We start from the raw sequence: 72089 nt of genomic DNA on the forward strand, positions 1-72089 counted from the left end.
CAGATTCTAACATCATTACCATTATTTACATCATCATCACCATAACCGTCAAATGCTTATTGAATACCCAGGGCAAACAGAGTATTCTTAGCAATACTATTTTACCCCAAAGTCTACTACTGGGAATTTCAATTTAAAAAATTAAAAGCAACCACAAAGTCCTCAACACAATTAGGGTCAGAGAGTAGCCTGAGCAGAGAACATAGGGAGATGCTGGGAAACTTGTGTTTATATAAATGTCTAGGAAGGTCAGAAAGGAAAGACTGTCTTTATCTTCTGTAGGGTAGACGTAGCAGCTCCTGTCCTTCCCTGGCTGGACCTCTTTGTTGGGTGCCTTGGGAACCTATAGGAACAAAACATCCAAGGAAGGAGTTTCAGGGAGTTCAAAAATAAAGGGTGGGAAAATCACAGGGAAAGACGGAACAGCTTTAAGGGGGTTCCAGGTAAACTCAGCCTTCCAGGAAGATTTTTCCTCAGATGCTTCTTTTCATTTCATTTTGTTCTATTGCCTCAAGTGCTTGTCACTAGTGTAATTTCAAATGAAAAGCAAATCAAACAAACTAAAATCGAAAACATCCTCAGGAAGCAGTGGTGCAGTCTGGGGAAGTCCCGCCAGCTGGGCTTCGAGAGCCCTTATGTGAGCCTGTAAGTGGTACTTATCTCGTTGACGTCAGTGCCACCCGGGGTCTCCTCAACTCTGCAAGAACAGAAACCCAATTTTTGTGGGCATTGAAAATGGATTAGTTACCAACAGACACACATAATCCAGCTCACGTATATTTCAGCACGTTATTTCAGCAGTGCCTTAAGGGCATTATACATGGAAATCAAGCTGTCAGATAGTTAATTGGTACTTGGGAATCTGAGTAGAGAGAATTGGTTAATATCCTGTGAAGCATTTCTACCCAATTTAGTGACGGCTTCACCTGAGACACCATAATGCTCAACTCTGCATTGCCAAGACTCTCCTTTCTGGATGGTCTGTGAGTGGACATTGTCCACCCCTGGGGTTGGTTACCCTGTTGTTTGCTACATGTGATTAATTCCTTTCTGACACAAAGGCTTTTACCAACCGGGACCAAGTAATCATCTAATACTGCAAAATGTATCAGGTAAAATACAGAATGCTCAGTTAAACTTGAATTTCAGACAAGTAATATTTTTATCATAAATATGTCCCCCCAAATGAGCAGATATTCCCAATTTTTATTTACTAAATCGGGGAACCCCAAAACTTCATTCCTGAGCTTCCTTTCTTATTACTTTGATTGGAGTTTTGGGTGTTCACACATTTTCTTAACACACACATACAATTTCTTGCTTTACCCATAAAAGGCTGATAACATTCATTATGAGTGGATTTATTGATTTGACTTTTAGAATGCAACTTTGTATGATTTACAATCCATGTGTGGAATTGCTGAGGTGAAAGACTGGGTCTTATTATCACTGCCATGTACCAACAGCAGCTGTTGAGACAAATTGCATTTATTTGTTTAAAGCAACACACACCATTGGGGGAAAGGATAAAGGACTAGCATAAATGAGTTCCAGTAAGATCACTTTTACTGTATAGCTGAATAATTGTATTGAGGAAAAGGGAAACAAGAATTCTACTTTGGGAGAAGAGTGATTTTGGAAACGGGAAAACTTTGAGTGTAAGGCAGATCTGGGGAGTGGAGCATTATAGTTGGGACTAAGAGTATTATGGGTCTCAAAGGAGAACATTAGGATGTTAGAGAGAGATGCAGTACAAGAGGCAGGAAGAAGTCTAAGAAAGTTTGAATATTTCAGGTATGTGTATAAGGCTGGCCCTAGATGCCTGGGGAGCTGGAATCCTTTTCTCCTGTTGTCTTCTAGTCTGTTGGTCCTCTGGTCCAACCTGATTGGTCAGGTTGTTTTTTATTAGTACTATTCCTTATATGCATTTGGGTCAAGTAGACCCAATTTTGTGGGCTAGCTGGGAATCTCACCTTGCTATATAACATTACTTTTATGAGATGTGTACACATTTCAAACAACTGAAATAAAAATAGAATGTTGAAACACAGCTTGGTCAGGCTGGGTATGGCTTTATCCACCTGGTGGGTATTGAATTCAGCTAGAAGGACTGGTCACAGTATAATGTATTATATTCTATCACATTGAATATGCATAAAAAACAGATCTTATATATTCAATTCAGTTCAATTCAATCACATTCCATTCAACAACTATTTGTTGACAAGTCTTCTGGAAATGCAAAGATAATCTCTTCTAAAGAGAGGTGGAATGGGTCAGGTAACTAACTGTATATTTGAGTATTGTGTTAGGTGTGTTAGGTGTGGGGTCAAAGGTAAACAAGACCTTGCTCTGTCTTGAAGGTGTTTACAAATAACTACAGAACAGGACTAAGAGCTATTATAAAGAAGGGAACTAATAAATACGAGAGATAATGTATGTGAAAAGTGCTTTGCAAATGTCAGGTTCTGTGCGGGTTGTCCTAGAAAAGGCCTTTGGATTCTTGACATCTCTTTTTACCCCTAATGAGGGTTAACAGAAGTAAACTGAGTCGTTGACAGACTCAAAGATGAAGGTCATGAATTCCTGGTGGCCACATTAGCTGTGAGACCTTTGGCAACTTACACGGCCTTCAGCCTCAGCATCCTTCCCTGTTAAATGGGGGAGTATCATTATTTCTTTCAGGGTTATTGAGTAGATGAGTAGATGGAGCAGGTACTGAGTGAAGCACCTAGCTTTGTTCTTGGCAGGAGAGTAAGGGCTCAAAAAACTATACGTCTTCTTACTTGGCGCTTGTTGTTAACTCTCTGAGAAGGGAACACTTCGGGGCTACTTTACAAGAGGCTACTTACAGGCATTCCTGAGCCATACAGTTTCCATAAGGAATACACTCCAGCTTCCGACGTGCACCCTTTGCCCTCACCAAGGACCAGAGAAATTCGGGCTCTTCCAGCGAAAACGGTGCCCCGGCCGTAGGCACTAAGTGCTCCCGCAGAAGGCCAGTCTTCGAAGGGGGACAGCAGGGCGGGGGTGGGGGGTGGGGGGCGTCTCCGGCGGGGTCCCAGGAGCCGGACCCACCCGCGCGGCTCGGCTCGGGCCGCCGGAGCCGAGGCCGGGACGTGGGCGCCTAGGGGCGTGAGGCGTCGGCATAGGGTGTCGGTGCCAGCGGAGGCGGGGCGAGCACATCTCCCCGCCGCCCAATCCCCGGCGCTCGTCGCGGCCTCATGAATAGGCAACAAAGCGAAGCGTCCTCCTCCTGGCGTCCCAGACGGCCGAGGGAGCCGCCGCCGCCGCAGGGGCCGCGCCGGGGATGCCCAGCGCGGGCGCCGCCGCTCTCCTCCGCGCGCTGCTCGGCTGAAGGCGCACAGGTGAGCACGGGCCCGGCTCCTGCCGCTCGGGCGGCCGCGCCTGCGGACGGGGCTCCGCGCGGAGCCGGCGCGGGGTCGCCCGGGAGCGCTGCGGTCCTGGGAGCCGGGCAGCCCGGGGCGCGCCGGCCGTGCGCCCAGAGCCCCCACCGCAACGCCGTGCCCCGGCGCGGGGTGCGCGGGGGGCAGGTCGGGGCGCGCTGGGCGCGGCGCGCAGGCCTCGGAGGACTCGCCGCACTCCTCGCTCCAGCCCAGCCTCCCGGCTCCGCACCCGCGCGCGGGCCTTTGTGCTGGCGGGGCTTGCAGGGCTGGCCGCTTTTGTGTGGGCTTTTCTTTCTTCTCTCCGTCCCCTCCCAGCCTCTCGGCGGTGGTAGAGAAGTTCCTGAAGACTCCGATCTGCTCCTTTCAGAGCATCGATCGTTGTGTCCCCGATGCCAATCAGTGTCCAGCAGCCGAGGAGCGAATGGGGGCTGCGGTGGCCACTGGAATGTGTTCTGCTACTTTGCAGAAGACCAACAGTTGAGTATTCAGTGCAGAAATGTCACGGAGCCTCCTTGCTCAGACCCTGACCGGTCCCCCGGGACACGGCAGGGGGATGCTGCTTGGAAAGGTCGCTAAAATGGGAAGAGGGCCTGTGGGATAGACTCGGAGGAGGTCAGGCTCTGCCCGAGACTACAGAATGGCTGGGAGGTTGCCTGGAGGTGCCTAGATATCGAATGTGCCTCCCGGTCAGGGACAGAGCCCGACCTGTATAGATTCCAAACATTTAAGCCCCTGGCTGGTGAGCTGGCTGGAGGTAGCCGCGGGGAACAAAATACAGGACTCTCAAGAGTTTGGAGTTCTCAAAGATGAGACATCTTTGCCTTCCCGAGGCGAGCCCGAGGACCTGCCGGGATCGTGGCACCTCATTTCTGTGCAGAGCAGAGAGGATGCTTTAAAGTGTCCGCATTCTTTCCCTGGAAGTTTTAGTTCGAAACTTAAGGGGGAGCAGGAGTGGTTCACAGAACCATCCATAGAGTTCGGAAGGACTTCTATGGGAAGCAACATGTGTGGTCAGAATTTGCATGCCTCCCCTTCTTTTTTGTGTATTGCCCGGATCACACATGATGCTGTTGAACTCTAAGGAGTATTGTTGAAGCCATGCCTATTTAAAGTCAGTGACTGATTTCTCTGCTCACTTGCCGGCAGAAACCCTCTGTAGCATCTATTGAAAGAAACTCGAAACCGGGGTTAGAATTCACAGTAGCACAGCATTGCTACTTTTACACAGAGTAGAGATTTAAGAGTGATTTGACTTACACATATACCTAAGGTAGAGCTGTTATATTTGTCATAATAATGAACCAAGCACTTATGCAGCAGACTTGATATTGATTGTGTTTGTTCACAAAACTCCCAAGACTCACCAAGTCTAAGGTAGCTACAGCAACAGAGCCAATTAGGGAGATGTGGATTTGTCTTTGTTTTTATGAGAGGCTTCTTATCATTATATTCTGGTATTTCCTGCTAGACCTTTAATATCATAATTTGCTATTACAGAAATGGGTTCAGGCAAAGATAGAACCAAATTGGGAAGATATGCTTACCTGTTGTAGAAAATTTCTACTCTTCAACTAAAGGTGTATGTACGCTTTATTTAGCAGATGTTTGCCTGAAAAGTTGTGTATGGAATTGAATTCTTTGTTCCTTGAATTTTCTTTTCTTATGTAAGGAAGCTGGGCTTAATCTCTGGAGAATGAAAACTCATTCTGTAATTAAGATGTGTGGTCAGTCCTGTTTTTCTATATTGTGTTTACAGACGATCACAAGAAAAGTGTCTGAATCAAGTTTCAGCTTGAAATGTTAGATATTATGTTTATTCCATGAAATGCCTACCTGGGGATTACTTTCTCTTTAAATGCTAGCTAGTACTTAAAGATCTTGTCAAGCAAATGAGGTTTGTAAACCACAGAAAACAGAAATGAAATGTCAAATCCGGGTTGTGGAAGAGAACTGTATGATGGATGGAGAAGAGCTTGCTGACCGAGATGGATTAGGATAGGATTCTGCAACCATCAGGCAATTCCCAGGTCATTTTGTATACATGAAAAGCCGAAGGAGGAGGCTCCATGGAAATATCTGGGGGTGGGGGGTGGGGGGGGTGGAAGGACGTTATGGTTGCTTCAAATTGCTCACATTTCGGTAGTATGAGGGGATTATCTGTCAATATCACACCAGTCTGCCTTAAATTGAATGATACTTAAAACTTTGTCTTCAAACTGTTTTCGTGTCTGTTATCATGTTGTGTCTCGTGTCCCTTTGAAGAAAGCAGAATGAGCATCTTTACCTCCATCTTGCAACAAGGCAACTGAGTTTCAGTGATTTGTTCAAGGTAGAGCTGGAGCTTGGAGCCAGTATTTAAATCTTCAGCTTCTTTTCCCAGGGATAGGGTGATATGCTAGGGGTAGTAAGCACTGACCCCTTCATTTGTCTGCAGTGCTAAATTGCGGAGAACAAAGCTCCTGGGATCAGTGTGTACAACTTAGTGATGGTCTGCAGGGATGGTAAAGCACTTTGCTGGTAGTTGCCAGTGTAACCTTCTTGACCCCAGCTTACTCATCCTCTGCCCTGTCAGCACTGATGCCGTTTACTCCTGGGGAGGCAGGCTTTTCTTTGTGGTTACTCTGTTCTCCCTCCTTCCACTGTGGCCGAACATGCTGCTGAAGGGATCCTCTGAGAGTCCAGCTACTTAACGGATAGTGAAGGATGATGAGGTCCAGATGATCTTAAAGCCAATATATTAGGCCAATGACAATTGTCAATAGCGAGTGAGTCAGAAATGGGGGTGCTGTAATGCCATGTGCCACAGCTGGGTCAATAGGGTCGGAATCTTGATAAGCATGTCCTTAGACAAATTAAATAGCATTGGCGAATGAACCTTAAGGATTAAAAAGGTAAGACACTGACAAATTAATTATTGAGGATCAGAGAGAGTACAAAATGAAATTAAGACACAAACAAAAGAGGAAAAGAGTTTTCCTTTTCCCCTCATCAGTCAAAGAATCACTAATTGGTTTTTATTTTTATTTTTAATTTATTTTTTAGGTTTACTTATTTTGAGAGAGAGAGAGAAAGAGAGAGAGAGCACGCAAGAGCAAGTGGGGGAAGGGCAGAGGGAGAGGATCCCAAGCAGGCTCCGTGCAATGCTGTCAGCACAGGGCTGGATGCAGACTCAATCTCACTAGCCATGAGATCATGACCTTGAGCTGAAACCAAGAATCCGATGCTTAACTGACTGCACTACCCAGGCATCCCACTAACAGGTTTTTAAAAGATGAGATGATAATTGGGAAGCAGGTCAACCTGAAGCTCTGAGACTTGTCACATATAACTGCTGATCTATTTCTTTTTTCTTTTTTTTTTAATTTTTAATGTTTTATTTAATTCTGAGAGAGAGACAGTGTGAGCGGGGGAGGGGCAGAGAGAAAGGGAGATACAGAATCTGAAGCAGGCTCCAGGCTCTGAGCTAGTTGTCAGCACAGAGCCTGATGCAGGGCTCGAACCTATGAACCGTGAGAGCATGACCTGAGCCTAAGTCGGATGCTTAACTGACTGAGCCCCCAGGCGCCCCTGATCTATTTCTTTAATGCAATAAACTCTGAAAACCTAAAATATAGCGGAAATGAGAATACAGGTAATTATTACTATTATTAAAATGATACATTGAATAAAATACACAATTGATACAAATGATATAAAATACACAATTAGACATGGATAGACCATGAAATGTCATTGAAAATCTTGCAGTATAAAATGAAGACTCTGAGCATTCTTTTTCACATTCTTGAACAGTTATTTATATTTTCTTCATTACAGCAAATGTTTATCGAACACCTCCTCTCCATGCCTACTATTATTAGTAATTATACAGCAAACAAAGGAAGCTAAAACACCAGTGTTTGCATGCAAAGGACAGAATCTCATTTGAGGCGGTAAGACTTATAGATGTGATGATTTGTGCCAGAGAAGTTGGAAGAAGAATGGGAAGAGATTGGGCCAGGCATTTTCGTGACAGCAGTTAGTAAACAGGATGTGGGCTGGGGGCCAGGGTTTGGATACCTGGGTAGGGAAGGAGGGAGTGTTCAGGCTAGTGCAGTGTGGTGAGCAAAACTTAGGAACCTGGAATGAGGTGGCACGTAAGAGGGCAACGTACTCAGGTGGTGATGGTTTGTAGGGTTGTTAGTGGTGTGGGGTTGTCTTATAGATAGGGCGTTTGATGGTTGTAAGCTTGGTGACATTAAAGGATGTGTTTGGCAAAGTTGGGGGGGCAACATGAAGTCAGAATTCACAAGTTCAGAAACTGGCATGCTCACATAGGCAGGTTAATTGTCTTCTGTAAGCCTGTTGCTTTGTTAGCTAACAAAAATGGAGATAATGATAGATCCTATCTCATTAGGTTGTTGTTAGGATTAAATAAGGTAAGTTACATAAGGCACTCACAACACCTGGCACATAGCATCCTCCAAATGGTGGCCATTTTTGATTGGTTATTGTCATTTTTGTTGTTTAGAATAAACCATCTGGATTGTGTGAAATGGATTGGAGAGGAGAGAGTCTGAACAGGATCATCAGTTGAAAGGCAATTAAGATAATAACAATCCAGTGAGGTGATGACAAGGACAATTCCAAGAGACATTATGGGGAAAGGATCCACAGAAGTTGTGAAATCTAGAATACAGAGAAGAGTTCGGGATGACACCAAAGGTTAGGTGAAGAAGATGGTGCGTTTGAGGTGGCATCCAAGTATCTTCTCAGAGACAGTGAAAATCTAAGCTTTCTTCCCCAAACCCTATACCAGCTATTTATGGTATTTGTGTTTATCTCAAGAAAAGGAAAATATCAGGCAGATTGTCACCGTTTTTTGGGGGCATTCTCTATAGGCCTCCTGTGTCTTGACTACTCTTAGGGCAGAGCTCAGGATCCTTATGTGTTATACATGGAACTCCATTTCTTTTGGGAAAAAAAAAAGTAGCTTTGTCACTGATGAGAATGTTTTAACATGCTGGTTCCCTTTTGTGTCTACATTTTGCTAACACGCTAAAAAATAGCAGTATACATTTTAGTTGGAAAAAGTGTTGAACAAGTGTCTTAAAAAAATCCTGGTTATTAAATCTAACAAGATGGCTAAATCTGTATTTCCTTATGTCGCCTTTCATTTGTCTTTGTAACTTGAACGCGCCTAGACTTGACAAAGAAACAGATTCTGGGCTGGATCTATTTAAGACTGTCAAAGACAATGGTTGACAGAACAGCTTATCTGCCCACTGGTGGCAGAAATGCAGTAAATTGTTCAGCGGACCCACCAAGCCATTAGGATACCTCAATAGCAAATGATAGACAAAGTGTTAACTGATTTGCTCTGAAAGGCATGCTTTTTAAGCTATTAGAAGCCAATATCCACTATCAGCAATTTGGTTAGAGTTTATTTACCAATTAATTTGCACTGATGGATATAGTGGAAAGAACGCAGAGCTACCATGGTGTGAAAGAAAAGTTAGAGAAATATTCTTTTGTATGTTAAATGCTCTTAGATTGAGTTCATTTAAGATAATTAAGATACAAAGTATTAATTAGCAATGAAATTTGCCCACCCTCCCCTTCCCCAACAGAGTAGGCTATAGACATTCCTCTGTTCAGTCAATAGTTACTGAGCAGTTCCTCGATGTCAGGCACTTTGCCAGGGAGGGGATGAGTGTCGAGGAAAAAAAGAAAAGGCCTATATATAGCCTTCAAAATATGATCACAGATGATTATTTGGTTTTGGAAATATTGCCATTGAGCTGACAATGGTCTGCCTTTCCTTATTTATTCTCCAATGTCACGAAGCTCTCAGTGGGGGACACCAAACTCATGGGAGTGGCTCCGTGAACTTGTACTGTGCTTTGAAAGATGGAGAAAAACCTGGAACTTGAAGGTCATTTACCAATTTATCTGAGTTGTAGACATGTTCCCTGCTGTCTTTCTTATAGGCTGTCTTTTCTGCTTCTTTTAAAGTTCAGGCATCGCTTTGAATAGTGGGGAGAAGGAACATATGCCTGCAATAGAGCGACATAGAATAGGCTTGCAGTTCACCCCCATTTTTTCTGTAGTTGGATTTAGAAAGCAGGTGGCTGACACTTAATTACAGAAGGAAAGTCTTTTAGAGCAATGGCAGAATTCCCTTCACACAAAAACTCTACAGCTCAAGATCTAGCTGGAAATAAAACCTTGAAGGAAAATTCTGTTTGGGAAAGGCAATTGAGGCTATATTGAATCTTTATGGTTTGATTCCCCAAATCTGACTTGTTTATAAAATTCTCCTCTCAGTCTGCATGACTCCATAACATATAAATAAAATGTGAAACATCCATCCAGGCATCAGAGTGCCGTGCCTACCTGATGGCTCAGTTGTTGGAACCTGAAAACACTTGCATTAATTCTGTGCCCTATAGATAAAATATGAAAATGGATTCGTGGAGGTAGAAGGATTTACAAGATTAGTTTGTTTCACTCCTCATTTTGTCGAAGGAAAAACTGAGGCCGTTTGTACAATATCCCATAGTAACAAGAAAACCAAGATTCAGGAATTTTCTTTCTGATTCCAGTCCATGTCCCTCTAAATCATTCACGATGGCCTGTTTTTCTCAAGTGTTTATCCAGAAGCATGGGATCATGTAGACCAAGTTTTCAGGCCACACCCTGCATTGTCTCAGATGGTTAGTAAGATTTCACTGAATGGGAAAAACATTTGTTTAGGAAAGGGCAGCTCTCTGAATAGATCGGGGAGTTCTATAGCTTTTACGTATGTTATGTATGTTTCATAGTTCAAGTTGAACAAAGATGTAGTTACATCATCTGTGAACATTCTTGTTTTACGGCCCTTCTGCTTTTGTCTCAAGGGAGGCATATTACCAAATTTGTTACCTGGCTATGACGTGGGATTCTTTATGGGTCGTCTAGAGTATGATGATAACGAATGTCCAGAATGTTGACATGCCATGGCACATGCTCTTCCCTCTTTTTCAAATATCTTTCCCATAATCTCTCCTTTTAAAATGCCACTAGCGGGGCGCCTGGGTGGCTTAGTCGGTTAAGCGTCCGACTTTCTCTTAGGTCGTGATCTTGCGGTTTGTGGGTTTGAGCCCCGCGTCGGGCTCTGTGCTGACTGCCAGCTCAGAGCCTGAAGCCTGTTTCAGTCTGTGACTCCCTCTCTCTCTCTGACCCTCCCCTGCTCACGCTGTTTCTCTGTCTCTCTCCTAGAAATAAATAAAACACAAAAAAATAAAATAAAATGACACTAGCTACCTGTATCTAATTTAATATTTAAATAAATTGTTACAGACTCTCATCCCACATATGGGGGGAACTACCATCCCTCTCACTATCTCTGAAGCTTCTTTAGGGGGTGTGGTAACTTGTATTTCTCCTCGTCACCTCTGGCTTCAGTTTCCTTCTGTTGCTAAGTTTATGTTCCTTGATTTGTACTTTTCCTTTTCTGCACATGGCACCTCATGACATCTTCTGACGCTTATAGTCTCCCAAAGTCCCGTGGATTCAAGATTTCCATGTGACCAATTGTCCCTAACTTGGTGGCAGTAAATGCTTATAATTTCATCCCACTTCTGTGCATTAGGAATTTGGGAGTAGCTTAGCTGGCTGGTTCTGGCTCAGGGTCTCTTAAGCAGTTATGGTCAAGATGCTGCAATTGTCTGAAGGCTTGACTGGGGCTGGAAGATGACTTCAAAGGTGACACATTCATGCGGTGCTGCTGGTTTGGCAGGAAGCCTCAGCTCCAAATCTAGGGATTCCTCTTTCTTCATGTAGAAAAATTCAGCCTTCTTTTTCCTGTTCAGATGTCTAGGTCATGCTCTCAGGACTTGACCTTTTCATGGTCTCAAAAAGACCTAGAGACGAAACAGAGAAGCTTTGAGCTTCTTAAGGGGAGAAGGACCTACGAAAACTTAATTTTTATATTTTATGTGTGTACATCCTGTGCCTAGCCCAAATAGTTTAATGATTATACATGAAAGCAAGAAAAAAATCTAACTTTTATAAAAATTACGTTTTTGTTTTTGTTTTTGTTTTTTTAGGATTTTCATGCTTAGGTTTAATTTTCTAGAACATCTATAGCATCTGAAAGATTTCTAATGATGGGAAAAGAAAGAGCCCAAACAGCAAAGTAGGTTAAAAAAAAAAGAACTAAAACTCATAAATTTGGGGGGAAAATTCATAGTTTTGCTATAGTTTTAGTTTTAATGAGAGTGTGAGTAGTTTTTTAAAAAAATGCAATAAATCTTAATCAAATGATAATGTGTATTCAGTAAAGATTGCTAATTTAAAATGTTTTGTCCTCTTAAGTTTTTTTTCCCTAAAAACACGAATCTGCATTAACTCTTTTACCCTTTCTACTCCTTAATTTTAAAAAAATTTTTTAAATGTTTATTTTTGAGACACCAAGAGACAGAGTGTGAGCGGGGGAGGGGCAGAGAGACAGGGAGTTCTAAGCAGGCTCCAGGCTTTGAGCTGTCAGCACAGAACCCGAGGCCGGGCTCAAACTCACAAACTGTGAGATCATGACCTGAGCCAAAGTTGGACGCTTAACCGACTAAGCCCCCCGGGGGTCCCTCTACTCCTTAAAATTTGAAACATCAAGGGCATCAAGGGTTTGCCTATAATTCTTATAGTTGTTACAGAGAAAAATCAGTTAAGTGTTTTAAAGAGAAATTTTAATTGAAAGTCATTTATATATTTAAAAAAACCTCTTTTTCCAAGCTTATTTATTTATTTTGAGAGAAGAGAACAAGCCGGGGAGGGGCAAAGGATCTGAAGTGGGCTTAAACCCACAAACTATGGGATTATGACCTGAGATGTAGTCAGACACTTAACTGACTGAGCCACCCAGGTGTCCCTACTTAAAAAACTCTTGAATGTAACTGGTATTCAGTATTTTATGATGACGTCTTATAAGTGTTAAACCATACTTGAAAGGTTCTCTGAACGTAATATAAGTAAATGTAAGATTTGCTTTCTGTTATCTTAGACCTACTGCCATTTCGGTAGTCATTTGCGTACATGATTAACAGAGGAATTTGGGGAGAATTTTGCAAATGGGACTTCAAGGGTAATTTTTTTTCAAATAGATATTTAAGAAACAAAGAACTTAGTCCTTGAACTATATGTACCTTTTCAAGAGAGCTTCAAGTTAAATCAGCTGCAAAATTCAGCAGGGAAAAATGAACTGGGTTATTCATGTCCCAAAGGTACAAGGAAATAGAACAGCCGTCTCTTGCACACCATCTCTGAGCACCAAGTCAAGGAGATTATTTTACTTATGGTTTAACTTAAAGGGACTTATTTACAAAACACGTTTACATGACAGTTTGATGTGCTTTATTTTTCTGCAGGACTCAATTACTGGAATTGACAACTCTGCCGATTTATGTGCACATTTCTCTTCCACTATGAGCAGACCAATTGTATTGCACATTTGTCTGGCATTCTGTGGCCTTCTAATTCTCAACTTTGCCACGCAATGCGTGGCCTTCCCCACAATAGGAAGAAGGGAGATAGCACGTGGCCATGCAGAAACAGGGCAGCTGGAGAGGATGAACACAGATGACCCAGAAAATGACTCTATTACTTCAAAGTGCACTCCCCAGTTGGTGGTCTCAGAAGAGCCAATGATAGCATTAGCGGAGCCATCAGCAACGTCATTAAATAAAGTATTTCCTATTAACAAAGAAGCTCATCCAATAGGAGCTGGGCTCACGCAGCCTAATAGCCCCGGCATTTACTCTGCTACTGAGTCAGTGGTCCCTGTGGAGGAGGAAGTGTTTGGTTCCAGCCAGCCAGAGGGAGTGTCTCCTGAAAGCCCACTCTCCAAGGCCCTGCTAACCAACCCTACTGCTGCAACTGCTCCTCCGAATATGGACGAGAAGGAGGAACCGTTCAGTAGTACCATCATTCAGCCCACTGTGGAAGGGACCACAGAAGCAACGCAGGGTTTTCTGAAGCATGTGGATCATCAGTTGTTTGCAACTGAAAGTCAGGAAAGCGTTAGTCTGGGACATTTACCTTCCTCTGATGTGAATACTAAAGAAATGCTGACCACCAATTCAAGGACTGAGAAGTTTGAAGCAGACCCAGAACACACGGCAACTTTTTTTCCAGGTGCTGAGCCCACAGCAGGCATGGTGCCTGGAAGCCCCATGCCCGATAGGGAGGAGCCTTTGCAGATGACAGCTGATCATACCCAGACTACAGTCACCAAGCACTGGCTCACGACCTCTGAGGATACCCTGAGTGTTGAGCCAGAAACTGACAGGCTGCTGGGAGCCCCAGGAGTCACAGTGAGTGTCAGCACTGCCGTTCCAGCCACCTCTGTCATAAGTGATGAGTGGGATGACACTAAATTAGAGAGTGTAAGCCAGATAAATGTCCCAAGGCTTGGAGACAATATAGAGACACAAGTGGCAATGGAAACGTCTCAGACAGCCCTAGTACCAGATAATGATGCAATGGAAGGTGTGGAAGAGGGTGAACCTTTGACAGAGGTTGCAGGTGTGGCTCTGGGGCTGCCGGAAGGGGAAGCCCACATGGGGACAGCCCTGCTAATGGCACATGGGGAGGAGCGATCATCTGCCTTCACCGATCAAAGTTCCTTTACTCCTACAAGTCTGATGGAAGATATGAAAGTCTCTGTTGTAAACCTCTTCCAAGATACTGCAGACTTCATGGAGGCCACTAAGGAAAATGATGCTATGTTTTTCATAGAGACCACTGTCTCCATCTCGGAATATGAATCTGAGGCGCATCAACTATTGGGCAATACCTTGAAAGGTAAAAGAAAGAAAGAGAAAAAATAAAGTTGGTTTGATTTGGAATATTTTGATTTGATTTGATTATTTTTTAAAACTGATATAATGGATACATAGCATTGTATTAGTTTTAGATCTCATTTTATGTTTTCTATAAAATTTTCCATATTTTTATTATGCATTTCATATCTGTATTTCATATCCATAGATATAACATCTTTCACTCGCAATATTTTTTTTTCGCCAACAACTTAAAACATATTTATTTATTTATTTTTTACAAATAGTTTATTGTCAAATTAGTTTCCACATAACACTCAGTGCTCATCCCCAAAGTGCCCTCCTCCATGCCCATCCCCCCTCCCCCCACATCCATCAGTCCTCAGTTTTTGTCAGCATTCAAGAGTCTCTCATGGTTTGCCTCTCTCCCTTTCCCCCACCATTTCCCCCCTTCTTCTCCCCCTTGTTCCTCCGTCAAGTTCCTCCTAATCCTCCTATACGTGCAGACATATAATATTTGTCCATCTCTGCCTGACTTATTTCGCTCAGCGTAACACCCTCAAGGTCCATCCATGTTGCTACACATGGCCAGATTTCATTCTTTCTCATTCACTTGCAATATTTTTAATTTGTGCTCTCCTTCATTCTTTTCTCAATATGATCAGCCTAAGTATTTCTCAAGTTTGTTGCTTTTTTTTTTTTTACAAATAGTTTATTGTCAAGTTAGTTTCCACATAACACCCAGTGCTCATCCCCACAAGTGCCCTCCTCCATGCCCATCCCCTCCCCTGTTTTTTTTTTAAGTGAGACTTTAGAAGTTATTCAAGTTTTGATGGAAAGCAAAAGCAAACAAATACAAAATGTATTTTATGTAAAAATTACACTCAGATACAATCTCTGCATGGAGGTGATGGTATTCAACAGGAAGCAATTGGTCCCCACCCCTATCATTTGGCAATTTTGAAGACATTTTTGATTGTCATAAACAGATGGGTGACAGGATATCTGGTGGGTCAAACAGGCTGCTTACCATCCTACAGCATGTAGGAGAGCCCCCCAACCACAAAGTTTTTTCTGAGCCAAAGTGTCAGTAGTGCTGAGAAACTCTAAAATAGACTGACAGTTTTCAAACATGTCATTATGAGAATGCATAGCTATTCAGGAAAATGTTAAAGAATTAGCTATATGTATAAAGGTATAATAAATATATAGGATACTTATTAACATGTTGGTGTAAAAAATACTCACGTCCCTGATATTTCTTACCAAAAGCTTTCCGTAATATTGATCTTCTAGTATTAACCATCTGAGTTCTTTGATTTTGTTTTCCCAAAAAGAAATTAATCTAGAAATAAGAAAAAACCCCAATACTGCTGAATTCTCTCCTGCTGACTTGATACTGCACTACTTCCTCTTGGCCTTAATATCTGTGAATGCTATGAGCTGACGAGCCTTACATTTGTTGCTGGCAGATAATATTTTTCTTTTATTATGTGTAGTTGGTCAGATAACAGCGTGAGGAAAGATAGACTTAGTATGCTCATTCCAAATGATTTTGGAATATGTTCATCTTGTTACTTCAGCTAATTAGCCTAATGGAAATTTCAAATTAGTAATATGTTTTATAAAGTGTTGAGATTGAATTAAAATGGTAAGATTGAATTTAACATGTCCCGTTCATCTTTTAAAGACTGAAGGACTTAGTATACTGTAAGTTTTCATAGAAACTTCCAGAAAATGTTTTGTTAAGTTGATTGTTAAATTCCACTGAGAGAGTTGGGTCTCTATAACCATGAAGATATTGGATGTGACTGAATAAGAAGTTTACTTCTGGGGTGCCTGGGTGGCTCAATCGGTTGGGTGTCCGACTTGGGATCAGGGCATAATCTCACACCTTGTGAGTTCGAGCCCCACGTCAGACTCTGTGCTGACAGCTCAGAGCCTGGAGCCTGCTTTGGATTCTGTGTCTCCCTCTTTCTCTGCCCCTCACCCGCTCATGCCCTGTCTCTCTCTCTCTCTCTCTCTCTCAAAAATAAATATTTTTAAAAAATTTTTTTAAAAGTTTATTTTGATTTTCCATTACAGTTTAAGATATTCCTGGAGCATTAAGTCATATAGTTCCAGATTATTCATTGCATAATTGAATCTCTGATACTTCTGTATTAGAATTGCATAGCTTGTATTAATACAGACTAAAAAGTAAAATGAATTTGATGATTATCTTTATTATTTCGATTATTGAATATGCTCCTTACTGAGTCATAATTGTCTCACTTAACCACAGTATCTTTTAAAAAAGAAGTTTGTGTGTTTGTTTATTTATTTATTTATTTATTTATTTATTTTTAGTAATCTCTATACCCAATGTGGGGTTTGAACTCACGAACCTGGAGCATATTTCAGATTCTGTGTCTCCTTCTCTCTCTCTGCCCTTCTCCTGCTCTCTCTCAAAAATAAATAAACATTTAAAAAAAAAAAGTCCAAACTGAATGAGGACCAAGCAAAGGAACTACTTAGACTGAAAATAAAATGTACAAACATTATTTTAAAGCAAATAAATTGTTTCCAAGGAAAAGTATTTTTAAGTAGTAGGAAATGCCATCATGTCATTAATAAAAACTTTGAGAAAACGTTTTCAGCTATCCCTAGGATGTTATTTTTCATGGTATAACTTACTGGTCTTGCTAATATGCTCTGTATCTAGAATTAGTATTTTGGAAAAGAGAGACAATAGGGTCTTTTAAAAATTACATTTTAACAGTGGCTCAGTATTGGAAATTTCCAGTATTGCCCTTCCCTAAGAAGGGAGCAAATATTGACCCTCATAAATAGTCTTTTTTTTATTATTGTTTATTTTTTTTTGAGAGAAAGAGACAAACAGAGCATGAGCAGGGGAGGGGCAGAGAGAGAGGGAGACACAGAATCCAAACCAGGCTCCAGGCTCTGAGCTGTCAGCACAGAGCCCAACATGGGGCCCAAGCTCATGAGCCGTGAGATCATGACCTGAGCCAAAGTCACCGCTTAACCGACGGAGCTACCCAGGTGCCCCCACTCATAAAGAGTCTTTATAATGTGCTTGAGGGGATTATAATGTTGTAAAGAAAATGGACCTATAATGCTGAAAAGAAAATAGACCCACAGGAGGTCTTTTTCATTCTCTTTTACGACTTAAAAGAATTTTTTTTAACGTTTTATTTATTTTTGAGAGAGAGATAGAGACAGCATGAGCAGGGGAGGGTTAGAGAGAGAGGGAGACACAGAATCCGAAGACAGGCTCCAGGCTCTGAGCTAGCTGTCAGCTCAAACCCACGAACTGTGAGATCATGACCCGAGCTGAAGTAGGATGCTTAACCGACTGAGCCACCCAGGCGCCCCTCATTCTCTTTTATGACTTAAAAGCAAATGCAGATTTTCTACAGATTTGGACTTCAAGTCATTCCTTGCGCAATAGCAGGGTTTTCTTCTTGCTCAGGGCTCAAAAATACTCTGTTGTAGGGGTGTGTATGTGTGTGTGTGTGTGTGTGTGTGTGTGTGTGTGTATATCTCATATCTTTATCCTTTCATCCCTTGCCACTGACAGGGAAACTTAGCACAGCAGTTAAGAACACTAACTATGTAGCTTCTCTCAACCTAAGTAGTTTGTAAAGTGGGATAATAATAGCTGACATATCGGAATATGTGCTAAGTTTTTACATGTATTATCTAATTTAATCTTGGTAACAACTCTATGAGATAGATACTACTATTATTTCCAATTTACAGCTGAGGAAACTCAAGGCCCAGAGATGCTAAGGAATTTGTTTAAGGTCACACAGCTAGTAGAGGATGAGCCGGAGTTCAGACCCAGGCAAATTGACTCTAAAGCTTTCATTCATGGCCGCTATGATGTATGGCTTCCATGGAATGATATTAGTATCTACCACTCCTTTGTGCATTTTGGCAGATGAAATAAAATAACACTCATCATGTACTTAACAGTGCATATATGTAGCATATAATAGAAACTACATAAACATTAGTTACTGTAATTATTATTCCTTGATTCAAAATGCTAACTTCCCTTTTCCCCCATCAGAAATGCAAATGCAAAAATTAATATATATAAATGCTTCTGAGAACTTTTGAATATAACTTAGTTCTGTATAATTTGTTTCTTAACAGACTGGTTACGTTGATATTCATAAAAGGGAGCTCAGCCGTTGATCTTCCTAGTCTGTTTTGTCTTTCAGTGTATGTTTTTTATGTTAACTTATATATCTCGGTCTCAGATTGACTCATTGCTCCTGAAAGCAGCAGCACTGAAAACGTTTATTTACTGGCTTTTTTTTTTAAATATTTTTATTTATTTCTAGGAGAGAGAGAGACAGCGTGAGCAGGGGAGGGTCAGAGAGAGAGGGAGACACAGACTGAAACAGGTTCCAGGCTCTGAGCTGGCAGTCAGCACAGAGCCCGACGCGGGGCTCGAACCCACGAACCGCGAGATCATGACCTAAGCGAAAGTCGGACGCTTAACCGACTAAGCCACCCAGGCGCCCCTATTTACTGGCATTTTGTATCTGAGCGATCCATTTGCTCTCTCATACTCTGAAATAGCTATCTTCTTCTTTTTTTTCCAGTTTATTAATTATAGAGTGACTTTTTAAGGTATAGGGAATTTGTCTATTTTAAAATGTTGTTTCCCCCCTTTTAAGACATCATCACTCAAGAGATGACAACAGTGGTTCAGGAAGCAGAAGCCACCTTATCGTTAGTGACACAGGAGCAGCAGGTTTCTACCCTCGAGGTTACCAGAGAAAATGGTAAGACCGAGGAAGGAAAAGAGCCCTTCTCTGCCACATCTGGTGCTCCTGCCGTTACTCAGCTGTCGAGGAGATGGGAGCCTCTGGCCACTACGCTTTCAACCACAGCCGTGCCTCTGTCTTTTGAAGTTACTTCTGCTCTGGAAGGTCTGTAAGGGAGGGAATTGGACTCAGAATTTTGAGGGTGGGTCTTTTCTGGCTTATAAGGAATGGGATGAGGGAGGCAGATATAACCCCATCGGCCTCCACTCACCTGGAGAGTGAACAGAAAATGCAAGTGAACGCACTGTTATCTGGGGAGATGTGGCAAAGCCTGAAAGGATGAGGGGCTAGTTTCCAAAGCAAAGTCTCCTGGTGGCTCATCACTGGGGCCTGTGAAGGCGAGACTTCCTGAGAACTCCCTCCTTGTTTCTGAGAACTCCCTCCTTGTTTGACAGCTCTGGCTGCTAGGAGCCAGGGGGTGAAGTGAAAACAGTGAGGACCAGAGTTTGAATCCCAGCTTTGGCCCTCACTAGTGTTGTGGTCTCAAGCAGGTTTCTTAATGTCTCTAACCCTGGTTTGTGCATCTCTAAATAATGCCTACCTATCTTAAAATTTTTTTTTTAATTTTTTAATGTTTTATTTATTTCTAGGAGTGAGAGAGAGAGAGAGACAGCGTGAGCAGGGGAGGGTCAGAGAGAGAGGGAGTCACAGACTCTGAAACAGGCTCCAGGCTCTGAGCTGGCAGTCAGCACAGAGCCCGACGCGGGGCTCGAACCCACGAACCGCGAGATCAAGACCTAAGCGAAAGACGGACGCTAAACCGACTAAGCCACCCAGGCGCCCCTTAAAAAATTTTTTTAGTGTTTATTTATTTTTGGAAGAAAGAGAGACAGAGCATGAGCAGGTGATGGGCAGAGAAAGAGAGAGGGAGACAAAGAATTCAAAGCAGGCTCCAGGCTCTGAGCTGTCAGCACAGAGCCCGATGTGGGGCTCAAACTCATGAACTGTGAGATCATGACCTGTGCTGAAGTCGGACGCTTAACTGACTGAGCCACTCAGGTGCCCCTGCCGTCCTATCTTATATTTATTTTATTTTATTTTTAAGCTTATTTTTTATTTTGAGAGAGAGACAGTGCATGTGTGCAAGCAGGGGAGAGGCAGAGAAAGAGAGAGAGGGAGAGAGAAAAGCCCAAGCAGGCTCCATGCTTAGCAAGGAGACCATGACCTGAGCCAAAATCAAAAGTCAGTCATTCAACTGAGCCACCCAGGCGCCCCATGCCTACCCATCTTAGAGGTTATTTTAAGGATTTGAAATACTGTATACAAAGTGATTTCTATAAAGGAGACCTTCAAATGCTCTGATATCTTAAGGACAGCAAAATTTTCAAATCTTGGTGATCCTCAGAATTGCTTGGGGATTATAAAAATTATAATTATTTATGTTTGGACCTCATGTCTTTGTCTTATTATTTGTTGGTTAAGCAGATAGGCTTTATTTATTAACTGAGTTGTTTTTTTAATAATGTAATAAATATCTCCTAATCCTACCTCTCCAAAAAACCCATAGGGCCTGGCCAGTAACTTCCATGTAATCCCACCTCAGCTTTTCCCTCCTCTGACTGGTAACTCTCATCCTGAATCTTGTGTTCCTCATTTCCTTGACCTCCTTTTCATTTAGTTTAAGCAAATACATAAAATTATGCATTTAAAAATTTCACTATTTTTTAACTTTATAAAAACAGTATGGTGCTGCAGATAACCTTTTGGGGACTTGTTTTACTTAATATTCTATGGCTAAGATTCCCTTAATGCGATTCTTTGTTTTGACTGTTTATAATATTCCATTATGAAAATGGACCACAGTTTATGCATCTAATCTTTATCCAGTCTCTTCTAGCAATTTGCATTTGGGTCATTTCCAGGTTTGGCTGTTGTGAACACTGATTGCTGCCATATGCATATTCTCTTGCATATTCTCCATTGTTACATGTGCTGGAGTTTCTCTTGGTTATACACCAAAGAACTGAATTGCTGGGCTGTAGGTATGAATGTTCAACTTCAGGGGGCAATGCCTAACTCTTTTCCAAAGTCGTTGCACCAATGTATACTCCCAACAGCCATGTATGTGAGAGTCTGTGAATCCATATCCTGGAAGTTTAAAAAAAAAAAGTTGCTCTGTCTTCACTACCAAGGAGATTCAGGTTCAGTAAGTTGGGATATGTGGAAAGCATGACAATCGATTTTTAAAAAATGACCTCAGAGATCCTGATGATCTACCAGATGTGCAAAATAATACTATTCAAGGGTTTTTTTTTTATATAGGGGAAAACCTGGAGCTAAACCTTGAGCATATTCTAGACACAGATACTCTTACTCTTTGACTTGATTTTTAAAAGTAGTTCTTGGCATATATTTTAATAATTTTTAAAACATATTTCATTAATGTTTATTTACTTATTTTTGAGAGAGAGTGTGAGTGAAGAAAGGGCAGAGAGAGAAGACAGAGAATCCTAAGCAGGCTCTACGCTGTCCACACAGAGCCCCAGGGCTCGAACTCATGAACTGTGAGATCATGACCTCAGCTGAAACCAAGAGTTAGATGCTTAACCAACTGAACCACCCACAGACCCCTAATAATTTTTTGTTAAATTTCCTATCTTTGGTAGGAAATTATCTAAAATCTTGCAAAATCCGTAGTATTGTCAATAGAATAAGTGAGGTATTAAAATTTTAAAAGGAAGTTCTGATTTGAGAACTTTTTCTCAATACATTTTCCTGGACGGTAAAGCGTTTGCCTTGCATAGCTGGACTGATGCATATGGGAAGAGAGGGCTTGTCTAAGTGCCAAATTTATTGTATATAAGGTACTGGTTTCATGAATCACTTCTTGCTTCAAAAGAAAAAAAATACATGTATACATTTCCCCCTAATGATCATCTTTGGGTCAGGTCCTCTCTCTTGTGTTTGACAGATCTAATGGACACCATCACAGAGCCAAATGAGGAATTGTTCACACCACTTCTGGGCTCTCCAGTGACTCCCCCTGGAATATTGGAGGAAGCACCCAGCGTTTTCCCAGCACTTTCTGATTTCGAGGCATCCTCTGAGACAAGAACCATTGTTCCATCCAGTAGCTATGTTAATACAGCCGCCTCATTTGGCCTGGAACAGCTTGAATCTGAAGGTACCCATACTTTGAAGAGAATCTATTCTGGGCCTGATTGAGTCACTGAGCAAATGTTGTCTTGAGAAAAGGTTAAGGAGAATGTAGTCCATCTACAGTGTAGATCATGGGTCAGTCAACCACGGCCTGGCCAATTCCAACCTGCCATCTGTTTTTGTATGATCTGCATGTTAAGAATGATCTTTACATTTTTAAATGATTGAAAAAAACATTAAAAGAAGAGTAACATTTTGTGACATGTGAAAGTTAAATAAAATTCAAATTTCAGTATTCCTAAATATTGGGACCTAGCTACACTTGCTCATTTACATGTTGTCTGTGGCTACTTCTGTGCCAGGTTAGCAGGGTTGAGTAGTTGTTACAGAGACTGAATGCCCACAAAGTGTAAAACATTTGTGATATGGCCCTTTACTGAAAAAGCCTGCTAGCCCCTTGTCTAGATCAATAGTTCTTAACTGTAAATGAACATTAGGATTGCTTGGGGGAGCTTTAGGGTTTAAAAAATCCTAATGCCTGATTCCTCCCAGTGGATTCTGATTCAACTGGTATAGGATGCGATCTGTTATACACATTTTTAAAGAGTGCTTTAGATTTAAATCTTCAGGCTGGATTGAGGATACTGGTGTAAATGGAGAATTCAAGTTTCCCCACCAGATTTTCCTAGGTGGATGTTTTAATGTGGATTGTATTTTCACAGCACTGCTCTGGCTGTTAGTGCTGGATTTTTCTTCTTTATGAACATCTCTGGGATGTTCAAAGGATGTTGTACTGTTTGGTGATGGGTAGTCTCTTTACCTATTAAGACTGAGAAATTCATGCCAAATTATACTTTCCAAGACACTGGCTTTGAGTGTGAAAAGGATGCTTGGAGCACAGCTTCACATTCACAAATAAGAAGATTGGAAATACGATGAGAGGTCATTTAATTGATCAGGATTTTGGCAGGTGAACAGCTTTTAGTTGAAAGTGCAGAATATCCAGAGGTCTGTAATGCTGAGTTTCTCATCTGACAACAGGTAAGCTTTTGGGCACTAAATTATCCATGAGTTTGATGCAGTAAAGACATAGGATCTGCTATTATCTAATATTTTGTCTGCTGGATAGCAGGGAAGGTAGTTCATCCAGGTTTGCTGCCGACTCTCTCAGACTTTTTCAGGGTAATGCTCACAGTTTTCTGGCAGGGAAACATGACATTTTAGTAGCATGGAGAGCTCCATAGTAGAATGCTGGTTTAAGAAATGGATCAAAGCAAGCTCAGAGGCTGATAGCTCTTGCACTCCACATTGAGATAAAAACCGTATGACTTTGAGATTAATCTCATATTAGCTGTCTGCTCTCCTTGGCGCCATCTGGAAAAAGCAGGTTTCCCCAAATTAACCTGCGTTAGAGATGACAGCTTTACCCGGCAGGGCTCATTAAATCAGAGGAAAAAAAATATATTTGTGAGTAATCCATACTTGTGAAACTGCAATAATTTTCTAAATTTAGTAGATGATGGCAGTTGCGTTGAAATATGTGAGAATTTTCTTGACTTGCCTAAGATGTCCTGGAGTTTTAGTGCTTTTCTTCCCCACAGTTCAGTTCCAGCTTCTTTTTGAGAATGTATTTTGTCAGTTTTTGATCTAAATTACTATCCTCATCAAGGCTTAGGGAATACATTTTTAGTTTAAAAGTATTCTTTCAGCTACATTGTTGGGCTTAAGATAGGGTTTTGAATGAGCACACCTTTTCTTCTAGATCCCAGGAAGTACACAATTTATGTTTAACTAGTGTACATTAATAACATCACAATTAGTTTTATTTTGGTACTTCTACTTCTCTGGAAGCTGAAGTGACTACACCTATTTAAACAGATAAACCTACTAGATTTCTGTATGTATTGGCCTCCAGTTACAATGCATGTTTCTTCACCATGTGCTTGAGACCTTTGGGTGAAGGATTTGAATTCTATCATAGGATTATACCCAGAGGGAGATAATTTATTCTTACCTAGAGCAGTGGGTTGTGTGCTATATCAAGTTACCTATCTTTCAAGTTTTAATCTCTGTGTTGACAAATGACCTACAATTTTCCAGTTTAGAGATGTGTGTTTATTGATTATATTATTCAACTTTTTATATGTTATTAGTATCTTCTTTCCCACTAGAGGACAAAAGCATTTCTCCAGAGAGTAGAGTATTTTTCTCAGTGGGATATGGGCAAGACTTGCCGTTATTAGATACCAGACACCCAAGGAGCAAGGACCTTTGTGGAAATTTCTGGATGTTTATCCTTTAAGGGATAAGTAGTGGCTCAGACGAACCTCAGATTGTATCTACTTGGCACTCTGTCTTTGTTTCCTCCTTTACGGCTCTACAGCATAATCACTGACCGTATTAGTTTTCTAGGGCTACCATAACAAAATACCACTAACTAGATGGCTTAAAGCAACAAAAATTTATTCTCTTGTAGTTTTGGAGCCTGGAAGTCTGAAATCAAGGTGTAGGCAGGGTCATGCTCCTTCCAGTGCCTCTGGGTGGGTAATTAGTCCTTGCTTTTTCTAGTTTCTGATGAGGTGTTCCTTGGCTTATGGCAACATAATTGCAATGCCTGCCTCCATCTTCACCTGACTGTTATCCCTCAGTGTGACTCTGTGCCTGAATTTCCCTCATCTTACAAGGACACCAGCCATTGGATTAGGATTCACTCCAGTAGCTTCATCTTATGTTGATTGTATCTGCCAATACCCTCTTTCAGGTCACATTCACAAGTGTGGCAGGTTATATATATATACAGGTCACATTCACTATATATATATATACATATATGTATATGTATATGTATATGTATATGTATATATATGTACGTATATGTATATATGTATATATATAGGAATGCAGTTCAGCACATGTGAGGGGTCGGTTTCTGAGAAGTTCACCAGTAGGCTCTGAAGGCAGACATGCTCTGTCTCTGTAATACCCACTTGAGAGATGTGCTTTGGGAGAGTGGGAGAAGTTGCGATGTGTTTTACATTTCTCAGTCTCAGAAGAAACTGCCTCTATAAGTGCATACTACTTGGTGCCTATTTCAGTAGGTCTTTTACCTTGTCAGCAAAAATAGTTTAAGTTTTGAAGGGATAATGGTTTATCTGTCACCTTGCCTGACACGTTTTGCTTCCTTTTTATTATTATTATTATTATTATTATTTAGGGGATCAATGTTTTCAGGATGATAAAAAATGCATTATACTTATCTCAGGCATAACTGCACTAGAGCTGCAGTCATCATTTTTGAAATAAATGTGACAAAAGTGTTCCAATTTCTTATTCAAAATAGCATAATGGCAAGTTAGTTGCATATATATAACTACATAAATGAATTTTTGGACATGATCTCTGTAGAGTTTGACATCCTTTTGTTGTTGAATATTAATGTCTTTCTCTGCTCCAAAATGGAAAGTTAACAATTTCTGATTACTTATGAAAATTTCCTTGGAATTTTTTTAATCTTTAGAATATTTTAGAATATTTTAACCCTAATATTTTAACCCTAAGATCAAATGAACTAGGTCTTTCAATATATCTTACCTAGAGTAGTTCTGCTTTCGGTATTTTAGAAATCCAACAGAGGATATCTATTTATTCTGAATAAATCAGACTTATTTTAACCTTTCTTGTATTCCCACATAAAATGGAAATTTATCTGTGCTGTAAAATTTTAACAATAATTCTGTAGGGTGGAAGGTTATTGCTTTAACAATCCAGTATTCAGCAAAAAATCAATTGTAGGTTTATATGTACCAAGTACTAGGTTTCTAAGTACATGTAGGAGGTAAAAGTACAAAAACAAAGGTCTCTTAGATCTTGTGATTAGGTTTTGGTAATCCTTCCTCACCCTTCCCACCCCCAGACTTCTCCCTTAATGTTTGGAAGTCAGTAGTTGAGCCTTCCAGCTAGTGGTAAATGAGAAACTATTTGGTGCTCACCATGGTGCTGACCAGACAGACTTGGAACATGATGAATTAGCTTAGATTCTCCCCATGATGACTCTAGGGTAGCTTATTGCTCTTCTGCAAGAGAAGAAGAAATACCAGTGTCTCTGGGCAGGTAAAGGTGAATTTTTGATCTAACTGATCCTATTTAATGTCTTTCTATAGGCATAATAGACTGAGTGTTGGGGCTATATAATTCAGTGCCATTAAACAGTTCCCATTTCCTCATGTTTCCAAAGGCCCATTTATTATCAGCTTCATGGAACAAACTCACAGTAATTGACTTGGTGGAGAATTACCTGTTTTGTAAAACTTATAATGTATGTTATACATTTTTAATTTTTAGTAGCAACAGGAAAGTCCTATTTAACCTTTTTTTTAACATCTTGATTTTTAAAAAATAAGGCCAAATATATCATTTAACTTTAATTTTTTTCTTTTCTGAGTTTTCCCCCTTGTTTTTGGAAGACTGTTTTGGCCACCCTTATATTTAGATTTTTAAAAAACTGCATTTTTGCCATCTTTTCCCAGTCAGGCAGCACACATAGGGCAGAAAGCTTTCACTATTATGTCATTTGTTGCTTGATCTATTTTGGTGACATCCATTTTCCTGCCTTTGTGAGTGTGTGTGTGTGTATTTAATTTCATGGTTATTTTCCACACTCTTCTGAGAGCATTTCCATTATATATTTGCAGCACCTTCTAATTTCCTCTGCTGAAGAGATAGTGGTGTTATCTCTCCTTTCTTATTCAGAGTTGTCAGTTCTGTCTCTGTCCTAGGATTCTCTCTACTGATAACATAGAAATTTCAGATGCAAGTGATGTTGGAAAAGTATGCCTTCATTCAGATGAGTGAATGGTAGTTCTGGCAGTATGGAGGCTTCATAGTTGCTACTGAAGACAAGATGCTTTATTTTTTATTGGTCAGTCAGAAATGAATTGGGAAATGCGTTCTTTAAGTGGCATTATGGGAAGGTCTCAGAGCTGCTTTTCTTCACTAGCTCCATTGAGGATACTTAAAAACTCATGTAGAGAAGTGTTTGCTCTTCACTTGCACTTAATTCACAAAATCAATATTTCTGATCTTCCCAGGATGCACTCCTTTTCAGAGAGTGTTTTCCTATTATTTTCTCAATTCTCATGTAACTTTTCAACTCAGAAGGCAGCTAGAATGGATGAATGAGACAGAGTATTTAAATCTTATCTTGAGGCAATATTTATGAACCCAAGTTGATGTGATTTGCTTTTGGGTGCTGCTCAGTGGAATCTAGTAGGAAAGATCAAGCAGAGGAGTAAATTTGAACTGTTGTCTGTTACTTGTAATACTGCAGTGTGAGGTTAAGGATGATCACTCTGTGTTCAGAATGGGTACAGTTTTGACTTTTGTTCTTGGAAATGTTTTGGATTTCATTTTCATTTCGTTTTGTCATTTTCAGTAACAAAACCACTTAAATGATATGCAAATGGGGAAGATGAGGAAAAGAGTATTTGATGGAATATGCTCTTTGTTGGATTTTGATTTTTAGTGATGATTTGGTGAATTAACTGCTGGATTCTCTACCCTCCCCCCATACATATTCTGGCAAAAACAATGGGAATTTAATAAAAACCAATAGTTTTATAACTATTAACATAAGCACAGGAAACATCTAATACTATTGCCATGTATGTTGGGGAAGGATGAGCTTTTTTTTTTTTTATCTTGTTTTTATATGTGTATCATTTTCACATATATGACATGGCAGATTACAAAACACAGAATTGCTGGTGGTTTCAGTTATTGATTGCCTCTTATAGTAAGCCACTTTGTTGTCTTGTCCTTAAGTCATCATACTTTCTCTGACATTTATTATAGATATCTGTTCTTAAGTACCAGGATGTTGTTTAGGATAGTACAGTAAATTACTTGGCACTCAGCATGGTCATCCCATGTGTGCTACTACCAATGCTCACATAGCCAGTGGTATTTCAGAAATATTAAAAATTTTTTAATCTTTATTTTTGAGAGAGAGAGAGAGAGAGAGAGAGAGAGAACGGGGTGGGAGAAGGAGGGGGTAGCAGAAAGAGAGGAAGACACAGAATCTGAAGCAGGCTCCAGGCTCTGAACTGTCTACACAGAGCCTGACGTGGGGCTTGAACTAACGGACTGCAAGATCATGACCTCAGCTGAAGTCGGACACTCAACCAACTGAGCCACCCAGGCACCCCTATTTTGGAAATACTTAAAATCACTATTATGATGTATTACCACAAAGTTTGGCTTACAAGTTCTGCTGTTAAAGAAAGATAGCTGACATTCACTATGTTTTCTAGTATGCTTTCTTATCATAAGACATTCATTTATTGGTATAATCACAATTAAGCAAACATCATTCTAGAGCTGACTTTTTTCCTTTTTTTTTTTTATAGCCTTTGTTGCCCAGCATTAGAAAGCAGAAAGTGAACACTACTTAGTAAAGCTCAAGCTTAGGCACACATGAAATTTTACATCACGGCTTGGAAGATTTAGCCCTGTATTCAGAGGTTTTGTTCACTCATTTACATGCACATTTAGCAAGTATTTATTTGGTGATTCAGATAATAAAAAGAAGAAATGGGAGTAGATCTTACATAAATGTTAGCAGAAGAGTTAAGACAGATACATAAATAACAGAAATAAAAGGGTGGGAGAGTATCATACCAAAAATTACAGAAAAAAAGGACTTTGAGAATTAGGAATGAGAGCTTAGCCCCAGGTTAGAGAAATAAGGAATTGATGTTTATGCTTGTGAGTCTTGTGTGTGTATGTGCATGGAATATTTGTGTGTATAGATTTGCATATGTATATAGACATATACACACATATACATATATATATATACACACTCATTGTTCTATTGATATTTATAAAAAATAAGTGATGACAAACCCAAAAATATAGAAAACATTCTAAAGGGTGGTGACTAGATAACCACATACACCACATGAGCAATCAGGTTTATAGACATGGAATCAAGCATAGTTTTCTATAATTTAGCTTATTGGTTTGATGAATTATTTCTTTTTTAAAAAATATTTATTTATTTTATGGGGCGCCTGGGTGGCTTAGTCGGTTAAGCGTCCGACTTTCGCTTGGGTCATGATCTCGCGGTTCGTGGGTTCGAGCCCCGCGTCGGGCTCTGTGCTGACTGCCAGCTCAGAGCCTGGAGCCTATTTCAGAGCCTGTATCTCCCTCTCTCTCTGACCCCCCCCCCCCCCCCCCCCGCTCATGCTGTCTCTCTCTCTCTCTTCCCTAGAAATAAATAAAAATATTTAAAAAAAAATATTTATTTATTTTAAAGAGAGAGAGACAGAGAGCAAGCCAGGGAGGGGCAGAGAGAGAGGGATACACAGAATCTGAAGCAGGCTCCAGGCTCTGAGCTGTCAGCACAGAGCCCGACACAGGGCTCAAACCCATGGACTCTGAGATCATGACCTGAGCTTAAGTCAAACACTTAACTGCCTGAGCCACCAAGGTGCCCCTTGATGAATTATTTCTTAAGGATAGTTTTTTTTTCATCTTTTCTGGGTTTTTTCTTTTATAGTTTATTGTCAAGTTGGTTTCTATATAACACCAGTGTTCATTCCAAGTGCCCTCCTCCATGCTCATCTCCCCCCCCCTCCCCCATCAGCCCGTAGTTTGTTCTCAGCATTTAAGAGTTTCTCATGGTTTGCCTCCCTTCCTCTTCCCAACTATTTTTCCCCTTCCTCTCCCCCATGGTCCTCTGTTAAGTTTCTTCTGTTCTACTTATGAATGCAAACATATGGTATCTGTCCTTCTCTGCCTGACTTATTTCACTCAGCATTAACACCCTCAAGTTCCATCCATGTTGCTACAAATGGCCAGATTTCATTCTTTCTCATTGTCAGGTAGTATTCCATTGTATAGATAAACCACGTCTTCTTGATTCATTCATCAGTTGATGGACATTTAGGCTCTTTCCATGATTTGGCTATTGTTGAAAGTGCTGCTATAAACATTGGGGTACATGTGCTCCTATGCATCAGCATTTCTGTATCCCTTGTTCCGATCTCTAGCAGTGCTATTGCTGGGTCATAGGGGAGTTCTATTGTTAATTTTTTGAAGAACCTCCACACTGTTTTCCAGAGCAGCTGTGCCAGTTTACATTCCCACCAACAGTGTAGGAGGGTGCTTGTTTCTCCACATCCTTGGCAGGATCTATACAGTCTCCTGATTTGTTCATTTTAGCCACTCTGACTGATGTGGGGTGGTATCTCAGTGTGATTTTGATTTGTATTTCCCTAATGATAAGTGACGCTGAGCATCGTTTCATGTGTCTGTTGGCCATCAGGATGTCCTCTTTGGAGAAGTGTCTGTTCATGTCTTCTGCCCATTTCTTCACTGGATTATTTGTTTTTCGGGTGTGGAGTTTGGTGACTTCCTTATAGATTTTGGATACTAGCCGTCTTAAGGATAGTTTTTAATAACAGAAGCAACAACTGCTTTTCAATGAAGAAGAGGCAACCAGATACTCAGTCTCGGACTAATACTTGATTTATAAGAAACTGTACTGTGTCTCTCTTGAGGAGGATGTTCAGAATCCCAGGCAGAAGGATCGGTTCTGAGTGATTCATCTGGGCTCATACTCCAGAGTTGAGAATCCTTGTGAGGACTGGTCCAAACAGGGCTTTCCACATGTGGTGGTTTTGTGCAGTTCTTGAAGCAAATATGTAGCTTATAACCACATAATAGACTATGGAGATTTCAAAGGCGTTTCAGATGTTTGCAGAAAATTAAGGCATTTTTTAAAGGCATGAGTTTTCAATATGAGGCTAGACATAGCTCTCCTTTTACTGGTGTAAATAAGATAATTTTGTTGCATGAGAGTACAAGCAATCACAAACCTTAACAATGTATAAAATAATGTAAGCATATTATCAACTACACTTTATCAGGCTGTATTCACAACCATGAAGTTGTTCTGGCACCAGACTACCTCTTATCACTTAAGTGTATACATAACTCCAAAGGAACATATTAGAATAAAAATATAATGCACCAATTTGAATGGCCTTACAAGATTTTAAGAATGTTCACTTGGCAACATTGCATTTGTCTTGAAAGATTTACGTTGATTCTGTCTACATTAACCAATGCCTTTTCTTCTTCAGCCATAGTGCCTCCTTCTACATTGTTTGGTATCTCCAAACAAAATAGTGTATGGAAATTTCTTCTCTAAAAAATGTGTAAAGAATCACCAATGTTTTTTAAAATTTATTTTTAATTAAAAAAATTTTAATGTTTATTTTTGAAAGAGAGAGAGAGAAAGAATGAGAGTGGGGCAGGGGCAGAGAGAGACACATACAAACACACAGAATCTGAGGTCCAGAGCCTGGCACGGGGCTCGAGCACATGAACTGTGAGATCATGACCTGAGCCAAAGTCAGACACTTAGCCAACTGAGCCATGCAGGTGCCCCAGATCTCCTATGTTTTAATATGAGAAGGAGATTCTCCAGGTTGGCAGAGGGTCTGATTCTGCTCCCTTGATTTTCTCAAGGTATCTGCATCATGTTCTCTGAGAGGTCCTATTTCCTATTAAAACTCTAGCTCGAGGATAAATGAAAACCTCTCACTTGTTCCAATTGAAATTAGTAGAAATTTTAAAAGACTTGGCTCAAACCTAAAGAAATGCAAAGCAAATAAACCAAGAAAATAAAAGAAACACAAAGTGAATTAGGCTAATAAGGTACAAATTTCTCTCTGATCTTACCTTAGCTAATAAGCTCCCAGGACTCCCAGGCCCTGACCCATTCCACACGCTAAGAAGGTTTTTTATATTCTATACCCAAAGTATTAGAATAATTTCCAAAGCACCTTGCTTTCTGGGTACTCAGCTCTTGGCTTGTTTCCTATACAGAGGGTAGCTTCTTTTTTTTGTCTGCCCCCACACGGAAGAGCCAAGGCTGAGATGTAAATTTCCTCGAGGGCCCACCACCAAGTAGGGAATCCCCAATCCCACATCCCTATTATCTGTCTTGCTTTACAGGTTGAAGGACACACTTTCAATCCCTGGGCAAATGACAACCAGACAACTGTCATGATTGACATCAACCCACCCTCATGAGGACAGTCCATCTCTGTTAAAAGCATGGTATGATTTATGTCTAGGCAGTGCAAGACTGTTCTCACCATACAAAAAATATAGCTGTATGATAATAGGCCCACTCTACCACATTTTGTAATAAATAATAGTGCTTTGCTACTCTATAAACAGAATGCTATGAAGTTAAAGTTAATAGAGGACAGGAAGAAGAAATAGAAACAGTTCAGCTCAAGCTCATCTTCCTTTATGGGCCTCTCAGACCACTTGGCCTACATGGAAGAGCAGTATAGACCACTGGAAAATAGCTCTGGTTCTGATCTTACATGGACATACCTATGTTTAAGTCTTGGCTCCATGATGACTAAGCATTGTGATATCAACCAAATTGTTTCATTTCTTTAGACTTCAGTTTTCCTATCTGTGTATAGGAGGGCTATTGATGTTTCTATCTCTTACTGTAAGAATAAAAAGAGATCTTGCATGTAGTAAATACTTACTTGACCTGGAGTAAATGCATAATAAATATGACTGTTTTATATCATTTATCAATTAAAATTACATACCACTTATCATGCACAACTATGTATTAATTGTTACAATGAGATATTCACATCCTCTCCATGCAGCCATGGGCCAGCGGCCAGGTGGACCATGTAAGTAAGCAAAGAGGAAGGCGTTTAAGACAGCAGGGAGTATTGAGTGTGGTGTGGTAGAGAGCTCATACTCCCTCTGATCCAGACAGATCTTGTTTGTATTGTTGCCAAGAGGAGTGTGTGAGCTCAGTGATGCCAGATCTTGGATGTTTTTTAAGATAAGCTGAAAATTTGATTTTTATGTGAAATATTCTGATTTTTAAAGTGTTAGCAATCAATTCACATGTTTACCTATCCCATTTCATTTTTATTAGTATGCACACCCCACAAGAGTCTTTCTTCCTCATTGATCATCAGTTTGTGCTCTTAGAGGAGTTCTCCAGACCTCCTTAAGGGCAGGTGGACAGGGACCCATCCTTCTTCCACATTGGCCTGTAGGTACCAGGCATTAGGTAAATGATGACTGATGGAATGTATGGTCTAAGGAACATTATCTTGTTTAATTGATGTGCTTGCTACTCGACTTGTCCTGCTTGTTGTTGTTATCATTTTTTCTTTCTTTCTTTCTTTCTTTTTTTTTTTTTTGATGTTTATTTTCTTTTTTTTGAGAGACAGAGAAACAGGGCATGAGTGGGGGAGGGGCAGAGAGAGGAAGACACAGAATCCAAAGCAGGCTCCAGGCTCTGAGCTGTCATGACAGCACAGAGCCTGACATGGGGCTCAAACTCATGGACCGCCAGATCATGACCTGAGCTGAAGTCAGACACTCAAGTGACTGAGCCACCCAGGAGCCCCATGTTGTTATTATTTTAAATCCAGGGCTTATTTTGGGTCGGAAGCTGCACATTTTTTTATGTGAACAAAGTTGTATTCTGCTAGAAATTCAGTGGGAATTTGTTTAGATTTCTTGCATCCCATTGTGGGGTTGAACATTATTTCATTTCCTTTCATTGGAATGCGTACCAACATCTGCACTCAGGCAGGTAAGAGGGAATTCAATAAACTTAAATGATTCTTTAAATCTACTTTGGGAAGCCAGAGCTAGAATATTCCAGTTCTTAAGTCCTCTGGGGTTCATGTCATTAGTAAGCTTAATAATATAAATATTATATGTATATATATATATATATATATTCTATATATCCGGTATTACATGATAAAATATAAAAGCAGTTATTTGGCAGGAATATTTAAGATTTTACAAATATAATGGAATCCTATAAATTTTGAGTCATCTTAACATTGTGAGCTGCTGAATTTGATAGATATTATTTCTGAAGCTCCTGGGGTTCTTCAACCCCTTGCGATACCAGAGAGCCATCAGCTGGAGATTTGTTTCATATCCTCAAAGCAAGTTTAAGTTTTCCTTTTCTGGCTTTTAAGTCTTATACCCAACTTCATATCCCAGTTTAAAAAAAATCTGGACAATAAAAGCAGTGTCATCCAAAGTCTCTCTTCTACTGTGGAAACCATTTTGCTACCGTGGCTTTTGATTATATTTGTATAGAGATTGCCAGGAAAATACATGCCAACAAATGTTTCTTCTTTTAGAAATATCTCACTGGGATGTGTCCGAATCACTCCCTTTAAGGGGCAAGCAGGAGAAAGACTAATACGTACTCAGCATCCACCCAGCCAAGCCACCCAGTTTTTTTCCCCTGGTATTCTTTCTCTTCTTCCTGTGCTCTAATTTGTTTACCTTAGGATTAATGTTAAACCTTGTAAAGGAAAGAAAAGGTCCACTAAAAAGAGAAGTGTGACACTTAAAACAAAAGACAATGACTCAAATTGATGCTTGCTATTTCAGAGAGGCAGAAAGTGCAGGCAAGAGCCTTTTCTTCCTGTAAATCAAGGAGAGGCCGTGTAGGTTGGGTGCAAGTGTCACTGCTGGGGTTCTTCCTCCATCTACTATTGGGATGATGTGTTCTCAACCAAGGTTCCCTTTGGCTCATTAGTAACACTCTAGGGATGCTAGTTACACCTCTAGCTTCTGGAAATCAAAAAATGTCTAAACTGTGATAAAGATGGAATGAGAGACATTTGAAGACCTTGGTGAGAGCTGCCTATTAAATTAATGGTGACCAACTTTGTAGCAGAGTCAGATCACTCAGGCTGAGATCATGGGGCGACTTTTCTCCCATATGTCCTATTTGATTTTGTTGGGAGTTAACTCATGGTTCTGGTCCCGAACAAAATTAAAACTCTTGGTTGCAGTAACCTTAGGCAGAAATGTTTGCAACAAATCAAACAGGCCTGACATAGAGAGTCAAAAATTCTGGGTTTAATAAAGCCATTTGAGACTCTGCTATGATATTTAAGCATGTAAGGCAGTTTTAACACTAGCTATGTAGGCTTTAAGGAAAACAAAGCTGCTTTATCAAGCTTGCTTTCTCTTGAGCCAACAGTGTAAGCTTGGGCGATAAAGCCTGCAAAGCATTTTGAGTCCCTCGGAAGAAAAGCCCCGTGTAAGATCGAAGGATTGTTATGGGTTATAAAACAGCTGTAAAGAGATTCTGTCAAAGAGTGGCCAGACAGATGAAATTGGCTTAGAGAGGATACTGTCTAGACAGATTTTTTTTTTTCCCCTCTCTGTCACTTGCAACAGGGCATTTCTCTGTTGAAGTTGTGGACACACTACTTAATATCACTGAGCATCTCTTAGCCATGTGGCACTCACCTGACATCTCTGTTTAATGTTTTACAGCTTTCCTTTTACAGTTTCAATTCGCCTCAAGCCCAACAATGAGAAATTAACCAGGTCTGCACCCCTGTTGGATGCTGAGCTGTCTAGTATCCAAGCACCTATGTTCGTTCTTTTTGGCTGACACCTAAGTCAGTTTTTCACTGTTGTTAGGTGTCACAATTTTTGACAGTGGACATACCAGCAAGTGACTGATCTTAGTAAGAAGACTATGGAAAAATCCATTAGCTACAGGGCAAGGAACCTCAGTCAATGCCTGACGGTGCATCTTGAATTCAGTGGGAGACCCTGAGCAGATGCTGGTTCAGCGAGAGTGGAAGGGAATTTACGTAATGTGGGTCACGTGCTTGGGAGTTGGGAACTGTGAGAAGTGGTGGGAGGATTTTGTCTGTCGCTATATGTGGTTATTCAGAAGCTGTCATTACTGCCCCCTTGATTGCTGTTAGCGTCACTGCGATTGTTCGGTATTATGGAGTAATCGATGTGAAGTCAGCCTGGGATTAAGGAAGCGCCAGTTGCCAAGATGCACTTTCCGTTCTCGGGCTGAACTCAGTGAACCTTCCCTACCCGGACTGCAGTGTTTTCTCAGGGATTCTCAGGGCAAACAGAACTTTAAGTCTTTGATCACTGTTACCGGGTATCTGTTACATATGGTAAACTGAGAACAGTTGCTTCTTTTTAGAGGTTCATGTGTTTTTTTTTTTTCTGTGTCATTTTGATAGGAATAATTGTATGCATGCATTTACATGGACTCACATGCTTATTTAGGATTCAAATAAACGAAAATGAAATTTGGGGTTTAACAAAATTGCAAAATTCAGAAAACATTACCCTATAACCTTTAAATTCAACCCGATAGGGTTATTTGAATGAGTTCTTCCTTTAGATTTCCTTCTTTGGATCAAGGATCCTGTTATTATGTTTGGCACAGTTTTATTTGCTGAACATTTATTTCATGTCATTGCCCTTTGTGTTCAGAGGTGTTCGTGACATCATTGTTGTTCTTGGGTGTAACTAGTTGAAAGACTGGCTGAAATACAGGTGACTCTCTCTTTAGTTTTTATGAATGGAAAATGAATGCATAAACTCTGGTTTGCTTTGCACCTGTTCTTATATGTTGCATTTATGTTCCCTGCAAGATTATTTAGAGGAATGTGTTACTGTTTATTAATTGTTACTCTGTGTATCTTTAGATCTAGGCAGTTGTTAAAAACCTGGATGGAACTCATTGTTTATGTATTCATTCATCTGTCTATCCATTCAACAAATACTTCTTGAGCAGGACCGATTGCCAAGCACTGTGCTCCTCATTGGTGATACAACAGAGGACAAGGCTATCCTTCCTTTATCTGGTAGTTTTCCGCCTTTCTGCATCAAACTGCAATAAAATACATTATTTTGGTAATATTAGGAAAGATGATCATACCTTTCTTTTTACCTGATCTAGAGTAGTCAGTGTTCCATGGGAAATTGTAGCAGGGTCCCGGTGACATACTACTAAAAGGGTTTAACAGCTACAGAAATGACTGTAGACTCCTACAAAATAGAACATTGTCTGGTGGACAAAGATAACTAGGAAATAAGGTTAGACTAAAAGAGAAATCTCACTCTTGTCTTCCTCCTGTCTTCTCTGCATAGTTCTGGAAACTTCCTTTTTCTAGAGCTCTCTCATCGGGCTTGCTACATAATCCCTCAAGAACTAAAAGTGACAAGTAGTAAACCCTATAAGTTCCTTTGTGTTTTGAAGGGCGGGATGAGTGGTGCAAGGAGAGGGCTCTCCTCTCTCATCCCTCACCCCAGTCAGGGTCCTTCTTGTTTTTTCCAGTAGAAGTCGTATGCTACTCAACAGTGTTTCTGGAGAGAGTATTCCTCTAAGAGAATACTCTGATTTGGAGTAAACGACTCATGTCGGGCATTTCAGGACAGGGAGGAGGGGAAGGAAGGCTCTACCATGGTGGGTGAGTGGAGGAAAGCTTAGGAGGCATGTTGACCTAAGCAACATCATTCAAATCACATTACAAATGTAGTGACCTTTTTGTTGGCCTAGACTTGCTTATGTGCATCCCTCTCTTTGAGATGTAAAAGGATGGAGTAAGATGACTTTTGAGGTCCTTTTCGTTATTTTTATAGCTCTATGCTTTATTTTGTCTGACTTTATTGAGGTATAGTTGATAACTAAAGCTATAAGATATTTAGTGTGTACAATATGGTGATTGTATGTAAAGAAATTCACACTGTCGGATTGATTAACATATCCATCACTTCACATATTTACTTTTTTTGTGTGAGGACATTTAAGTTTTACTCTCTCAGCAAATTTCAGTGATATGATATGGTGTCATCAACTGTAGTCATTGTGTTATACACTAAACCTTTAGAAGTTATTCATCTTATAGCTGAATGTTTGTACCTTTTTACCAATCTTACCCTGTTTTCTTTACACTCTAGCCCCTGGCAACTACTTTTCTACTTTCTGTTTTTGTCAGTTAGACTTTTAAAAAAAATTTAGATTCTATCTGTAAGTGATATCATGTAGCATTTGTCTTTCTCTGTTTGATTTATTTAAAAAAATCTTAAAAACATTTCTTTATTGGGGGGGAGGGGCAGAGATAGAGGGAGACACAGAATCCAAAGCAGGCTCCAGGCTCTGAGCTGTCAGCACAGAGCCTGATGTGGGGCTCAAACTCATGAGCCACGAGATCATGACCTGAGCTGAAGTTGGATATGCAACTGACTGAACCACCCAGGTGCCCCCTGACTTATTTCATTCAGCATAATACCCTTCAGTTTCATCCACGTGGCAAATAACAGAATTTCCTTCTTTTTAAAGACTGAATAATATTCTGTCATATGTACATCACATCTTCTTTATCCATTTGTCTGTTAATGAACACATAAGGTGTTTCCATGCCTTGACTATTGTGAATTATGCTGCTATGAACACAGGAGTACAGATATCTCTTTGGGATAATGATTTTGTTTCCTTTGGATATATACCCAGAAGTGGGATTGCTGGATCATATAGCTCTATACTTTAAGGAACAGGAATTAACTGAGCCTATTGAGGGCCAAGTAGAAGTTGTCCTTGGTTGGTGGTAGTGGTCAGTGGTTAACAGTTCAGTGATGAGAGCTGAAAACCCAGCGCTCAGAGCTCTGGTTTCGCCTTCGTGTTCCTAGGGGATTTGTTTCATGTTGTCATAATCATTCCATCAAGTACAACATTTCTAGGTTTGTGGAAAGGAAAGTTAGCTAAAAGTGATTTTATAGTGCTTTAAGAATAAAGAAATGTTCTTTCTGGCCTATGATCAATTTCTGTCTACAGGAGGAAGGTCAGCAAAGCCATCAAATAGTTTTGATGATCCTGATAATTTTCTCCAAATTCTAACGAACCCATGCTTTTTCTTTTCTTTAAAAAATGTTTTTATGTTTATTTTTGGCAGAGAGAGAGAGAGAGAGAGAGCAACAAACAGAGCGTGAACAGGGGAGGGCCAGAGAGAGAGGGAGATACATAATCTGAAGCAGGCTCCAAGCTCTGAGCTGTCAGCACAGAGCCTGACGCAAGGACCGAACTCATGAGATCATGACCTGAGCTGAAGTTGGACACTTAACTGACTGAGTCACCCAGGTGCCCCTCCATATTTTTTCTCTATCCAATTTCTTCCTCAGCTTCTCTTTAGTTAGAGTCTCTGGTCCATCTTTGTCACCCCCTCCAGCTTTCCTAGAGGTATGTTAGTTTAAGGTATACAACATGATGATTTGAAATACTTACATATTGCAAAATGGTTACCCAAGAAGATTAGTAAACATTTCCATCTCCTCACATAATTACTATTTTTTTGTGGTGATAATATTTAAGATCTACTCTCATAATAACTTTCAACTGTATAATACAGTATTTTTTTATGTTCATTTATTTTGAGAGAGAGAGAGAGAGCCTGAGCATGAGTGGGGGAGGGGAGGGGCAGAGAGTGAGGGAGAGAGAGAATCCCAAGCAGGCTCTGCACTGTCAATATAGGGCTCGATCTCATGAACGGTGAGATCATGACCTGAGCTGAAATCAAGTGTTGGATGCTTAACTGACTGAGCCACCCAGGCGCCCCTACATTATTGTGAATTGTAGTCACCATACTGTACATTAGACCCCAGAACTTATTTGTGGTATTGTTGGGAGTTGTACCCTTTGCCTGGTCCATCTTTAATTGCTCCCTTCACACACAATCAACCACCTCCCTTCCCCACCCCTCCCCCACTAAGCTGTCCTAGCAAAATTTGCTGCTGGTTAAATCTGCCTACTCTACCCCTCCACCCAGGCCTGCAGCCAAGCAACTGAACGTGGTTGGAGAAAAACACACAACCGTCTTAACATGTCTCGCTTAAAATTTATGATGCCTCATCTCAAGTGGGCCCACAGGGCTGCCTGCCAGGCCTACCACATTTCCCCGGGAATTCACTGGCCCATTTTCCCAGATGACTATTTCACACCTTAAAACCACCAACATTTTTTTTCCTTCTTAGTTTCTTATTTGACTGAGAAAATAAGAGAAACGTGAAGACAACTTTCGCGTATCCCCGCCAACGAAGCTATCCTTCTGACTGCACCTATGCCGTGGTGGAGGATGTGTGGGAGGGCCCCATGCACTGGGTCCCATCCTTTCTCAGTGACAGCACAGAAGCCAGCCTTATATCGTGCCCACTGTGCGCGAGGCTTAGCTCTCAGTACCTTCGATGTTAACTAACGTAATCTTTACCACAGCCCTGGGAAGTCGGAACCACTCCAGTTCTATGATGGGGAAGCCAAGGCACAGTAACTTGTCCAAAATCACACAGTCATGGCACATTTTGTGGCTTGAGTCCACATATGCAACCACTCTCACACACCTCACCTCCAGACATTCCCCCAGCAGCCCTCTCTCCTGAGTCGTCAATTTCCCCCAACAAACGGCTCTTACCTAGCAACTTACAAGCAAATTCTACCATCTCCTATTTTAAGAAGCTACCCTGGACCCCACATCTCCCTCCAGCTGCCCCTTTCTGTCCCTGTTCTTCTTTTCAAAAAATTTTCATTAGCTTTTTTTTTGTTATTTGTTGCATCTACTTTCTTTTTTTCTAATTTTCTTTTCAACTACTTCTGTCTGGCTTTTATCCCTACCATTCCACACAGACTACTTTTGCAAGTCACTAATCACCTCCAGTGTGTCAGAGCCAGAGGTAATGTCAGTGCCAGGGGGACATTCTAGATTTCTTACTCGGGTCCTCATTAATGTTTTATTCCTTTGGCCCCCTTGATACCACACTCGTCTTGGGTCTTCTACCTCAGTGGTCACTTCTCTGTCTCCTTTGCTGGATCCCCCCTCTGTTGGCCAACTCCTAAATGTGTGATTGCTCAGGGCTTGGTCGGGATCACTTTCCTTTTTCCCACACTCATTCTCTTGGTCATCTCAACCAGTCCCAAGCCCGTCAACATTATTTCTAAATTGACGACTCCTAGCATTCTATCTCTAGCTTTGATTCCCTAGGCTTCCAGTGTTTCCATTTGGAAGTCGTAGGCATAGCACTCACACAATTAGTTTGTCTCAGATAAAATTCTTGATTTTGCTCTTTCCCCTTCAGTTCCTAGCTTTAATAAAGTGAGATCTTCCTTCCACATTCCTTATCGTAATTATCAGCAGGGCTCTACCTTCAGATGGCCTTTACATTACATCCCAGATCTGACCATCTCTTCCCACATCCTTGTCCAAAGCACCATCATCTTATCCCCTGGGTTTTGAGATAGCCTCCTAATGGGTCTCTTTGCTTTGTCTCTTGCTCTGATATAGCCTGTTTTGCACCCTGCAGTCAGTCATTCCTTATAAATATATGTCAGGTCTGGCCCCTGCCTACCCCTCTCACCTCATTTCCTGTCCCTTCCTGAACACGGGGCCCAGTCTTTGTCATTCTTTGAACACAGCACACATCTGCCCCAAGGCTTTTAGTTTTTGCTGTTCCTTCTGTTCCCTGTAGATATTGACCTAAATTAAAAAGAGTATTCATTATTTCGGTAAAATCTCTGTTCAAAGTTTTCCTTATCCAAAAAGCTTTCCTGATCTCCCCATCCAAAAAAGCAGGGGCTGGCATTTTCCAACTTCTTTTCAGTGTTTTGAAAATGTTTATTTATTTATTTTTGAGAGAGAGAGAGAGAGAGAGAGCGCAAGGGACAGAGAGAGAAAGGGGGACAGAGAATACCAAGCAGGCTCCTCACTGTCAATGCAGAGCTTGACATGGGGCTCAAACTCACAAACCACGAGATCATGACCTGAGCCAAAATCAAGGGTCAGACGCTCAACTGATTGTACCACCCAGGCGCTCCTTCTTTCCAATTTTCATCAAAGTATCTTGTGTTATGTATTCATTTGCTGTGTCTCCTTGAGTGGCATATCAGCTCCTTGAAGGCAGAGACATTATTACTTTATTCTGAGTGCCTGGAAATAGGTGCTTGATAAATAGTTATTCAATTTTTGGAATAGTGAGAGGTATTAAGTCCTGCAAAGGTAAGGGATATATAAGAATGAAAAAGATTAGATGTGATATTTTTTAAATGTTAAAAAACAATCCCTGTAAATGATAGATGAAACAGAATGTGCGTGGAGAAAATTGTCTAGAAGCAGAAAAAGAGAGTCTCAGAATTCATGGGTGGTCCTAATCCTCTTCCCTTCTCCACCATCCCGGGAGCGTCCCCTGTTGCATAACTGCCATGTTGAGAGCAAAGGGCAGAGATCAAGGAAAAGACCTTCAGTGAAGTTTCAGGGACTTCAAGGGTGCATCCATGGTGAGGGTGGGCTCAGAGTATTCCTACCAAGTTAAAATTGGTGAAACAAAGCAAAATTAGGGATCTTATGTGTCCTAAACCTACTCCTCTTGAAGCATTGAATGTGGCAAATTGTGAATTTAAATCTTAATGAAGAAGGGAATGACAATGATTTTTTTTCACCTGTTGCTTTTCTGAGTGTCTTTGATCAATACCTATTTCCTAATCTCCTTTATAACTGGACTGAGAATATTGGTGTAATTTTTCCCAGTTCCTTGGGTCACTCCTCCAACAGGAGCCAGGAGTGGATATATGTATGTCTCACTTAACATGTTGTGAATTCTACTCACTGCAGTGGAAGATGAGTAGAAGGACAATTGTGCCAAAATAATGGATTCTTTTGTTTAGTATTATAAGATATAAAAGGATTGGGATACTCCCTTTAAATTCTGTTAGTATTTTAGTGTACTGTCTAATGGGCAAATCCTTTTTTATTTATGGGAGCATAGTTGACACACAATGTTACATTAGTTTTAGGTGTACAACATAGTAATTCGACAAGTTTATATGTTGTGCCAAGTTCACCACAAGTGTAGCTACCACCTGTTACCACACTATGCCATTACATACCATTGACTGTCTTTCTTCTGCTGAAACTTTTATCCCCATGATTTATTCATTCCTTGACTGGAAGCCCTTCACCCCTTTTGTCCATCTCCCATCTTTTTTCCTTCTGGCAACCATCAGTTTGTAGGCAGTATTTATGGGTCTGTTTCCACTTTGTTTATTCATTTGTTTTAGTTTTTAGATTCCACACATAAGTGCAATCATACAGTATTTGTCTTTCTCTGTCTGACTTATTTCATTTAGCATAACATCCCGTGGATCCATCCATGTTATTGCAAATGGCAAGATCTCATTCGTTTTTATGACTAATATTCCATGGTGTGTGTGTGTGTGTGTGTGTGTGTGTACACACCCCACATCTTCTTTATCCATTCATCTATCCATGGATAAGTTGGGTTGCTTCCATATCTTGGCTATTGTAAATAATGCTGCAGTAAATGTAAGGGTACATAAATCTTTTTGAATTAGTGTCTTTGTTTTCTTTGGGTAAATACCCATAGATCATATGGGATTTATATTTTTAATTTTTTGAGGAATCTACATACTGTTTTCTATGGTGGCTGTACCAATATGCATTCCCACCAGCAGTGCACAAGTGTTCTTTTTTCTTCACATCTTCAACAACATTTTTATTTGTTGTCTTTTTGATTCTCACCATTCTGACAGGTGTAAGGTGATATCTCATTGTGCTTTTTATTTGCACTTCCCTGATGGCGAGTGATGTTGAGCATCTTTTCATGTGTCTGCTGGCCATCTGGATATCTTGTTTGGAAAAATGTCTATTCAGGTTTTCTGCCAATTTTTTTTAACTGGGTTATTTGTCTTTTTTGGTGCTGAGTTGTATAAATTTTTATATATTTTAGATATTAACCTAATGGGGGACTCTTTAATGACCTCCAGAAAACAGGGAAGGCATATTCCTACCTTTGTAAATATAAATATGACCAATAAAAATTTATATTACCTGAACTTTGACCACAAATAAACATGCTGCATAACAGTGACCTGACAGAGCTGTGATTGTGAAAGTTTAAAACATAGGTATACGGTGAGCACATAATCCTGCAGGGCTCACATCACCCAACTTTGGCTCTAAAATTTGTTTTATTATAATTATTAATTATTATTATTTTTACTTATTAATATATTCTTTAGAAAGAAAATGTGCAATCTGGGGAGGGGAGGGAAAAGAGAAGGAGGGAAGGGGGAGAGAGAGAGAGAGAGAGAGAGAGAGAGAAGGAGAATCTTAAACAGGTTCTATGCTCAGCATGGAGCCCAACAACGACGCTTGATCCCACAACCGTGAGATCATGACCTGAACTGAATTCAAGAGTCAGAGGCTTAACTGACTGAGCCACCCAGGTGCCCCTAAAATTTGTTTTAAAAGGTCAAGTGTAATTATTTTGTAATGTTTGGGTCATTTCAAAAGATTCATATGTAGGCACTTACTGTATTCCTTATTTCTTGTCAATTTCTTTTCTTCTAGAGGGAGAAGAAGATGAGGAGGAGGAGGATGAGGAGGAGGAAGATGAAGAAGAGGAGGAGGAGGAGGAGGATGAAGAAGATAAAGATGCAGAGCCCCTGGATGAGAGCTTGGATGGTGATGCTGAGTTGCCAGGCTTTACTCTCCCTGGCGTCACGTCTCAGGATCCCGGTTTAGAACAAGGAAACCTGGGCCCTGTGGAGGGAGCCACCTACCAGGTGCCAGATGCCATCGAGTGGGAACAGCGGACTCAGGGCCTGGGTAAGAGGCATGCGTGTTTTCCTTTTCCTCCTCCCTGTCCTCCTTTTTCTAAGGTGGCAGCTTTCTTGGCATCGATTACGGGGCAAAATGGATTTTCTGGTTCTGTTTATGGGTGGTTCATTTCAGAAAAGTTATCAGGTTTTTTTTTTTTTTTCTATGTTTATATTTAGTGCTCTTAAATAGCCAGGCTCCAAACAGTCTCCACAAAGAGCACAGTCACCTAATTTTTGGAGGGAGTTCCATCTTTCCTTCCCAGCTGGAAGGCAGCTTTAGGTTTCGGGAGGACTTCCAAGTGGGGAGGAGACGTGAGTAACCAGCGTGCTGAACGAGCAGCGTGAATGGTCTGAAGTCAGAAAACAAATCCGTGGGGTTGCCTTCTGTCTCTAGCCGAAATTCCTCCCCCACTTCTGCGTGAGCTTTTCACGGGCCTGTCGCTTTTCTGTAGTCTTATGACCACATTCCATTGTCAGTCTCAGTTCAGCTGCCCAGACACTGTCTCTTGCCCATGGCCCAAATCAGCATCGAGAGGCTCCGTGGATGCAGGCTCACTTCCCCCTGATACTCTTCCTGGCCTGCAGGGAAGCTCACCTGTCTGTCTCCTCTTGGCTTTTTCTGGAGAGATGCTATAAGCTCTGGGTGATTGCTTGAGGCCTTACTCTCTTGACTTGAGGTAAGGTGACCTCTTCTCCAAAGAAACACCCTCTCTAAAATTCCTTTGGTCTTTAACCCCATTTGTAAGCTTCAGTGTAGCAGAGGTTAGGTTTAAAAGTCATAGAACCAGTGCTTGGCGATTTCATTGAAAATGTGGATGTTGGTCTGGAACTTTGCTCTGGAATATTATACTAGTGTATCTTGGTGCCTTGGTTGACATATCCAATTGAGAATCCTTTTGCATACGATTTCTTTTTTTAAATATATATTTATTGGGGTGCCTGGGTGGCTCAGTCGATTGGGCATCCAACTTAGAGTCAGGTCATGATCTCATCTGTGGGTTCGAGCCCTGTGTCAGGCTCTGTGCTGACAGCTAGCTCAGAGCCTGGAGCCTGCTTTGGATTCTGTCTCCCTCTCTCTCTCTGCCCCTCCCCTGCTCACACTCTGTCTCTCTCTCTCTCAAAAATAAAATACAAACATAAAAAATTTAAATATTTATTTACTTATTTATTTTGAGGGGGGGCAGAGAAAGAGGGAGAGCAAGATCCCAAGCAGGCTCTGTACTGTCAGTGCAGAGCTCGATGTGGGGCTCTGTCTTATGAACTGTGAGATCATGACCTGAGCCAAAATCAAGAGCCAGATGCTTTACCAACTGAGCCCATGCACCCAGGTGCACATGCATATGATTTCTTAAAGATCATTCCCCTCTTCCATGAAAACTTGCTGTTTTAGATTGGTGATGAGAAAGGGTGAGTGCATTAAGATGCGTGCAGATCTGGGAAATTGCTGTGTCAGTTTTTCGCGTGGGCGTGTAGTTTAAAATAAGCTCTCTCTCTCTCCTTTTTTTTTTTAAAGCTCACATTGGACTTGTATAGTTTTAAAGGTTTGCAGGCAAAGGAGGGATACTTTTTTTTTTTTAATTTTTTTTTTAATGTTTTTTATTTATTTCTAGGAGAGAGAGAGAGACAGCGTGAGCAGGGGAGGGTCAGAGAGAGAGAGGGAGTGACAGACTGAAACAGGCTCCAGGCTCTGAGCTGGCAGTCAGCACAGAGCCCGACGCGGGGCTCGAACCCACGAACCGCAAGATCATGACCTAAGCGGAAGTCGGACGCTTAACCAACTAAGCCACCCAGGCGCCCCAGGAGGGATACTTTTCTTTGATGAACTGTGCTTTCCATTTGGTTAACTAATTCATCCAACAAACCTGACTGAACTCCTATTCTGTTCCTGCCATTGGGCACTGGGGACATAGAGAGAAACAATAGTGCCTCTTCTGGATTAGAACGGAACTCATTCATAAAGGTTTCAATGCAGGGAGGGTGAGTTCTATAATAAAAGTATGTTATAAGAGGGCAAAGCAGAAATATTGAAGGAGGCTCTATTGTCTTCCTGACCTGCCTCCTGATTCCAGCCTGATGCACAGCTAAGTTTTCTTAAATTAATGATACCAGTTTAGTGATGGATGCTTTTAAAACTGATTCCCACGAGGGGGTGTTTTTTATAATATATCAGGGTATTTTTTGTTATAGTAATTTACCATTTCCCTAGATGTTTCTTACCTTTTATTGTCACTTCCTCTCCTGATCAGTTCACTGTATCAACATGTTTTTAGCACTGAGTTTCCTGGGAACCCAAACAAGGAACACATCTTCCAAGCTGTTCCTTTTTTCTTCCCACTGTGGGAAGACTGTGTTTGAGTAGTGTTTGGGACTAGAATTTTATTTGCTCATGAGCTTTTTCTTGGAATGACAGAAGTATCTCCCAGTCACTCGCAACTAGCAGTAGCTTGTGGATCAACATTAGTTGATATCGTTTTTTTTTTTTTGTTTTTTTTTTTACAAATAGTTTATTGTCAAATTGGTTTCCATATAACACCCAGTGCTCATCCCCACAAGTGCCCTCCGAGTTGATACTGTTTTCTAAATACACTCAGGTCAGGTGAAACAGAGGAAATCCTCTATTTGGATTTGGAAAACCTTCTGTGGTGGATTGTGTGTTAGGTAGAATAGTGGCTCCCCAAAGATGCCGATGTCCTAAGCTCTGGAGCTTGTGAATTTGTTACCATATGTGGCAAAAAAGAGACTTTGCTGATATGATTAAGTGAAGGGTCTTGAGACGTTATTCTGGATCATCGGAGGAGGTCCAGTATAATCACAAATGCCCTTACAGGAGGGAGGTAGGAGAGTCAGAGGCAGAGAAAGAGATGTGATGAGAGAGGCAGAGGTCAGAGAAATGTGGTCATGAGCCAAGGGAAGCTAGCAGCCTTCAGAAGCTCGGAAAGGCAAGGAGATGGATTCTTGCCTTGAACCTCTAGAATATAACCCTGTTGACACCTTGGTTTTAGCCCCTTGAGACCCATTTCAAACTTTTGACGTGCAGAACTCTCAGATAATTTGTATTGTTTTGAGCCACTGAATTAGTGGTAATTTGTTACAACCGAAATAGGAAACGAATACAGATTTCAATAAGTGTTTCACAGAAAGCATCATTTTAGAAAGTAGAGCTGTATGGCAACTGTAGTTGGAGTGTGAACCTTGTAAACTTAGGTATAGTTTTTTTCTTAAGGAATCACTAAAAATGCAAAAAGTGAGGGGCGCCTCAGTGGCTCAGTCAGTTAAGTGTCCAGTTTGGCTCAGGTCATGATCTCATGATTCATGAGTTTGAGCCCCGTTTTGGCCTCTGTGCTGACAGCTCAGAGACTGGGGCTTGCTTCCGATTCTGTGCCTCCCTCTCTCTGCCCCTCCCCTGCTTACACTCTGTCTCTCTGTCTCTCTCAAAAATAAATCAATGTTAAAAAATTTTTTTAGGGGTGACTGGGTGGCTTAGTCGGTTAAGCGTCCAACTTTCACTTAGGTCATGATCTCGTGGTTTGTGGGTTCGAGCCCCACGTCGGGCTCTGTGCTGACTGCCAGCTCAGAGCCTGGAGCCTGTTTCGGAGTCTGTGACTCCCTCTCTCTCTGACCCTCCCCTGCTCACACTGTCTCTCTCTCTCTCTCCTGGAAATAAATAAAACATTAAAAAAATTAAAAAAAATTTAAATGCAAACATTGAGGCCTTTTAAAAAACACTGGGTGTTATATGGAAACCAACTTGACAATAAACTATTAAAAAAGGAAAAAAATAAAAACTTGACGTTTAAAAAAAAGTAATTCTATTTAATATAATACCATTCTAATTGGCCTTCATTCTTACTTTCAGGTGGGTTATTTTATTTATAGATTATCACCTCCTATTTTACAATATGAATGGTGTTCGAAAGCAAATGCCAAAACCCATATAAACCTTTAAAAATGAACAGATTGAAGTGGGTAGCTGGGATTGGCTAAAAATAACACAAACTCTTTGAATAGATTACAGTTTCATTTCCTGTGAAGTAACACGAGCAGAAAACTTAGATGACTTTCTAAGGCAAAGCAGTTGACTCATGGCCTCAAACTCTCGGAACTTCAGTTTTCTGCATCGCCGCAGACACATTGCCTCTGAGGCTTTGGAGGGAGAGAGCTCAGCTTCTTGCTCTTGCTCTTGGGAGATGTGAGTGGAAAGAACTGTGATTCTCTGGGACAGAGATAATTAGGCGTAAAAATCCCCTGTTGTAGTAGAGGTGGATCGATTGATTGGTATGTAGGAAGTTCTTTATTCACATATGCAGAAACAATTTCTTCTCTTATCTAACAAGTTCATTTTCAAATTTCTTGGCAAGGACCTGCACAGAGAGAAGACATTATGACTCACACCGCTTCTAATCCTGTTATGTATTATAGTAAATCGTACAATTCTGCTTTAAAAAATTTTTTTTAACATTTCCTTATTCTTGAGAGAGAGAGAGAGAGAGAGAGAGAAAGACAGAGCATGAACAGGAGAGGGGCAGAGAGAGGAAGACACAGAACCTGAAACAGTTCCCAGGCTCCGAGCTGTTAGTGCAGAGCCCATCGTGGGGTTTGAACTCATGAGCTATGAGATCATGACGTGAGCAGAAGTCACACACACAACCGACTAAACCTCGCAGGTGCCCCCAACTTGCTTTTTAAAGTATAAAATTGATATGACCCTGTGACAACTGGATGGCTCAGTTGGTTGGGCGTCCAACTTCAGCTCAGGTCATGATCTCACCCTTTGTGGCTTCAGCCCTGGTTAGGCTCTGTTCTGACAGCTCAGAGCCTGGAGCCTGCTTTGGATTCTGTGTCTCCCTTTCTTTCTGCCCCTCCCCTGCTTGTGCTCTATCTCTTTCTCAACAATGAATAAACATTAACAAAATTTAAACCAAGTTAAGTCAGCATATCCATTTTATTTATTTATGTATTTAAAAAGTTTACTTATTTATTTTGAGAGAGGTGAGAAAGAGAATGAGCAGGGGAGGAGGGAAGAGAGAGGGAGAGAGAGAGAGAATCCCAAGCAGGCTCCACATTGTCAGTGAAGAGCCCGATCGGGGGCTCTATCCTGCGAACCGTGAGATCATGACTTGAGCTGAAGTTAAGAGTAGGCTGCTTAACCGGCTGAGCCACCCAGGCGCCCCAACACATCCACTTTAATGTTTAAACATTCCCAATGCAATTAGTACCTGGGGATTCTTTTCTTTTTACAGTCTATATCTGTCAGGATGCCTTTAGCTATTGGTAGCAAGAACCTTAACTTAAATTGGTTTAAGAATAAAGACATGTATTTTCTCCAAAACAAGAAGTCCAGAGATAGAGCTCTTGGGTCAGTTGACTCTTGTCAGTGACCCAAGTTTCCCTTCCGTGCTGCTCTGTCCTGCTTGGTGGGCTAGCTTTGCCCCTTTATTGGCCTCCTTACAGTGGTGGTAGCTGCAACAGCTTCAGGTGTCACACCCAGAAAAGACACCATCCAGGGAAACAAGCAGGCTGTCTTTTCATCATGTTTCTTTCTTAAGAGACAGGAAGCTTTCCAAGAATCTCCCAGTAGACTCCTTGCCTCTAATTGGCTGGGGTTAGGTCACATGCCCATTTCTAAATGGTCGTTGCAAGGAGAGTGTGATCACATGGCTGGTGGAATGGGTGGGGCTGAATGTCAGTCACCAGGCCTATCACCCATGGTTCCTGTCTTTTTCTGTTCACTTCCTTGTAGCTGTTACTATCCATGTCTCTTCTATCCTCTAAGAATTCCATGACCAATCTTGTTAAATTAGCACCTTCATTTTCAATATGTTTTGAATTCGTAAGTTCTGGATGAGAGCCTGAGGGTGGCGTTGTTCCATTTTCTTCCTCTGGAGACCATTTTGGCTGCTTTTCAGTCTGGTTGATGTGATGTGATGTGATGTGATGGACCACGCTTCCAGAACCTTCGAGTAGTTAAGTGCAGGAGTATTATACCTATCTTTCCTTTTATTTCAAAGCCTACATCTAACATTGGAATGGGCTTTTGATTTAGGAAGTAGAATATTTTTCCCTGGAGGTCTTTAAAAACCATGATAAATATTCAGTTAATAATCTAGGGATGTTTGTGGAAAGAATGAAGGGCTCTCATGTATCTATTTTTTGTCAGACATTTGGTGAGTACTTACTACATGTGTGCTGTATGCTGTGGAAATAGTGAGAGGCTAACAGATGAAGAGGAAATTAGCATGGGTCCAGAGAGTGGTCCCATAGATATGAGGTTGGTGGCTGAGCTATTCCACAATGGGGAAATGAATCATCACTTACATCCAGTGGCTGCTTTGAATGGCAGCCTTCTGTGAGGTGTGACTTCAAGGGAGCTTTGTCTGGTCCCCTGATTTGTATCACCCTTTCTGCCATAACGTGGTGCCTACTTTTCAATATTAGAGCCTTACCTGGGACTGAGCTTATGTATCTCGAGAAGGCCTTAGAAAAATGCAGATCTGCTATCTGGGCAGGATAACTCATTAGGATATTATCATTTATATTTTATTATTAATTTATTAGGTTCATTAGCATGTGATGTAGGATGATTTTAAGATAAAAGAGGAATATAGGGCAAATGTGTTTTGAATTGGGAGGAAGGTAGAATGAATTGTAGGCAAAGGGTGTGGTGGTTGGACCCTATAGAAACAGCACTTAGGGCATGCAAGTGGCTCCAGTTAAGCATCCAACTCTTGATTTTGGCTTGATCTCACGGTTCATGAGTTTGAGCCCTGCTTTCGGCTCTGCACTGACAGCATGGAGCCTGCTTGGAATTCTCTCTCACTCCCTCTGCCCCTCATATAGAGCAATATGGGCTATGGCAGCAAGGAAAGATGCTCCGCACAAGTAGTGGGAAGTGTGAGATTTCAAACATATCTCCACTGCAACAAATGCCTGTGTGTTTTGATGTATGACATGCTAAGCTATGGAGTAAAAGGTTGCCTGTGTGTTTTGATGTTAACATATTAAGCTGTGGATTAAAAGGAGCTGCTGGGGCTAATATAAGTAAATATGTGTATGGAAGGGGAGGGAGGAGCAGAATTCTAATCTGATGTAACCAGCACAAAGCGAGTGGCAGATTGGCCAAAGCCTCCAGACCAGTGGCTCTTGATCTTGGCTGCACATTGGAATCATCTAGAGAGCTCTACACCACACCGAAGCCTGGGTCTTATCCCAGAAGACCACTGCAGGAGACTGATTGACTGGTTGTTGCTTTGGGGTAAGGTGGCTTCTGTTCATGCAGGAGAATGGAGAAAGGGGATTTTGAGAAGTGCTTGTATATTCTATGAATGGAATCCCCATTAGTAGAGACTTACAGTGCTTTTAGTGATCTTTTGCGTATTGTATTAGTGTGTCTTAAGGAAAATAAAACACCCAGCTTTATACAGTGACATAGAGATCAAACTTAAATTAATACCTATGTTTTAATTTCCCCAGAGAGCCTATGGTCACATTACCGACTCCTAAATCTGCACCGTAGAGGTTAGTGCCCAGACTCCTGCATCTGGGAACACTGAGCATCTTCTGACACGAGTTTCCTTGGTGGGCAGCTGCCAGTTGCCTGGGGTTTCTTTGTGTCCCAAGTAGATAGCCAGGGTTTCTGAATTTGAGGGTAATGCCGTTCGCCCTTACTTTGGAAAGGACTGAATTCTTTTTCCTAGACAGAAGGAGCAGAGGAGTTGGGTGCAGACCTCCTTTTTCACATAGGCAAGGCACCCTGGTGTCCGAGTTTAAAACAGAGATCGTGATCCCCGCCTCTCTCTGCCTCACGAGGATGAGCCCAGAGGAGAAATTAGGTCCACAGAGGAGGACGCCTTCCAAGGTCAAGACATTCTTTCCTCATAGGTCTTCCCATTTGAGCTGTTGATTATTACTTGCAGATTAGTATCAGTTGGGGGTTCTAGGGACGAGAAATCTGTCCACATGCCTGTGGTGAAAGATTCAACAAACTCAGGATTTCCGTAGGTTTTAAAAACACATTTCCTGATGTTGCCATTTACTTATTTTTATCCGGTTGGATTGTAGGTGTTTTTGTCAGAAGGCTTAAATTCTCTTTTTAGCACAAGGTAGGTTATAAATAGGTTAAATTCATAAAAATGAATAGACTTCCTTCCCGCTGAACATTCCCAACTGTGCTCACAAATGTCTGCCGAGGACCACAAAACAGAACCAAGTCAAAAAGGGAGCTGGCCAAGCCTATGGAAAATCAGATGCTGGCCTAAAAACAATTCAATGTACTCTGGTCTCTTTCTTTCATTTTGATGTTCATGACACTTCTGAAGGCAGTTATGGGTATTGACTACAGTCAAACTTTTGTGTTCCTTTAACACAGGAAATGTTAAGCTGTTTGGAAAGGGGGAAAGATTGATGGCATGGATAATTTTGTGGATTGTGCTAATTTATTTTTAAGACTGACAATGATTTTTCAAAGCTATTTTTTTTAATGATTTTTAAAAATTTATTTTTGAGACAGAGAGAGACAGAGTACAGGTGGGAGAGGGGCAGAGAGAGAGGGAGACACAGAATCTGAAGCAGGCTCCAGGCTCTGAGCTAGCTGTCAGCACGGAGGCTGACGCAGGGCTTGAACTCACGAACTGTGAGATCATGACCTGAGCAGAAGGTGGACACTTAACCAACTAAGCCACCCAGGAGCCCCTTTCAAAGCTATTTGTAAGGCTTTTGCACCAATAATCTCAGACTAAACCGAGGCTTCCAGAATTCATTAATTCCCAGAATTATAGGCAGAACTCAGATTATTAACACACACACGTACACATTCACACATGCACACTCAGAGTTCACTTTGTGCAAGTCAGCTGTGGGACACTGCAAATTCCCTTCTCCTCCTCCTAAGTTTTCTTTAGAGAAAATGAGCAAGGGAAATCCATAAAATAGAGACTGTCCCTCCAGCCCAGTGACAGCAGTGGCTACCTGTGTGTTCAATTTTGTAAGTCCGAAGCACCTAACTCCCTTAGACATAAAGCCTCTCTGGGGATATTCCTTTGTTGAGGAAGAGAAATCAGTCTTGGTGGTTAAAATAAAAATCTTTGCACCAGTTGGGTCTCTCTGGTAATATACTAGTAGGTTCTGTGTGATCTCAGAGAACTGCCAACCTCTCAAGCTGGCCTCAGGAAGCCGAAGCTATTTTTGAAACTCAAAGGATTAGTGGTGCAAAGCAAAAATACAACAGCAAAAGTGATGGAGGGAGTAAATGTGAAAACAAGGAATCAGAGATTTCGATCAGGTAACGTGGAGCTTCAACAGTTTGTGGATCAGAAGCATTTCTTGAAACGTATTTGTCTCTTTTATGTACCCCTGGTATATTGAAGGACCTCCATGATCTGTCTGGGGTATACTTTCCCACTTCACTTTTCCTGGCTGCTCTGTTCAAGACCTCTGTCTTCATCAGGCTTTAGTCACTGTCACCAGAACATGCATTTCTGCAGACATGCATTTGTTGTCTTGTCGTCAGGCTCTGTGCTGACAGTGTGGAGCCTGCTTGGGACTCTCCCTCTCCCTCTCTCTTTGCCCCTCCCCCACTCACGCTCGCTCTCACTTTCTCTTTCTCTCTCTCAAAAGAAATTAATAAACTTAAAAAATACAATGGAATTCAGCTCAATTAATGGAAAAGCATGACCTCGATTCATGGAATAAATGGTAACTGATGAGGTACTGAGGCCTTTCCATAATGCTTAGAACTGACATTAAGCTTAAGTATCACGTGGCACGTAGAACCTCATCTGATATTAACTTTTTTTCTTGTTCTCTCTACTTACCCCAGAGCAGTTTTTACATCTGTTTACAAAGCCTTTAGCAATGAACTAAATATAGCTGCCTTGGGGTCCCATAGGTAGCATAGATAGCATTTTAAAGGGCGGGTTTTCTGGAACATGATCTAACATTTTATTTTACTTTTCTAGCTTTATTGAGGTATCACTGACATATAGCATTGTGTAAGTTTCAGGTATATAAGGTGTTGTATTGATATACTTATATATTGCAGAATGATTACCAACATACTGTTAGCTAACACCTCCATCATATCACATAACTACCATTTCTTTTTTTTTGGGGGGGTGAGTAACTTAACATTTTAGAATATTTTTTTCAGAATGAACTTTGAGTGATTCTACACTGTAGAACTTATCAGACCTTGGAAATGTTGGGCCAATTACGTTTGTTGTCTTAGCATCTGAATCACATGGAATCAGCGATCTATCCCACAATGATCTATCATTTAGAAAATTTCCAAAGAGTGAAATAGGTGGCTTAATGGAGATAAGGCCTTTGATAGCTTCTACCAAAGAGTATAAACAGTCATAGTATCAGCTAGATGGGAGTGAGAAATTAATTGAACCTGATTCAGGGGCGCCTGGGTGGCTTAGTCGGTTAAGCATCCAACTTTCGCTTAGGTCATGATCTCGCAGTTCGTGGGTTCGAGCCCAGCATCGGGCTCTGTGCTGACAGCCAGCTCAGAGCCTGGAGCCTGTTTCAGAGTCTGTGACTCCCTCTCTCTCTGACCCTCCCCTGCTCACGCTGTCTCTCTCTCTCTCCTAGAAATAAATAAAACATTAAAAAAAAATTAAAAAGAAAATAATTGAACCTGATTCTCTTTGCTACTGGATCATACCTTCCCAAAGTCAGAGAATCTCGTTGTCTTCTTCTTCTTTTTTTTTTTTTAAGTTTACTTATTTTGAAAGAGAGAGAGAAAGCACATGAATGAGGTAAAGAGAGAGAGAGAGAGAGGGAGAGAGAGACCCCCAAGCAAGCTCCGTGCTGCAGCACAGAGCTGGACTCCAGTCTTGAGCTCACGAACTGCGAGGTTGTGACCTGAGCTGAAATCAAGAGTTGGACACTTAACCGACTGAGCTACCCAGGTGCCCCCTACTTGTTGTCTTTTTGTATCTCACTTCTGGCTGCAGGAAAATTATAATAATAGTATTTTTAAATGCTTTAGGATAGTGCTTTGGGGAGAAACGTTCTTTTTTCATGTCTTTAATGTCCTGTACAAGATCCTAGATATTGGGTTCCTCTGTCAAAGTTTCCCTAAAAATAAATTTGGACTGTTGATTATGGAGATCCTTCTGGAAACCTACACTCAAATATCTCAGCTCCAAATTAATCATCTATATTTATTCAATGATCTGTATGAGATAATGGACTTAATGTTTTACAGAATCTGAAGCCCTTCTCAGAATTTTTGTAATTAAATTTCATTGAATTGGAGAATTAGGAGAAAAAAATTACATTTCTTTCATTAGGAATGAACTTCCTATGTGAAAACTCAGCAGTCACTTTTCCTTTGGAGAGCTAGCAATGGAGTCTTGGAACTAAGCCAGAGGATAATCTCTTCATCAGCTGCAGTTAATAAAAACATTAATAAGGCACGTTACATCTGAGGAGAGTGCTGTGCACTGAATCCTTTGTAATCAGAATGCACTTGTAGACTCAGTTGGGGAATTATTAACATGTGAAAACATCTAGTAGGCTCTCCTGAGGATTAAACAAGAAGAAATACTGAGAGAATTGGGAAAATTTTCAGAAAGGAAGAAATTAAGTATAAATTGCCCCCTTTGAAAAATACCAAAGAATTGAACAAAGGCGATGTTAAAAAGCTTCCAATTGTGCTAAACCAAAATTGAGAAAGTGGTGGAAACAGTGTCCTTATTTCCTGGTTTGCAGATACATGCTGCTAAATTAAGGCAAATTACTTCATCAAATGCTATTGGTGCGCTGTATTAAGAATCCGGAATATTTGGAGACTCTTAGACATTATTTGTTTTACTTCCTCTGGATCAGCAGAAGAATTCATTTAACTTTTGCATTTCAGAATATAGAGCAATTTGGTAGTTTTTCCCTGTCTCCAACCGAGACCATAAAAGAAGGATGCTAACGCCTCAAAGCCAAGCTTAGTGTTCAGGGGAGGTTGAAGTCAGCCGGTGAACTTGTTCATTTCATTTCAGCGTTTGAGAATTAATCACCACAGGGTTCTGCTTTTCCAACTCAGAACTATTCTGCTTTTCTGTTGGACAAAAAGATTCTTTCGCAGAATGTGGCACAAAATATAGATATATGGTCAACAAGGGGTCCCAGTTTCAATTCATGTGGAGAATCTTTAAAATAAACTTCACAAACCTACAGATTATCCAGACCCAGGGAAGGAATTTAAAATGAAGGAGTGCTCGCAGTGGAGGGAATTTTGATTTACATCTCCCATCTCTAAGTTCTCCTGCAGGGCTGAAATATTTCTGAAATAATGGGATTTGATTTTTAAGCTGCTCCTTTTGAAAGAAGACAATGGCTGTTTGGAACAGGATGGATTTGGTGGATCCTTGGGGATAAATACCCAAAGTTGGTGACTTCCAACTGCCTAAGGTCTGATGTGAGATCAGCCCTAGGCACCCAGCGAATGACCACCTGGGTTTGTTTATCACAGGCCTGATAAAGTATTGCAATCCTGCAGGACCAAGACCTTGGGCTTTTGAGCCCTGCCAGAGGAAGGGAAGCAGATAAGTTGGGGGGGGAGGGCATGCACAGAGAGTTAAGATGAAGAGTTGTTGCCAAGTAGGCCTTACTACTCAGGGCTAAGCCCTGAGACAACTTACTGACTCGATTCACTAATAGAAAGGGGTTAGGGGCAAGCAATGGGGAAACTATGATGCATGGAAGTTTGTTTTCAGAGGAATCTTGCAGCCTTTTCCTCCTCCTTCTCCCCGGTCACTGTGCCCATCATCCTCACTTTGTAATCTTCCTCTGAGCTCAGGTGGTGGCCCTGTAGGACCTCCCTGGGATCCAGAGCCGGCCTCAGTCACTTAATTCCTTCCACTGTATCAAAACACTCTTTCTCTAAGACCTTGGTCCTTTTTGCAGGACCATCAATAATTCATAGTGGTTAAAAGATACAGTTTAAAAGTAGAGTTAATCATGATTCTCATTCAGATATAAAATGAAAATATGTCAAAGATTTTTAAAATCTCATGAATTAATAAAAGAACCAGGCAGACGCCACAACCAGTTCAAAGCAGAGATCAAAGAATCACAAACTTACATGGACTCCAGCTCTGTTAAAATGAATTTAGAAATGGATGCAGGACAGGGTGCCTGGGTGACTTTGTTGGTTAGGCGGCTGGCTCTTGATTTTGGCTCAGGGCATGATCTCGTAATTGTGGAACCGAGCCCCACATCAGGCTTTGCACTCTGTGTGGAGCCTGCTTGGGATTCTCCCTCTCCCTCTGCCCTTCCCTGGCTTCTGCTGTCTTTCTCTAAAAAAGGAAATGGATGCAGGGTAACTCTTTCCAATTTTTTCTCTAGATAAGAATTATTTGTATTGCTATGAGTTGTCTATGACTTAAGGAGTCCCAAGCCAGTGCAGAGCCCTAATGGAATCATGTAATTTTCAGAGGCTCTAGCACTCCATTACAAGGTATTCAATAATCTCCTCCTTATTCTAAAGTTTACATTTTTTTCTTACACACTAAAGTAAGAATATCTCATAACCCTAATTTGTTTGTAAACATGTATGTTGTGAAAGAATACTTGATAGCTCAAAGAGCTAAATGGTGGACATTGGATAAGTGGGGATATATCTGTCAGGGAAGGCCAGTTGCTGTAACAAACAATTCCCATCTCAGTGACTAACCACAATAGATTTATTACTTGTCCTTTTCACAGTTCCCACAGTCACTCAGTTATACTTCCACCAGGTGTGTCTACACATCTTTTTGGGCCTAAGCAGCTTTACTGGATCCTCTGTATCCAGCCAGGAGGCGGGAAAAAGAGAGAACGTGGGGGAAGCGGGCTGGGAACTCTTCAGCTTGGAAAGGACTTACTTTTCTTTCACTCAGATTCTGTTGGTGAGAACTGGTCACGTGACCCCATGGGCCAGATGACCAAGGTGGTAGTAATTGTGGCTTAGCTGAAGCAAAAGCAGCTTGGTGAGACCTTTGCATTTTCAGGGGTCTGCTTCTAGGTATAATTCCCTTCCTTCAAAGACAAACCCCAGAACACCGTTTGCTCTTTATAAATTATTGCTAGGTCACTAGTGATGCGCAGAATACAGTGTCTGCTCTCCAGAAGCATATGAGTCGTCGGGAAGAAATATCTACAGTGTAGAGCAGGATATGATCTATACTGTGGGAGAAAAATTGCACTGAGTTTCCCAGAGGGTGAAAGAGTAATTTCAACCAGGAGGAACCATGGGAAGCATTACAAATAACATACAGGTTGGCAATGGAGAGCCTAGAATTTGGAGTCAGGAAATCTTAAATTCAAGCCTTTGTTTTATTGCCATTGATCTTGGATCAGTTTTTAACTTCTCTGAGCCTTGGTTTTCCTAAAAAGGGCATAGTAGCACTTAGTGCCTTAGTGCCTAGAAGTTTTGTAACATTACATGAGTAAATATACATGTGCAAAATGAAGCAAAAGCTCATTTATATAAAACCTTAAATGTTAAGTTGATTTCATCAGGCAGCAAAGGGCAAGGGGTCTGCTGAAATAAAGCCCCTTGGATTCTAATCCTTTACTGTCTCCCTCTTCAAGGAGCTTCTATATATTGGGAATTACTAATAAGACTGTATTTGAGAAGAGGGAGTCCACTACCAAAAAGACATTTGAAAACCTAGATATTTTTGAGAGTATAATAATTGAACTCTTTAAAAATCTGACCAGGATTTCTAGAGGCCTTTGCTGATCTATTTTTTTCCCCAACTGTGGCTGTCTGCCCAACACCCAGTTAACAGTTTAGTTTAACCACTGTAGTGGAAAGCAATTGCTTGCCTTAGAGATGGCATAAATAATTATTAAAGTTTTTCACCTTTCAGATTTTATTTCTTCAAGCTGTAGGTAAGGTTTCGATTTCTTTTTCTACATTTTCACCTGTAAGGTAAACATGGAAGATAATTACAGAATGCTGTTAGGAAAGAAAAAAAAAATCACAACATGACTACCTTCAGAGCATTTAGCATAAAGGCAGTAGCATTAGGATATGAAGTTGAAAATTGAGTATTTTATACTACTTAGTTCATATAAATTCATACTACTTAGTTCATATAAGTTCACATCCAACTTCTCTGCACCATGAATGTCTTAATATTTTTATATAGCTGAGCATAATCCTTTGGAAAAAGCAAGAGCAGTGAACATTAACATACACACAAATTACTTGGGGATCCTGATACAATGTGGTTTTTCTTTAATGTTTATTTATTTATTTTGAGAGCACAAGCGGAGGGAGGGGCAGAGAGAGGGAGAGAGAGAATCTAAGCAGGCTCCACACTCAGCATGGAGCCCGATACATGGCTTGATCTCACAACCCCCAGATCATGACCTGAGCCATTATCAAGAGTTGGACATGTAACTGACTGAGTCACCCAGGTGCCCCTGAGCTATGGCATTCTCAACTGATATGTTTAATCTTACAAATCTTACCATGAACCCAGCTACTCAGAGAGATCACTTCCATGGTTATTATTTTTGCTTATAAGAAGTGTGGGATTTTAGGACTTCCCTGTGCTGCTTAGAGTGTCGTGTCAAGGAAGCCAGACCCTAGCTCCCTTCAGCTCAGGGTCACAGGCCGAATCCTAAAAAAAAGTCACATGAGTGTGCTGTTTATCACAGGAGAGTCCCTGTCAGAGCAGATTGGAACAGGGCAAGCCTAGCTTTTCCCTTGAGAGAAAAATATCCAAGTATGTACTTCCAAGTATATATTTCTCCAAAATTTTTATTGAGCACCTACCTTTTACATAGCACTTTTATGGGCACATAAATATAGAGCAAAATCAGCAGTAGTAGCTCTCATTAACTGGCTGCTTGTTCTATATTCATCCTGCTCAGCACCTGATTTACTTTACATAATTTCGGTTTCATTGGTAAGTAGTAGTATTCTCTATTTATAATGAAGGGAATCTCAGGGTATGCCTCAGATCAAAACGGCTCCCAAATTTCCATGGTCTCAAAATAGCTATGACATTTCCTGGCATCACATCCCAGTGTGATGATATTCAGCAGAAAAGAGGGATCATCTCTTTCTTACAGTCTTTTTAAGGAAGAAAGGCTCTCAGGAGCTGCTCACAGATCTTTGTTTACCTCGTATTGGCCATGGTTGTATCATGTGCCCATGTCCAAACCAATCACTGACAAAATAAATGGATTTATGTTGGTCCCAGTGAATTAGCCAGTCATCAACAGAGTATACAGCCTTTGGGCCAAATCTAGCCTGATGCCTGTTTCTATCAATAAAGTTTTATTGAAACACAGCCGTACCATTTGTTTACGTATTGCCTGTGGTTGATTTCACCATACAACGTCAGAGTTGAGTGGTTGAAACAGAGACCTTACACAGTAAGGTGTTTACTTACAAAGTAAAAAATACTTACTACCTGACCCTTGCCAGAAAATGTTTGCCAACTACTGGCATGGGCCAGTCAGGAACCATTTCTTGCACTAAGGAGGGGGCCACACGGGTGGAATTAGGGTTCTGTTAAGAAGGAAGGAGTAAGTGGCTTTTGGATAGGCAACCAGCAGTGATTGCTACAGAAGGGATGCTTCTTCCAGTGAAGGAGATGTGCTTTGAAGGACATTTGTGTGGGAAGGTAGCTGTAACAGTGACAGTACAGTATCTTAGATTGAGGGCAAGTGGAACATATTAGGTGAAAGTGAAAGTAGAAGGAAACAGGAGCGATGTCTCCTAGGTCTTGACATGCAAGGAATAATGAACAATTCTTCCATAATCAGGTCACTAAACTAGTGCGGGATCTTATGTCGTTCCCAGGGGTCATATGTGACAGGGAACATCAACCATGGAACAGAGGTGCCCCAAAGCTTTTGCCTAGCCCTGATGACAGTTGTAATTTCTGAAGACAAAGGAACAAGAGGAAGTGCGAATACCATCAAGGCAGCACTGACTCATAGCCGAAATATAAGAGGCAATGCGCATTTCATCTTAGAGTAGAAGAGAGTGCTGGGCTTACTTAGCTGCACCTCTGGACTCCAGCAAAGCAAAAAGAAAGCCAAGAGAAAAATATTGACTCTATCCATTAACTTGAAATGAGTACATAACTCATGAGTGGTAGTAGTTTCTAAAAATTTCTGCTCTGATAGTACACCCGAAAAAGAATTTTATGAGGGGGTAAAAGGTGGAATTAAAAAAAAAAAAACCACTGTGGCTTCAGGAGGAATTTGTATTTCAGAAAAAGGAGACAGTATGTGTATGTGGGAGCGGTGGAGTCAGAATGATGTATATCACTTGCTAGCTCTGGGAGCTTGAGAAAATTAGTTAACCTCTCTGAGCCTCAGTTTCCCTATTTGTAAGTTAGAAGAATAATAGTAAACCATACAGAGTATTCTTAGAGGCCAGTGCATCCACTCTTGGTCTTGACCTCATTTTTTTTTCCACTTTGAGATATTGTTGTGTCAGTTCTCACTCCTTAAAATCTTTTGATCTTATGAAACCTTTTATAATCGGTGTGTCATTAATGACTATATATGATATAGTTCAGGGACTTTTAGCTTGTTTCCTTCGGCTTCCCCATCCCACCCGCTCGCCAAATATGTACCACCACCAAGTCTGGCCCCTTCACTGGGCTTTGAATGATCTGGGGCATTGGCTGTGGTGTGGAGCATTCGCTGGGGTATTCTGAAGGGACTAAGCAAGATTACAGCATGGCCAGACATCACTTCTGCTGGCAAGGCAGAGAGTGAGGCCATGATGCAAACAAAACAAAGTCCTTATAAGTGACCACCAACAGGAGGAGTGAGTGACTTCAAGCGTGACCTCAGCAGGGATCCCGGACAAGGCAACTGGTCAGCAGGAGTTGGTAGACATTCTCATGTGAGTCCTGGTCACTCGGGTGATTCTCTTTCAAGCCCCCCCGCCCCTTGCCAGGTCTGTTCCTTTTGGGTAGTGGCCCTGTTCCCTTCTTACTCAGCTTCTGGAGGACCACCTTTCAAACATCCAGGGCCCCATTTATTAACTGTCTTCCGTTCCCGCCTTTCTTGCTTTCAGCTCCAATACCTACTTTTATCCCTCTTTCATCTTCCAAAAGTTTGTTCTCTTTTTCTTTCTTTCTTTTTTAAAATAGCCTTATTGAAATAAAGTTTACATATCATAAAATTCACTTGTTAAAAAATATACAATTCAGTGTGCTTGAGTATATTTGTGGAGTTGTGCAAATAGCAGCAAAATAAAATTTTAGAACCATTTCATCACCCCAAAGTGACCCTGAACTCATGCTAGTAGTTACTCTGCCTCTTGCCCTCAATGACTGCCAGCCCCTTCCCTGGACAAGCAGTAATCCACTTTCTGTCTATAGATTTGCTTATTTTGGACATTTCTTATGGTATGAGATCATTTGTGACTTCTTTCATTTCACATAGTTTTTTTGAGGTTCATCCATGTTGTGGCATGTGTTAGTATTCATGCCTTTTTATTGGTGAATGATATTCTGTTGTGTTGATATCATATTTTGTTTTTCCATTCTTCTGTTGAGGAACATTTAAGTCATATCTACTGTTTGGCAATGATGAATAATACTGCTAAGAACATTCATGGACAAGCTTTTCTGTGTACATATTTTAAAATTTCTCTTATTAAGATTCCTAGGAGTAAAATTACTGGGTCATGTGGTAACTCTATGTCTAATGTGTTGGGGAACTGCTGAAACTCTTTTCTAGAACATTTGCACCATTTAGCCTTCCAGCCAACAACGTATGAGGGTTCCAATATCTCCACATCTTTGTCAATACTTATTGTCTTTTTTATTGTAGCTATTCTCACAGGTGTGAGATGACATCACTGTGTCTGTGTTTTTGGAACAGCTTTATAGAGGTATAATTTATATTCTGTACAATTCACTCATTTAAAGTATACAATTGCATGTGTTTTTTTTTTTTTTAGTAAATTACAGATATGTGCAACCATTACCATAGTCAATTTTAGAACATTTTCATCACTCAAAAAAAAAAAAACTTTGTTCAAATTGTAGCCTTGATTTGCACTTCCCCAATGACTAATGACGTTGAACATTTTTTCATGTGCTTATTGGCCATTTGCATACCTTCTTTAGAAGAATGTCTTTTCGAATCCTCTACCCATTTTGAAATTGGGTTGCTTTTTAAAAAAATGTTCACTTATTTATTTTGAGAGAGAGAGCATGCATGAGTGAGGGGGAGGTAGTGAGAGAGGGAGAGAGAGAATCCCAAGTGGGATCTCTGAGGGGGCTCAATCTCATGAACTATGAGATCATGACTTGGGCCGAGATCAAGGGTTCCACGCTCAACTGAATAAGCCACTCAGGCGCCTCTGGGTTGTCTTTTCATTACTGAGTTGTAAGTTTTTACTTTCATGGTGTAAGTGGTGTCATTTGAAGCAATGAAGCTCTGAATTTTAAGGAAGTTCAATTTATCATTTTCTTCTTTGCATTTGTGCTTGAGGTATTGTATCTAGAAATCATTATCAAGGTCATGAAGATTTCTCCTATTGTAGATTTCACTCAAAAAATCCATTTTGAGTTGAAATTTGTGTATGATGTGAGGTAGTCCAAATATATTCTTTTATATCCAATTATCCCAGTACCATTTGTTGAGGACTTATTTTCTTTTTCGTAAACCCATTTTTAGGAGCAGATTGGAGTAATGTTAGCAAATGGCAAAGAGAAAGCAGAACCTTACAATGCTGTTTTGCTTTTGTCTTTTTATCAAGGAATATAGTCTTTACACAATGAGGAAGAGCAAATATTTAATCCCTAAATAGATGAAGAGACAATAAGACATTAACTATTTTAAATGGACTGTAAATATTGTAGATAAATTATATTCCAGGATAGTATCTAAATGTAGGAATGTGGCTGCTTAACTGCTAGCTTTAATGTTTGTGGAATAAGGGTAAATGGACAAGGCACTTACAGACTAAAGACAGTCAAACAAGATCTTAATTTGCAACAACAGAGAATGGTGGGCTCTGGAAAGTACACACAGGAAAGCTTGTGCTATTAATCTCAACAAAATTGTCTGTATCCATGGAAAGGGTAGTGTTCATTGGAAGCCCGAATAGGTTCACTCTGAATAAGTAACACCACACTAACCTCAATTGTTTGTTTCATGGGGCTGATAGACAATAATATAGAAGCCATCTACCGAAACTTGAGTAAAAGGTATTGTGTATCTCACAGGTATTCCCTAGAGACAAAAGGGAGGAAATATACTCTACATAACAGTGAAGTTAGCTGGATTTGGTGATGGTAGCCCAGAGAGCACATGAAGTAATACCACTTGGAGAAAGCCATGAGCCTCCCTGTTAGAACTTGACCTGTTCAGAACTTTTACTAATATTGGATGAAAATACGGAGGGTATGATAAAAAGCTAGAAGGAATACATTGGATGACAAGGGTCAAGACTAACAAACAACTCAAAAGACTGGCTGAATCTAATAAGATGAAAGATAAGGTAAATAAAAGATGAAGATTAATACTTAGATTCAAATAGCTGGCTACTCAAGCTCTAAATATAAGGGACTTAATTTAATAAAAAGTATTTCAAGGGGAAAAAAGACTTAAGTGTCAGAGTTGACAGCAATCTCATTCTGAATTAACAATGTGAGTTGCCTTCAAAGAGATACATCATTTAATACAGTCTACTATTCGGAAAAAAGAAAGTAGTACTCTAACTTCATGGCGCCCGCTATTGCCAGTCTTCATGTGCCAGACTCCGGCTGGAGTTGAAGACTCACTGAATATTGTTAGTTTGTGGGGGGAGGGGGGGTTCTCTTGGTTCTGAAAACAGGGGTACAAATTAGAGTTTCAGGTTGAAATAAATGACACCCAGTCCTCTTCTGTCACTGAGAAACTTATGAAGGGAGGAAAAGTTGGTTAGATTCTTTCGTTCATTGATTTGTTCTTTCGTTCATTCCTTCCTTCCTTCTATCCTTCCCTTTCTTTCCATTTTCCTGGATTCTTTTAAATGACCCTAGATAGCAGTGATTCTTAGGAAAAGAAAGGATAATGACGCAAAGATCTAAGGGGTCATTCTTCCATGGCTTCCTTCCCAAGTGCTTTCCATGTATATGGGCATCTCTTCCATTTCCATATACTCTGAGACCTGGAAACTCATTATACTGCTTAATGATGAGGAAATTCTTCAACAACAAAATGATAATATGCACTTCTTACATGTTTTCTATGTATCAGGTATTGGCTATGATGGTAACATAGAAGACCTGATTTAATCCTCACAATAACCCTAAGGGATAGATAGTAATATTTTCCCCATTTTACCTATGAAGAAATGGAAGATCAAGGCCATATATCCAGTAAGTGGCAGAGCCAACAATTAAACTCACATCCATTTGGTTTTGCAAATGCTGCTCTTAATATAGGAATCCAAATGCCCTTCACATTTTTATGAATCCTTTCCAGTCATGTTGGAGCTAGCTCATACTGAATAACAAGAGTCTACTGTTCAAGTTTCAGGGATTTTGTAAGCCAATTGTTAAACCCATCCATTATTAAAAATCAAATTATATAAACCTGCATAAATTGTAATAAAATGTAGATAAACATAAGGAAAACTCTTCACTTCCTAATTATTTTACTACATTTTACTTCTGTCTGTACTCTTGAGGTTATTTCCATCTGTTTGGTGGAAATACTATCTAAATGGTGTGCTACTGTGCATCTTTTTTCCAACTCTACATTCAGTGATGTCCTCTTGGTAGCCTGAAATTTGGCTGTGGTGAATATTTATATCACAGAAATGAGTAAGTGTTACAAATCGAGGCTTGATTTACTGTTTTGTTGATTGTCTAGAATGAAAAGTGATGGAGGAGATGTTAATAATGCAGACTGCACTTTAAAAAGGGTGTTGAGGGGCACCTGGGTGGCTCAGTCGGTTAAGTGTCTGACTTTGGCTCAGGTCATGCTCTCGCCATTTGTGAGTTCGAGGCCCACGTCAGGTTCTATGCTGACAGCTCGGAGCCTGGAGCCTGCTTTGGATTCTGTAACTCCCTCTCTCTCTCTCTCTCTGTACTTCCATCTTCCCCGTTTGTGCTCTGTCTCTGTCTCTCAACAATAAATAAACGTTAAAAAAAAAATTTTAAAAAGTGTGTTGAAACTAGTGCCAAAGCAGAGGGCAGCTTCAGTTTAATGAATATAATTTGTACCAGGATGACAAATAGTTGAGCAGTAGATCCCACATCAGATTTAATGACAGTAAGTTCACTGGGAGAAGAGTTAGTGAAAGTACAGCTTCATGTGTCAAACCAGAGATGATTAACAACCATAGGCTGTTTACAGGTAGACTAATTTGGCAAAAACTGATGAAAGCATTCTGTGAGAACCAATGGGCTGTGTAGCATTTACACTAAAGAACATTAGATCTGTTTTTGTTACTTGTGCATGGTGTACTGTGCATCCTTTCTATCAGTAAAATGTGTAATAAACACACTGATGCCTTTTCTCAGGAGAGCTGGTTGTTAGGCATTAACCAGGATGCCAGCCCATCTTCACAAGTTTGATCTTCAGTGGAAGTGAAGAACTTTTACAACCATGTTACTGTGGAGTTTTTCCACAATTTTCTCTTCTCTAGACAGAATAATCTGTGATTCGTTGATCTTTTCCCTCGGGCTTTATTTTTTAAGTTTCCTCTGAGCAGCATGGAGTCAGGCAGAAACCTCTCTTTGCCAGAGGTGTACAGAACTAGGCACATGACTATGTTCCGGAAAGATTACTCATGCTGGGTGGAGACCTGTCTCACTGGGGACCCAGAATGGTACATGGAATGAGCATGATCTGGCAATCAGGAGACCTGGCTTCCTGCAGAAAGTTGTCTTAAGCAACTTTGAGTTATCTTAAGCAAAACTGGTGCAGCCACTCTGGAGAAGAGTGTGGAGGTTCCTCAAAAAGTTAAAAATAGAACTACCCTATGACCCAGCAATTGCACTGTTAGATATTTACCCAGAGGATACAAAAACACATATTTGAAGAGGTCTATGCACTCCAACATTTATAGCAGATTACCAATGATAGCCAAACTATGGAGAGAGTCCGAATGTCCACTGACTGATGAGGAGTTATTTCATTCATTTTCTTTCAAGCTTATGCATTTATTTTGAAAGAAAGAGCACATAAGAAGGGGAGGGGCAAAGAGAGAGAATCCCAAATGGGCTCCGCACTGCTAGATGTGGGGCTCGATCTCACAAACCATGAGATCATGACCTGAGCCAAAATCAAGAGTTGGATGCTTAACTGACTAAGCAGTCCAGGTGCCCTGAAAAGTTATTTAATTCTTCAGCAAAAATTTGAATTAAGATGAATTTGAGAGTTCTCTGTAAGCTTAAACTCTGCATTTCAATGGCTGCTTCTTGAACTTAGACTATTAAATATTGCACTTCTCGGTTTATCAAGAGAGATGCAAATATAATAAGAATTTCCTCAGTGATTCAGTTTAGAGATTTAAGAAGTAATACTTCTGTAAATTTGTATGATCCTCTTATTGTTTACTAAATATTTTCACACATATTACCTTGTTTGTCCAAACAGTGAGATACATGGGGAGCTATTAACATCCCCATTTTACTGCTGGGAAAGCAGAGGCCCAGGTAGTTCATAACTTGTTCCAAGGGCATAGCTACTTGGCAGAGAAGCTAGGTCTGGGGCTGCCAGGTCATTTTCTCCATCTCCAAAGTCCTTTCCCTACCATCTGCTTAAACATAAAATTCCATGAACCTGTAATAGGCATGTCATCATATGCCTTCTAGGCACAAGTTGAAAAAAAAGTGTTTAAAGATAAATTGTAGCTTTTGATGTTTTTCTGAAGACATCTGTAAGTCCAGCCTTTCTTTAATTTTAAAATTTCTTTACTTATTTTGAAAGGAAGTGTACAAGCAGGGGAGGGACAGAGAGAAAGAGGGAGAGGGAATCCCAAGCGGGCCCCGCGCTGTCAGCACAGAGCCCCACGTGGGGCTCCATCCCATGAACCATGAGATCATGACCTGGGCAGAAATCAAGAGTCAGACACTCAACTGATTGAAGCACCCAGGTGCCCCTAAACTCATCCTTTCTGAGATCAAGCAAGGAGGTGAAGAGGAGGTAACAGTGGGTTGCTTGCTAGAAGAATAATCACTTTAGACCTCGAAGGCATTGAGTTGCATGAATGTGCACACATCAGAATGGGTGTCAGTTGACACATGACCTGGTGAGGGGACAGCAGCTCAGGGTGGGTGGGTACATTGACATTTTACTTTGTTTCTTGCGATAAACATAGTCCTGTGTAAAATTTGGGATTCTGTAAGCATTCTGAGTGTATGATTTGAGGTATGTTTGTCTATAATCACAGGCAATGCCTGCCTCTAGTATTTTTTTTATGCTTTTAATTTTTTACACTTTTTATAGCAGATTGGCTTTAGTGATGAGGCTAACACACAGTGACTTCTCTTTTTTTAATATTTATTTTTGAGAGAGAAAGAGACAAAGTGCAAGTGGGCGAGGGGCAGAGAGAGAGAGAGAGAGAGAGGAGACAGAATACAAAGCAGGCTCCAGGCTCTGAGCTGTCAACACAGAACCCAATGAGGGGCTCGAACTCATGAACCACAGGATCATGACCTAAGCTGAACTTGAACGCTTAACCAACTGAGTCACCCAGGCGCCCTGCAGAGTAATTTCTTAAGTGAACAAGGGCACTAGAAAAATAATAGGGCTAAATTATTTTTGGAAAATGATATAAGGATGTTTCTTATACTCTTTTAGGTTTCCTGATTTTTTTCCTCCCCACTCATTTAGTTTGGAGTTGCCATATTTTTATGGGCTAGATTCCCAAAGAGGTGGGGATTTCTCAAAGCCAAATGTAGATACAGAGGTGGTATTCAGATAAAGAGGAGCTTTTACCGTAGCAATGCATTTCCTCCTGCAAGGCATTTCTGTAGTATCAACCCCCTTCATCATTCAGCAAGATTCCAGTGAGAGACACTGTAGCCAGGAGTTGGGATTAAGGGCTCCGTCCCTCATTTGCCCTGGGATGTGTTAATGAATATACACTCAAGTTTCCTGTTTGTAAAGCGGAGATAACAGCCTGTAAGACTCATTATGCAGGAAGATAGGGTGACACGTGGACGCCCTGGGGTCTTCTCTCAGGCACCACCTGCAGTCAGCAAGTGGAAAGGTGGGTCTTCCTGCATCTCAGCAGTAGATGTCGCTGCAGTCAACTAAAACTACAGGAAAGCTCCGGCCAAAGGGATTCTAGTAGAGGGAAAAGGAAAGGAACCCTATGGCCGTTAAAATTAACAGAGCATCTAGCATTCTTCCTCACCCCCAGACTCATATCCTTTGCATTATACTACTTATTATTTTTAACAGCTTATGTCCAGTAATGCATAAGTCTCTTCAGAAAAAAGTTGACTCAGAAAGTCATTTCATTCCATCTTTCATTTATTTACCAATTCATTCATTCAAGAAGTACTTCCTTAGCATCTACAACGTGTGAGGTTCTGGGCTTACAGTGATGAACAGTACAGACAATCTGGCTTTATGGAACTTCTTGCCTGGTGGGAAGGACAGGTAATTAAAGAAGTAATACTTAAAAAGAAAAAAAAAAGAGAAGTAATTATAGTACAGAGAGATTAGCGTAATCACAGGGCATGTGCTAGATGAAAAGAAGCAGATGACAAGGGGACTTGGCTGAGTTGAGGGGTCGGGGATGGTCCTGGGATAAAATGGTCATTCAGAAGATGCTCATATCATGTTTCGAGGCACAAATTAGAAAGCCAGCATCTGGATGCCTTCATTCCATTTAAGATTTTCACGGGTTTTTATTGTGGTTCAGTTGACCTCTTTTGTCACCAGCACCATCTGAGATGCATAAAAATTGCCTTCCTTCCTAATTTTACTTAGGTAATTTGAAAGGTATAAAAAATTAACCATGATTTGTATTACTGCCATGACCTCTCCACTGAGATATTAAAAACTGCTTAGTGCCTTTTATATGTCAGACACTTTGACAGATAGCCTTGATTATTTTATTAGTGTATGATATATGGAAGTGAAAATTGAATGTTGAAGCAGTCTGTCTTCCCCTGTTTCTATATTAATTCCTCACTGGGGTGTTCGGATTAAACAAAAGCTTCGTGTCCCATCAGGATGTTGAAGTTAGCCTAAAACACAACTGGGGGCCCAACTTTGGTGACACTTACGTGACCCAGCTGGAGGGAGGGACTGGTCATGCATTAGAACTTGGACATTTTAAGCAGACAGTAAAAAGAGAAATATTGATAAGGAACGTGAAGTTATTCTGTTCAACAGTTGCTATATCTCTAGCAACTTACAAGTTATATTTTGAAAGGCTAAATTCAATTCATTACATCCCAAATATTGACTTTTGGATGAATAAAAACAAGTTAGTAGATCTGAATGCCTTATTTTTAGGAGAGTAAAAAATTTGTAGTGTATAAACAGCAGAAATGTATTCTGATGGATCAGCAAAAACTTTTATTGCCTCCTTTTCAATTAAGATATGGCAAAACTAAGTTGTTTTTTTTTAAACTTAGTACTGAGGTCTGCACTCACCTGTATTTAATTCATTCAAAAACAATTTACACTCAGGAAACAACAGATGCTGGCGAGGATGTAGACAGAGGAACCCTCTTGCACTGTTGGTAGGAATGCAAACTGATGCATCCACTCTGGAAAACAGTATAGAGGTTCCTCAGAAAGTTCAAAATAGAACTACCCTACGACCCAGCAATTGCACTACTAGGTATTTATCCAAAGGATACAGGAGTGCTAATTCGAAGGGGCCCAGGCAATCCAATGTTTATAGCAGTGCTATCAACTGTAGCCAAAGTATGGAAAGAGCCCAAATGTCCATTGACTGATGAAAGGATAAAGAAGATGTGGGGTGTGTGTGTATATATATATATTATGTATATATATTATATATTATATACATATATATTATATATATATTATATACATATATTATATGTATATATACATATAATGGAATATTACTCAGCAATCAAAAAGAATGTAATCTTGCCATTTGTAACACCATGGATAGAACTAGAGTGTATTTTGTTAAGCGAAATAAGTCAGACAGAAAGACAAATATCATATGATTTCACTTCTATGTGGTATTTAAGAAACAAAATAGATGCACATAAGGTACGGGAAGGGAAAATGAAATAAGATAAAAACAGAGAAGGAGGCAAACCATAAGAGACTCTTAAATACAAAGAACAAACAGGGTTGCTGGTGGTATGTTGGGTGGGGGAATGGGCTAAATGGGTAATGAGCATTAAGGAGGACACTTGTTGGGAGATACTGTTAAGGTTTATTTAGAGAGAGAGAGAACGCATGTGTGAGAGCATGTGTGCACCAGTGGGGAAGGGCCAGAGAAAGAAGTAGAGAG

The 72089-nt window shown here is 40.7% G+C and overlaps 1 protein-coding gene across 1 annotated transcript; it reads left to right on the forward strand.

Annotated features, from left to right (window-relative positions):
• Nucleotides 1-3292: 3292 nt before the first annotated feature.
• ARMH4 (armadillo like helical domain containing 4) lies at nt 3293-45125 on the forward strand. The gene is made up of 7 exons (XM_039218666.1): nt 3293-3368; nt 12791-14225; nt 18895-19149; nt 21956-22168; nt 44415-44431; nt 44576-44672; nt 45118-45125. The coding sequence occupies exons 2-7, from the start codon at nt 12848-12850 to the stop codon at nt 45123-45125; spliced, it is 1968 nt and encodes a 655-aa protein (XP_039074597.1). The 5' UTR covers nt 3293-3368; nt 12791-12847.
• The last annotated feature ends 26964 nt before the right edge of the window (nt 45126-72089 follow it).

Source organism: Hyaena hyaena, unplaced genomic scaffold, assembly GCF_003009895.1.
Source record: "Hyaena hyaena isolate Hyena2069 unplaced genomic scaffold, ASM300989v1 scaffold_770, whole genome shotgun sequence".
NCBI lineage: Eukaryota > Metazoa > Chordata > Mammalia > Carnivora > Hyaenidae > Hyaena > Hyaena hyaena.

Excerpts from the sequence above, each read along its gene's own strand:
- ARMH4 (XM_039218666.1), top strand. The coding sequence starts at position 12,848 with ATGAGCAGACCAATTGTATTGCACATTTGTCTGGCATTCTGTGGCCTT. Across the intron at positions 14,226-18,894 it reads ATTGGGCAATACCTTGAAAG|ACATCATCACTCAAGAGATG; the intron begins GTAAAAGAAAGA and ends CCCCCTTTTAAG. Across the intron at positions 19,150-21,955 it reads AGTTACTTCTGCTCTGGAAG|ATCTAATGGACACCATCACA; the intron begins GTCTGTAAGGGA and ends TGTGTTTGACAG.